The sequence below is a fragment of the Homarus americanus genome, unplaced genomic scaffold, assembly GCF_018991925.1.
Source record: "Homarus americanus isolate GMGI-L3 unplaced genomic scaffold, GMGI_Hamer_2.0 scaffold32583, whole genome shotgun sequence".
Taxonomy (NCBI): domain Eukaryota; kingdom Metazoa; phylum Arthropoda; class Malacostraca; order Decapoda; family Nephropidae; genus Homarus; species Homarus americanus.
Window position 1 is genome coordinate 10,689,064 of NW_024713129.1, and position 72,089 is coordinate 10,761,152.

At 38.5% G+C, this 72,089-nt stretch overlaps 3 protein-coding genes across 4 annotated transcripts in view; 2 read left to right on the forward strand and 1 right to left on the reverse strand.

The window, feature by feature from the left end:
* Positions 1–4,093, forward strand: part of LOC121866965 (transmembrane protein 138-like) — a 20,251-nt gene extending 16,158 nt beyond the window's left edge. Inside the window, exon 5 of the mRNA XM_042366725.1 lies at positions 3,467–4,093. Coding sequence (XP_042222659.1) covers positions 3,467–3,561 — 95 coding nt within the window. The 3' untranslated portion in view covers positions 3,562–4,093. The remainder of the gene's footprint in view (positions 1–3,466) is intronic.
* Positions 4,094–15,942: 11,849 nt separating this feature from the next.
* On the forward strand, positions 15,943–16,878 carry LOC121870117. The gene has a single exon (XM_042371887.1). It carries the CDS (start codon positions 15,943–15,945, stop codon positions 16,876–16,878), a length of 936 nt encoding a protein of 311 aa, XP_042227821.1.
* Positions 16,879–18,415: 1,537 nt separating this feature from the next.
* Positions 18,416–41,449, reverse strand: LOC121866978 (solute carrier family 25 member 35-like). 2 transcript variants are annotated; one of them, XM_042366732.1, is made up of 8 exons: positions 41,348–41,449; positions 36,875–37,064; positions 32,276–32,485; positions 31,758–31,824; positions 29,588–29,739; positions 24,794–24,908; positions 24,329–24,510; positions 18,416–20,271 (listed from the first exon to the last, which is right to left on the reverse strand). In XM_042366732.1, exons 2-8 carry the CDS (start codon positions 37,040–37,042, stop codon positions 20,242–20,244), a joined length of 924 nt encoding a protein of 307 aa, XP_042222666.1. In that variant the 5' UTR covers positions 37,043–37,064; positions 41,348–41,449; the 3' UTR covers positions 18,416–20,241. The 2 variants fall into 2 exon arrangements, with proteins under 2 accessions (XP_042222666.1, XP_042222675.1); XM_042366741.1 differs by having other exon boundaries at positions 41,332–41,405.
* Positions 41,450–72,089: the final 30,640 nt, after the last annotated feature.

A 72,089-nucleotide genomic window follows, 5' to 3' on the forward strand; every position in this document is an offset into this window, starting at 1 on the left:
TATTAAGATCAGCAAATTTATGCATTATTGGCCACCTCGGACACAAAGGCGAGCTAAAAATAGCTGCTAAGTGCGGATGTGCCACGAACGTCAGCTGTCAAACCAACAGTCTCCTTTTCCCCCCTCCCTCCATGCAGCCAGGGAAGTTTATAGAGGGTCAATATATAGTTTTTATTACTTATTTTTTATTGTTTTATAATTTAAAAATGCTAAAAATTATTTTTGGGAAAGTTGATATTTCTTGATTTACCCCTGCGTGCGGGGGGTTACTGCTAGTGGCACCCTAACCTGGGGCTTAAGGGTTAACCAAAGATGTACTCATGAACAAATTAGTACAGTGTATCAGTGAATATATGTGTCAGAAATATAAAGTGAATAAAAACTCAGATATCATGAATGGGGGATAGTTAAACGTACACCAACGGATAGTTGCTTATAATTAATTTTAATACTAGTACAGGGGGTCGTCATTATACACCACGGATGTGTTCCAGAGAAAAATGACAATTAGTGAAACGTTTTATAATGAGGACTTTTTTCCCATAAGAATTAATGTAAATAGGGGTATAAATGTGCCAACATGTAGTGTAATATCCCTTGAAAGCTCGCAAATCAGTGTACAATTTAAATGTGTTCCTGAAAAAAATTATCGTTAAGTTAAATAATTGTGAAATGAGGGATAACGAGAAATATTATCCTAAATGAGGGATAACAAGGAATAATATCCATGGAGATGGCATGTAATTGCATAGTTGAGTCACCGACTCACCACCCAGTAGCACTCAGAGCGAGTGAGGCTGAGCTGTGAGCTATGTTATTGTTCAACTCGTAATTTTGGGTAGATGTACTTTTTTTTTATTACTCAGTTACATGCACACACAATTGTTTATACAGAATGTGAAAGAAAAAAAATCAACCGCCACTGGCCAGTCCTTTCTCCTTCCACCGTTTGGCCCTAAGATCTGATGTGGAAGCATGTGCTGCTTCCCTTATCTCGCACTTATTTATGTACTACTGCACCATTATGCAGAAAAAAAAATTATGTTCTTTGTTTCATAGTGTAAATAAAAAGCAACTCTGAATTTACATAAAGAACGTTTAGGTGACAAAAGTAGGCAAAAAAAAAAATAGTTAATCTAAGCAAATTATTGGTTGTGACCTGACCAAACATTTGCTAAACTCTGAGCTCACGTGGTGTGAGATGCTACTCATGGACTAATGGATTGTACCACTGGCCTGCGAAAAATTTTTTCTATCTGACCGTGTTTGGCCGAATGTTCCCGTGTTAGCCCTGCTCAACTTACATTCGAGCGAATCTCTGCCCCATGTTTAGCGATATCAGGTAGTAATAAGAAACCGTGTTCAAGCGAATCTGCGTTGACCAAACCCGCATTAAGCAAGGGGGCAGTGTACTGCACAACAAAGATCATATGCGAAAACAATAGTGAGCAGGTGAACAAGTTTGTACAATTGTAGCAGACACTGAAACAAAGAGTTTCATGATGCTAAAGTTTGAGGAGATAGGCTACAAGATACATCAACCTGTCACAGGCATTCCATGCAGTCACATGACAGTAGTGGCCAATTGCAGCTCACGAACACTGAGCTTACCCACCCACACACACACCCAGTGGTTTCTTGCGAACACTCGTTTGCACACGCAATTCAACCGCAGACGAAATACAGGGGGTCCTCATTATCCGCGGTTAATTGGGACCATAAGAACGCCTCTGATAACAAATCCACTTAAAGCGGGGAATTAATCCCCAAAGAAATAGGTCAAATTAGGATCATGACATTGTACACGACACTAAAAAAAAATATATATATGATATCTTTTGACAATTATTTACCTTAGAAACATTTGTTAAACCTTTGATAACACATTATTTTAAGAAATTATTTAACTTTAAGTTATTTAACGTCCTTAAAGTTCATTGGGGTCAGTGTTGAGGCAACGTAGGTTGTACCAGCTGGTGCACACTCACTCCAGTGGTTCATTGAAACAAAATACTTACAAAAAATGTTTAAAAATAAACAATTTTAAGGTAAGACATGTTTGGCTTAATCAGATTGTTGGAGGTGGGTGTTGGGAGAGGAGGATTAGTCGGAGGATGAAAAAGAAAAGACTAAGTGGATTTTCGACTCCCACTCTTCTTTTGCCTAATCACTTCTAATTTTACATCTATACTATAGCTAGTGTGCTTCCTTTTGAGTGCTGCACAACTGTGTTTGGGTTGGGAACTCATGACTACAAAAATTATAAAATAATTCACCACAACATGCACGAAAAGATACAACAAAGGCAGGAGTAAACATAACACAGCATTGGTCTGGATGAAACAAAGCCGGAGACTGGCGCAGGGACTCTTTATATGGATGGTCACAAAAAAGTTGACCACTTAACTGCAGATAGTGAATACTCTCATAATGAGGACATCCTGTAGTAATATCCTGTTGTAATGAAAATATGTTTCTGATGAAAATCTGCAAATAGATGACTGCAAATAAAAAAAATCTGTGAAAAACTAGGGTGAACTGTACATGGAATCTATGGATGGTGAGGGTTTAATATATAGTACTGTACTTACTGGTAATGCATTGAGCTTTATTCTAATTTATTCATGTTTTTCATATTTTCTGTTTCGATTGTTTTAAATGTATCCTTGTAAATTTCCTTTTCAGATTTCCCTTGTCTCTCAAGTACATTGTACTGTCTATACAGGGGGGCCCCCCCCAAGTTCACGGTTCTCGGTTATTTGCGGATGACACCCGGGATGTACCCAAGAATGTCTGTGGGTAGTTTTAAAGTTGCCTGCATTTTCGCAGCTGGGACAGGGAGCCATTCATTCTAGAGACAGTAATTTCCTTTACCTGTATTGTAAATATGTGTGTGTGTGTAGACACACACACAAAGCACATACAAATAAATAATAATGGGAAAATCCTCTCAAGTAATCAGAAACAAATAAATTAAAAATGTGAGTATACCCTCAAATTCATGCTCTATCACATTACTTTATTACTAGAGCACAGACTTGAGGGAAGACTGTCATATTTTTAATAAAATTGATTCTGATTGTTTGTGAGAGTATTTTCCCATTATTTTTTTGTATGTGTTTTGTGTGTTTCTACACAGACACATACACATATACAATACTACAGGTAAAATAAATAACTGTCCTAAGGACAAACACTTAAAGGGAATATAAATTTCTTTGTGCACAAGTAAAAATGTACCCCCCCCCCTCCCCCCGTCTGCAAATGTTATTCATGGATTTGGCGATTCGTGGCCATTTTGAGAACCTAACCCCTGCAAATTTGGGGGAGCCCCCTGTATTATTATCAAAGCTGACTTTAGAGAGTTACATTTATAATTTAATTTTAGAATTGTCAAATGTTTTACCTCATTTAGACTTAAATTTTAATTAACTTTTACTTTCAATTAATTAACTTTTACTTTCAGTGGGTGGCCTTCACTATTACTTGTACAAGCGCACAATCCTTCAGTTATCAGACAAAAATTTCTACTCACATTTGTCTGTTGGCGGCTACAAATAAAGTAAGCTTCCCATTTAACAATGTTATTATAACTGTTAATAAGAGTTTAAAATATTTTATCAAATACTAATAGAGACCACAACTCATAACAACAAACTAATATTGGGGCTGTAATACAACGGGTGGCAGAATTGCCTCACACTTCCATATTTTGAAACTGAAATACGTGTTCAGTATACCTTTTGTATTCTAATACTGCAAGTTACAGGAAAGCCTCCGATAATGATGGTTCTACCAACGACAATTCATACTTAAGACTGGTTAATTTAGGACCCAATTCAATTTACACCATTATATTCTTTGTATTTATGATGAAAATAGAATAAAAAATATAATATAATTAAATTTTCATAAAAATAACTAAATCCCAATATGTATTATAAACTAAAATGCCTTGCACATGGAGGCTGCCAGGCTTGTGAGTGGTGACACCAGCATCACTAGTATAAACAGTCACAGCTTGGCTGGCCTTTTGTTTTCACGCATCTGAACAGGAAAAGGAGAAAAATTTTCTCAGGTTTCTTACAGCATTTTTGCCTCCCTATTCAACATGAGCAGGAGAGCAAGTGCTGGTTCAAAAGCTAAAAGAAAGTGTATAAGCTTAGCTGAGAAACTAGATGTGATAAAATGATATGAAAAGGATGAGAGGTCTGTGGATATTATATGGAGGAAGCAATGAACATATTTTCTGAAGTGAATCCATTAAAAGGAACGAAGCATTAAAATTAACAGGGACATGAAAAATGCTTATTACCTCTACATAAAGATGTACAATGAGAAAATAAAGCAGCTGTGCAAGGTTCTTTTGACAGCTTTATTATTCGAAGGCCTAAACTATCAACCTTCAGCTACACCATCAAATTCAGCATCATAAGCAGCTTCAGTAACAGTTTCAGCAATGACATCTTTTTGGAAAGCTGCAGCTTCAACCAGTTGAACCTGATGACTTCGTCATCTGAGAAAAAACTCCCACAACATTCATTGGCTGTCCTTATTTTTTAGACTTTACCACCATTGGCGAGTAGAATTTTTGTTTTACATTCGTAAGTATTATTTAAAACATATATGAACAGTAATAAGTGTTGCTTTCATATTCTTATGTAGAGAAATGACGATATGTTTTCACATGTACGGTACGCACTTACATACATTGGCGTTGCCTCACATTTTTTCTTTACCATTAGTGGTTAGCTACTTTTTTTGTTCAATTTATTAACATTAAATAACATTACTTAAAACATACATTTTCATTTTACTACAACTACGGTCTTATTTTCTTCAGTTTCTTACGTAGAACCATTGTCATGGGTGTAAACACTTAACGAAAGCAATGCCGTCTCGTCTCCTCTTGTGTTTTTTAATATTCCACGTATTGTTAATGAATTGTATTGTTTATTTTGCATATACAGTATAAAGATTAATTCAATCAAATACATATTTATTAATAACAATAATGAATCTTTTGTACTTATTCTTAATAAGATAAATGACGCTATGTTTCCTAGAGTGCACACGTATATGTTGGCGTTCCACTATCAGTCTCTCACATTTTTCTTTAACATCAGTGGTCACTTTTACTGTACATTAAATAACATTAATTAAAACATACATATTTTTTTACATTAATTTTACTACAACAACAAGGGTCTTATTTTCTTCAGTTTCAGATGGATAACTGACATTATGGGTGTAAACACTGACAACAATAATAGCGTCCCATCTCCTCTTGTGTGACCATATTATTATTGATTTATATTGTATAAGGTGCATTCATGAACATTATTTATAGAATATACAGGTAGTTTGCATTTTTCAGTAATTTTATTTTGGGGGGTAAAAAGCCACACAAAAGATATGAAAAGGTCAGACTTTGGAACGCATCTCATTCTTATTGCTTTATTTTAATGGTAATTAATGATTTACGATGCGATGATTCATCTTACACTGTAACATTAGAAGACACATTACCGTCGTTATTCGAGGCTTTACTGTATTGCAATACAAACATTAATCAAGTGAATACTGTGCTGGAAGACTTACATTTACTCAGTGAAAACTCTTATTCTATCTTGAGTTCTTCTGTTGATGACTAACAACAAATGTATGATATAGCTGGCCCACAGGTATGGAGGATGGTGAAGTTGACACAAACTGCTATGTAACAAAAACATACTTCTGTATGTAACTAAATCATTTACAAAACTGTAGTGCATTAATAAAGTGAAATGTTACTTTAAACTTATACTTTGTTTAGATTTCTTACTTGTGATTTCTAAAAGGGAATAATTACAAAATAAAGTGACTGTGGGGATGGATATTTTCCTTCAATATGATGTAAGCTTATGATTGTCCTGTCTTGCATGTGAGCATCTTAAACACAAACACATGTACATACCTGTATCTCAAATTTCAATGTTTATGCTATTCAATTAAGTTTTTAACAGCAATATTAAAGAATAAACAAACATAATTATTTTTACTGTGCAAACATCTCGACCTTTTCACTGCATGGTGGTCGAGACAAAATACGGGAGGGCGTCGAAGGGAATTCTCGACCGCCAGGATGACCACGGCACCACGAGACGCAGCCACCGCCGGGAGGGCATTGAGGGACGTTGGCCAACCTCCCACAGTGGGTGCAGCGTGGAGTCCACCCACAAAGGTGCAGCCTTGCTGTGCAGTAAACCCCTGTTATTCACGGGGGTTAGGTTCCAAGGAATGGCATGACTGGCAAAACCACGTATAGCAATTAATACTACTTTAGTGCACTACTGTATACCTATACGAAACAACCGACCAGCTGCAGCAGCACTCATTCCTTCTTTTAACTTATCGAATAATTAAACTTATCTTTGTCAGGGTCATCACCGATTTCTGCCTTTTACATTTCACACAGAAACACTTACCGGTAAGTTTTGAGAGTACAACACGAGATGCTGCGTGGGGTGACTCGTTGTGCTGCGGGAAAAGGCTTGCAAGCTAGCCACCATAGCCACCATCAACTTACTGTGAATCGTTGAAATCACAAACCTGCGAATGGCAAGGGTCTACTGTACTCATCTGATGTATCACCTGACTGTGGAAGGGACAAGGGAGCTTGACACTGTGTTACTGGGCTGTGCAGAAGTAGAAGGGACAGGGGAGCTTGACACTGTGTTACTGGGCTGTGCAGAAGTAGAAGGGACAGGGGAGCTTGACACTGTGTCACTGGGCTGTGCAGAAGTGGAGAGGGTGTTTGCAGGTGGCTCAAGATTTCTGGGGGAGGAGGTCCAAAATATTTCAGAAGTGCATTTGAAACAATAAACAATAGGGCTGTACGACCATTATACATTACATGATAACAAAGCAGTTGACACTTGACAGTTAAACCCTGTAAAATGACAAACTCAGCAATAAAAAATAAAAACTCGGTAATAATAGCCTATGCCATGGCATATAGCCTGTAACATAATAATAAAAAATCACAATTTTAAAAACATCAAATTTTAAAGGAATATAGATACCCAACAAACAGTAAATGATTATCAAAATACACGTATCTCATGCCTACCTCTGTCTTTGGCTTGCTTTTCCTCTTCCTCTTTTCTTCTCTTTCTCCCCTGGGCACCAGAGAGCTTAGGTTATTTTTGATACACTGGACATGAGTGCCAATTTTATTTTTTCTATTCGGGTTTATATCCTAAGACAGAAACACAAATTAAATTAATCGGGTTTGTTAATGGCAGTGCACTCTTTCTACCACTTACAGGTTGACAACCCTTTATTCGAAATTCCGAAAACCGAAAAGCTCTGAAAACCGAAAGTTTTTTTGTGGAGTATTTTTTTTTTTTTTTACACAGGGAATAGTCCACCCAGGCATAGATCATTGACCCACATCGGGGCCTGGGGGGCGAAAATGTAATGGTAATACTAATTATAATAATAATAATAATTATTCATAGTAAATAAAAATTTTAATAAAAAATACACCAAAATAAAATAATAATAATAACAATAATAATAAGAAGAAAATATAATAATAAAATTAATAATAATAATAACAATAATACTGTATTAATAAAATAATAATAATAATAAAGAAATACAAGAATGAAAAAAGATAAAAAGTGAGAAACACGACCTACTGTAGACCAATGAATTATTATTATTATTATATTTTCGCCTCCAAGGCCCCAATATGGGTCAGTGACTTGTGCCCGGGTGGGCTGATACACGAGTATATATACAAAAAAAAAAAAAAAAATCTGAAAACCGAAAAATTCCGAAATCCGAAATGCCTATGGCCCCAAGGATTTCGGATAAGGGATTGTCAACCTGTACCTTATTTTGCCATCTATATTACATTAGCCCACGATTATTTTTCTGTATATCACTACTTAATCCATTCCCTAATGATTAAACTTTGTATCTATTACAGTTAAGAAATTTAATGTTACCCACTAAATTATAAATTAGCATCAAAATAAAATACATTATACTGACAAGTGATGCACACAAGGGCTAAGTCTGGCCCTGTCTGAACCAGTGTTGCCAGGTCTCAACCAACATTTTTGTGTTGATTCAAGCGCAATTAATAATTTTCTTTTTTTCCTTGCATCGTTTGATGCTCCCAATGGATCAATGGTGCCTTTAGCATTCGCCTATAAGGCCTATACCTAGGGCCGGCCCTGCACTCTACAAATATTCTAGTCTTACACCACTTACTCACTATACAAAACCCATGGTACCTTCTGGTAATGTACTAAATATACTGTATATTTCATTAATTTTTGTGCTACGTGCTGCATTACAGTAATTAGGTACTAATTTACAGTAGTTAGGTACTTACTGGTAATACAGATGCATGTGGGGAGGGACACCGGCACTCACTGGTAATACAGACACCAGCTACAATTCAGTAAGTCCCGAGAGAATGGAATGTTTGGGTTGTCATACAGAAAGGTGAACCCAACACTAGAAGACCCACACATGAAATTTCTGCCCCTGTGAAATGCAACAGCAACTATTTTCAGCTTATAAACTGACTGCTGCAGATTTTTACCATCCAACCTGTAACTACTGCAACACTGGACAGGTCATTCTTTAATTTACAAAGACTGAAAACATGGTTGTGCAGTATAGAACTATGAGGAACATTGGTTATCAGGTTTGGCTTTAATGGCAAAGAGCAAAGACAAACTCAGCCTAGATGATGCTCCTGTAATACTGCTGTATGTCATATACGAGGTGTGATTCAAAAGTTCCCGGACTGGCTCCATAAAATCGTTACTTTTCAAGATATTACAGTGAAACTTTAGTCACTCTTAAAATATTCTTCCGAGGCCTCAATGTAGCACTGAATCCCCTCCTCCCACTTCTGGAAGTCCTTGTTGGTGAGGCTGGAGAACACCTTCTGTGATGTGTCCTGGATCTCCATTCTGTCCATGATCATCTTCCCCTTGAGGTTCAACTTGAACTTGGGGAAACAGCAAAAAAGTCACAGGGGGCCCAATCTGGAGAGTATGGAGGGTGGGGGAGCCACTGGGATGCCTTGCTTCGCCAGAAAATCATTCACAAATGAAAGGTCCATCCGCTCGTCAATCTCACGGGTGGTCCCTTTATGCTCTTCGTGGACAAGTTGGTAATTTTTCTGGACATTTTCACCACTTCTTTCAGTGGAAGGCCGCCCAAAACAAAGCTCATTTTCAAAGGCGGTGAACCCTTCTTTGAAACACTTGAGCCCTGGACATTGCTTCATCTTTGTAAGCTTCCTTGATTATTTCATGGGTTTCTGCACCAACTTTTCCCAGTCTGAAGCAAAATCTGAGGGCACAGCATTGCTCAATACTTCCCTCCATGGCCAGTTGGTGACACAGATTCCTGCCAAATCGATGCAGTAAACAACTTATACCCAAGGTGCACCAGGAGAGACTCAACAATCTGATGCTATTAAGCACCGAGTCAGACATTTCAAGAGAACTTCCATTGACATTGTGATACGTTTATTTGCTAGAAAAAAATCACGAAGTGTATTTGTAAATGAATGTACTGTATACGTTTTCTTTGAATGGAATAAATAATGTGTAAATGTGTCACTATTACTGGATTTTATTGTTTCTATTGACCTTGGATATTACCTATATTTATTTTCAGTTGTCAGCAGCCCCCCCCCCCCACTGCTAGGTGTCGCCCAGGGCCCCCCAACCCCTTAATCCGGCTCTGCTACTTGTATATAAACATGTTTGGGAGCCACGGTGCAGTTTAATAAGGTTACAATAAAACTAACACTTGAATGAACACACCACCACCCTCAGCTAAGAATTCAAACAAATGAACTGAATGGCAGGGGCAATTGGCGGGCCCACCAAAACATTAGCGGGCAACCGGAAAAATTACAAGCTGCTGCCATTCAATGGGAGGTTTGCCGGGTAGTTGAATTTTCGTCCACTTTACCATCTGACTGCACTGTCCTTTAGGAGGTTTGTCGGGTAAAAGAATTTATGAAAACAGTACCATTTATTGGGAGTTGTATGTTAGAATGCTGGATATGGGAGCTTCAACCTGTATTATAAAGCAAGGTACAGTTTATTGCTATTTCATACTTAATGCAAGAAAATCACTGTAGGTGTGCGTGATCCAAGTATATGCTGATAACCACAAGGAAACAAGAAAACACGAAGTTCCCAAGCGCTTTCGTGTAATTCACAGACTAAGGAGAAATACTTGACAAGACTAATATAAGACCTACACAACTATGAGAAAAACATTACCTACTGATAATGAAAGTTGGTAGACTTAAACTAAGGTGCATGTTTACATTACCTATAACTGAAGCAATCTTCGATCCACAGCCCAGCACCACACTGCAATTTTTTTTCTTCAAATTATTAAAGCTATCTTGGTTAAACCAGATGTAAATTAATAAAGCTATATTTGTTTGATCAGAAGTAAATTATTAAGGTTATTTTGGTTAGATCATATCTACTATCTGTTAGGCATATCCCAAGTACTGTATATTTATTGAGGTCTTACTTGAATCTGTACAACACAATGGTTCTTTTGCAAGCTAACCTCAGCCCAGCACAAACCTGCTCCTCTCTGGTCTTCAAGAATTAAATTCTTCTCTGGCAAACAGAACATAGTACTGTACAATTGTATGTAATAACATAACAATGATCTTGTGGACTACAATAAAAATTTTATATATACAGTATATATATATATATATATATATATATATATATATATATATATATATATATATATATATATATATATATATATATATATATATATATATATATATATATATATATATATATATATATATATATATATATATATATATATATATATATATATATATATATATATATATATATATATATATATATATATATATATATATATATATATATATATATATATATATATATATTAAACTCCCTAAAATTAATTAACTATAAAGACTGATCAATACTGAACAATTTATACAGTTGTTATATTTACTGTAGTTGTTTTGTATTTTGTACACTTTCAAAGGTTTTTCTCGTTGATGAAACTGAAAACCATTTCTTTTCTTTTAGATACACTGTAAAGTACATATGACACATTCTTTTATGAGTGTAAAGTATTCATGACATATTTTCTTAACACATACTACTCATAAAAGTAAAATAAGAGACCACTGTTTACAAGTGCAGACTGATATTCCTTACACAAAGGAAATATACAATAATCATTACAGTGCTAACTCCTTCCAACAGCTGCACTTGGGCAAATGGAGACTGACACACTGTAAAAAAACAACACATTTAAAAATCAACTCAAATATCAACCATCAGCAAGATTAAGAATAATACTATTCCCTGAGATAACAGTGACTCTTAGCTGATCCAAGTAAATAACTACCAATGAAAATTCTAATGACCTAAGATTCCATATGAATACAGTAAAACCTCGATTAACCGACCACATATGGGGGGAAGGGACCGACGGATAATCCAAAAGTCAGTTAATAGTACATAAAGTCTACGGATATAAAACATACATTTTCAAAGTACCTTTCCCTAACCTACCTAATTTAAGTCCTTCTATTCATTTGCCATTCATATTTCAATAGAATTTGCTTTAAAACATTAACAACTTTAGTAAATAAATATGAACCAGCACAGAAACCGTGAATAAAAAATGGAAAAGTCAAAGAATAGCCTATATGTCATCACAAATATTGTGACCAAGTCCCAGGTTGCTGATCTGACTTTCTGCCTCATTTACACACAATTGCAGGGTCTCAATTGTTTCTCTTACTATTGACAACACAACGTACATACAGGTACATTGTTTCTCACTTTTTTTTTTAATTTTTGCATTTTTTTATGGTTCTTTATTATTATTATTATTATCATTATCATTATCATTATTAATATTATTCCATTATCGCCCCCCAGGCCCCGATGTGGGTCAGTGATCTGTGCCCGGGTGGATTAATCCCCGGAAAAAAAAAAATTAGGGGTTCGGGATTGACGGTTAATCCGAAAGTTTGTTAATCGAGGTTTTACTGTAATTCACAATCCTTTGAAAATACACCTGTGGAGGATACAGTACAGTCTGTCCTTTGATACTTAAGTACACCTACTATTACACAGCCATTCACCTATTTTTCAACCTTCAACTACAGTCTCTCCCCGACTTACGACGGGATTCCTTCCCGACGACCAGGTCGTAAGTCGAAAAGGCGAAAATAATGCATAGAAATTCTAAAATGGGTGTCTCTTTTTCTTCTCAGCACCACGAGAACTCTCACTTTTATGCTTGCCAGCCATTTTAAAGGGAATTACAAACGAAAATATGTCAGTACACAGCGCGATCACTAACGTCGGTACTAGAAAATACATAATTTGAAAAATATTTTATACGACCACGGCCGCCCGTCGTATGTCCGGGTTGTCGTAAGTAGAGGAGTACCTGTATCTGACTAGTCCAATAAACCATTTTTAAATGAAAGCCTTATTTACATAAAATATGTAAATTTGAAGTTATCATCTAAGTGCTCATGCAACAAAATCATGCACTTAGGATGGGTGCGAGCAAATACCCGGTACTTGGTAACTGGTTAGTTATGTAGCTGGCTACTAGATGGCACAAGTAGGCAGCCTTCAGCTCTTGACTGTCTTATGCTTAACCTGACCTGGGTCACTGCAGAATTTTGTGTAGTTTGTGATATATCCCTTCACAATGACAAGTGATAATTTGTTGCTACAGTCTCACAAATGACCATAACAGAAGTGCACCAGACAGTCTTTGTAGCTGAATAGTAGATATTTTCATTATCTGGTATCTGGCTGGATATCTGGATAGTAATTAAAAGTTTCAACTGAATAAATATAAAAATTTAAATAAGGAGACTATAAATGAAAATGAGTAATGCAAGGACTCACTCAGGACTGAGTTGGACTCTGGTTGTTTAAATTTTCTCTCAAAGGTTATAACATAATACTATTGTTTAAGAACTTTTAGGGCTTCTAAGTGAAAAATAAGTCACTACACACTTACAGGTGTTGAAGCAAGTAGCAGTGACACTACTGTCTTCATCAGCCTACATTTGAAGATAGCTAAACAACCAAAAACATTTTTTGATTCTTTATGCAAAAAACATTTGTCTTTGGTAGAGTTAACTATTTTCCAATTTGGAAAATACAAAATGTAGGATTCATATAAAGAATAAAGTACAGGTGTATATACAATGCAGTACTGTATAATGATTATAATAGGAGTGGAAGAAGACTTTTATAGTCTTAAGGTAAGTTACAGAGGGACCGAGAGTGAGCCAAGTCAAACAGGTAACACGTGGAACATAACTTTTAAAAATGTTGATGGATGAGGCAATGTATTGTATTTCTTGTGAACTAGGATGCTTCATAGACAAAAATATAAATATGAAGGGAGGAATGGCATGTAAGTGCAGGTGTAGGCAGGCAGTTTAAATATTTATAGAGAAATCAACACAAACTATAATGTCCGGCCATATTTTTTATATACCCGTACTGTAATACTGTCTGGTACAGTACCTGGCTGGGAAGCAAAATTCACAATTTGACGCATCCTGTGGCCAGAATATGAGGAAATGTGTAATGTTTAATACTGAACAGAAAAATTAAATTACAAAAAGAATGGAAAGTTGTGTCCCTAAGGCTCAGACTTGATGTGAGTAAAATCTAGGAAAACAACTGCAGTAAATACTTTTAACATGAAGGCAATCTTTCATAAATTTTGTGCTGCTGTAGAATTTTTCAAGACATAGGTGTATATAAAGCACCAAGAAATTCAACAATTCAGCATGTGTAGTTAGGGTTTTTTTTTTTTTTTTTTTTTTAAGGAAGGAGGGGTTAAGTTTGCTCAATATGTGGGGTAATGGATGTGGGGAGGCAGTACCAAATTGATAACTATTTCATATGAGATCATAAGTCACTAAAAATGTCTTTCTTATACTTGACATTGCATATTTGTTTATAAAAAAAAATACTGTACTGCAATGGGTAATACAGTGAACCCTCGAAGATCCGGACTAAAAGGGGGGACCATCTGTCCGGAAAAGCCGATTGTCTGGATTTTCCGGCTATTAATAAATGGTATAAGAAACACCAAAAATACAGTACAGGAGGCCCCCCTGTTGTGTGTGTGTGTGTGTCTACACATACACACAAAACATACAAACAATAATGGGAAAATACTCACAAATAATCAGAAACAAATTTATTAAAATGTGAGTCTACTGTCAAATTTGTGCTCTTTTACTTTATTAATAGAGAACAAATTTGAGGGTATACTGTCACATTTTTAATAAATTTGTTTCTGATTATTTGTGAGGGGATTTTCGAATTATTATTTATTTGTAAGTGTTTTGTGTGCGTGTCTACACACACACACACACATATTTACAATACAGGTAAAGGAAATTCCTTGAGCAGAAATGAAGCGTACCTATACGAGTGGAGCACAGAAGAGGAAAAGAGCTGCAGAGGAAGAGAAAATTAGCAAACTTCCAAAGTTATCAGCTTGGTTCACCCTTGGTGCAACAGCTACTGCTCCTCTGGACACAGCATCAACACCTACGTCCACTTCTGCAAGCGCTTCTACATCCAATCTTTCAGTTCCAGACACACCATTATCTACTGCTGCTGCTGGGAAGGTTCCGCAAGAAGAAATACACGAATCCGTAACGGCAAAGGAGAATGTGATTCACCTTCTGACAGATCCAGGACTAGGGAACACTAAGCATGCTAGTACAGTGGATTACCGGATTTGCAATGGGCCGGCATCATGTCACAATGATGATTGTGACCTTTCAAACTCCCGTTGAGTGTATGATGGAAGAGAAAGAACGCAGACAAGGTATTTTTCAAAAACAGTATTCAAATGTGAACTGCAGAATGGCGAGTCTATAAAATGCGGATGGCTGCTCCATTCACCATCTCAAGGTTGTTTGTACTGCTTTGCATGTCGCCTATTGTCCAAGAAAGAATCCCCCTTTGCTACATCAGGATTCAATGATTGGAAACACAGCAATCTTATTGTAGAACACGAAAATGGAGAAGAACACCACAGGTGCATGATGGCATATTCAATTTGGCAGAAAGAAACCGAGTGTGTGGATTCTGCATTGCTCAAACATCATCGTTCAAAGCAGGAGTACGACACGTGTGGTTTCTGTCATCCGCTTTCTTGCCTCCAGAGGTTTGGTATTTCGTGAGAATCAAACTGTTGGGTCGACAAAAAAACGGAAACTTTCTAGGTATTCTAGAACTGTTGAGTGAATTTGACCCTTTTTTGGAAGAGCATCTCAAAGTGTAAGGAAATGCTGGAAAGGGGAACCCATCGTATTTATCGGCAAACATTTGTGAAGAATTTATTGAATTAATGGGACAACGTGTACTTTGTGCTATTCTGGAAGAAATAAAAAAGTCAAAGTACTATTCAATATGTGTTGATTCCACTCCGGACATCTCGCACATTGATCAACTGACATTTACTGTCCGGTACATTCGTGGATATGAGCCTGTGGAGCGTTTTCTCAAGTTCATCCCCATCTTTTTTCATGGAGCGAAGAATCTAGCAGACATTGTTGTAGATTTCCTGAACGAGAACAACATACCGTTATCAAACTGCCTAGGTCAGTCTTATGACTGCCTCAAATATGTCTGGACGCTACACTGGATTGCAAGCACGGATCCGTGAACTGAATGAACTCACCATCTACTGTATGTCCCTTGTGCTGGACACAGTCTGAACTTGGTGGGAGTAAAAGCGGCATAGTGTGGTCCACAGATTGTCTCCGTCTTTGACTTTGTTCAGCGTTTGTATTCCTTTTTCTCGGCCTCCACACATTGTTGGAATGTTCTGATGTCATCTTTGGGAAAGGATCATGTTGTGGTCAAGCGTCTGTCTGATACAAGATGGTCGGCACATTTTGATGCTGTCACTGCTCTGCATGGAGGTTTCGAGAAAATTCAAGATGCACTGAATGCTCTATCAGCTGACACTGACCAGGAAGTGAACACAAGGCATGATGCAGAAAGATTGAGCAAGAAAATGGAGAAGCTGGAGACTATCTTTCAGACAATTCTTTGGAATGACAGTCTCGAAAGAGTGAACAAAACAAGTAAGGCTCTGCAATCAAAAGATGTGGACATACTTGTAGCTGTGAATCATCTCAAGTCTCTGAAAACGTATCTTCAGGAAATTAGAGACAAATTCAGTGAATATGAACTGAAGGCCAAGAGTAGGTGTCTAGATTCAGATTATAGCGATGCAAACAAGAGTGAACGAAAGCAAAGTGTACTTCTTACTAGATATGATGGATCAGCGGAAAAGATACTTCTGCACAAAAGTGAAAAATTTAAAGTGGAAACATTCCTCCCTATTCTGGACTCTCTGAACTCTGACCTGACAAAACGTGCAGAAGCCTACCAATGGATTGGAAATCTGTTTTCCTTCTTTGGTCAATTGAAAACAATTGATTCTGATGAGCTAAACAAAAAGTGTGAAAAATTGGCCAATGTGTACCACAAAGACCTTGATTATGGTGAACTTCTAAATGAATGCAAGCAGCTCAAGCACTACATGGACCACGATGAAGAATGTGAGACTCCCCCTGCAGTGTACAGTAAATTCATTTCAGATAACTTGATATCTGTGTTTCTCAATGTTGAAATCGCACTCAGAGTGTTCATGTGCATGATGGTGACCAACTGTAGGGGGGGGGAACGCTCATTTTTCAAGATTGAAACTAACAAGAATCAGCTTCGCAGCACAATGGGACAGCAGCGTTTGAACTAGCTTTCACTCATGTGCATGGAAAATGACATCCTGAAGAACGTTGACTTTCAACCAATTATAAAACAATCCTCTGCAAATTTTTTTTCGCAACTAATTATATGTTTAAATGTTTGTATTCAACGTTTGTGTTGATTAATTCTTGCTTTACCAATTAATTATATGTTTAAAACGTTTGTGTTATTCAATGTACCAATTAATTATATGTTTAATTTTACTGAACGTTTTATTTTCATTTGAGTGGGTGGGTGGGTGGGTAGGGGCCCCAGGACATTGCCTTGCCCAGGGCCTACAATGCTGTTAAGACGGCCCTGCTTATACCTGTACCTTTGAACTGTTCTCAGCTCAGTTCACACACTACTTCCCACAGATGCAGACAGAAAATTTCAATGATACTGTACATTTCCTTAGTTGCTTACCGAGTCTTTTGATTTTGTTCAGTTTCCTTTCAAGACAGATGTAAAACACTGAGGTTCTTTTGTGCAGGAAATGGCAGAATTACAGGCTGACAACACGGAACGGGTGAATTTTGACATTTATGATGACATATCAATGAGACATTCAGCTGTTAAAATTAAAGCTATCAAGGTTCTGATACAATTTGAAAGCATCTATGTCTGTGAGGCAGCTTTCTCATCAATTGTGTTGATACAAAATTATTACCATAACCGGATATCAAACTTCAACTTAGAACATCATATGCTATGTTGCTTATCTCATATACCCCCAGGAATAGAAAATTAATCAAATGACAATGCGCACATACAAAATTGTATGTTATGTTACTCAACTATGTAATTACTGTATACCCACAGGTATAAAACATTAAATGATAATATAAACATGTCACATATTAAACATGACAGAGTTGTAACCTGTTTCTGTCAGTGTTTACATTTAGACTTCTCAATTATGTAATACATTTTCCTTATTTGTTTTTATAGTTAAATATGTATAAAAATATGACCATGTTTATTCTAACACACACACATACATAATGACTTGGGGTCGTACTGGATAGGCGACAGCCTAGATGGGGTCGCACTGGCAAATGCTTGGGAAGCCCTGTATACTAAATACAGGTAATTCAATATAAAAACAAATAAAAAACCATTATGCTATACGTACTAATGTATGTATCACGATGGGTAGAAGCAAGGCATATGTAAACAAGCCACTGATTGATGATTACACTAACACTGCAATATACATTAAATGGAAGTGTTTTGGAACATCGTAACTGAGACCGAGACCTTAAAACAGACATTTCACCATTATATCGTCGTAATTACGGAATTTCAGTTGTTCACGACATGTCTGATTTATGAAGTGACTTAGCATATAGTACTTGATATTAGAGTGAACAGCTACAACAAATACAATATATTGGTCTACATGGGATCTACCATGTTATTGATATGTAAATTGCATTGGTTTAACACCCCAAAAAGTTCCAAATCAAGGGACCACATGACTAATGATCCTTTTTTGGGGGACTGTACCTATAATTCTCTAATGTTGGAATGTCAAAGTTATTTCATTAAACATTTCTAAGTTCAGAATATATTTGGTCAGGGAAGCACAGGGAAGTACAGTACAGTACTCTTAAAGGGAAATTATTTTTGCTTAGCATGTTTTCATTTAAGACATAATTTTCAAGAATGCATTAATTATTTTGACTGAGGAAGGCCTGTTTGAAGGCACCAGATCTATCCAAGATCACAGTTTGAATAAAGTACAGTATCTATGGACAATATACAGAATATTATTATTTTTTAATAAAATATCTATGAACAATATCTCATTTTATACAAATCAATGTGCCATCTGGAAATAATATTTCTTGTAATAAATATTCTAAAATTAATTTATTGTTTATATGTTACTTATATTATTATATGGTTCTATTGGTCCTATTGGTTGTTACTACAGTATGCAAATACATTTGTCCCTCAATTTGCATTGGCTTTGTTTGGACAGTATTGCAAGAATTTACATTTTGATATACAAGGGGCCCCCCAAGTTTCCGGATTTTTATTTCGCAGATGAAACCCTGGATGTACCCAAGAATGTCTATGGGTAGTTTTAAAGTTGCCGACATTTTTGCGGCTGGGACAGGGAGCCATTTGTTCTAGAGACAGTAATTTCCTTTACCTGTATTGTAAATATGTGTGTGTGTGTTTACACACACACACACACACATATATACAATACAGGTAAAGGAAATAATTGTCCTAAGGGCAAACACATAAAGGGAATACTGTATACTGGTACATTTCTTTTTTACACAAGTGAAAATGTCCCCCCGTCCGCAAATGTTCTTCGCGGATTTGGCGATTCACAGCCATTTTGAAAACTTAACCCCCGCGCGAATTTGGGGGGCCCCCCTGTACTGTACTGTGTTTCTTTTACCATGAATTTACAACTGCATGAAATGATTTATAATGATGCAAGTTCAATGGCTACAGTCCATGTTTTGTGTGGCACAAAACTCACAATGGATGTCAAGGTAAGCACTAAGAGGGAGCACAGCATTATAGGGTAGGGCACTAATGTATGATTTACAAAACCTCAACTGGTCTTTCGCTCACCCAATCAATCACTTGAGAACCTTTTTATGTGTGTTCTACTTATTCCATTTGTATATGGGCTCCACCTATATGTCTTGGTAGTACACATCTAAAATAAGTTGCCTTTAGCAAAAAAAGCAAGATAGTTTTACACTGGAATTCAATTGGTAAATAATTCACTCACAAGGAAGTCTGCTGCTTTACTTGGACACACCTACAAACTCAACGAGTCCTTGTAGTGGTGGTGCTCATGTGTTTGTAACTGTTTTTGTGCTGTGTGGGGTGGCAACTGGGTGGTTAGAGGGGCATCTGACACGGCTCCCACCTCCAAGAGTGGTTATACCCATGATGGTTTACATAGGTTCTACCCTCCTTCCTTACTGGTGACCACACACAACTGATTTTATGGTGTGCACTGTTTCATTATACCTAACACAAACAAGTTTTGTCAGTGTATTATAAGTATTTGTGGCATATGAGGTCAAGGAGGGCAACTGGTGCATAATCCCTCCTTTAAATAGATCAAACTGGTCTAATTTTTTATGTAATGTTCTAGAACTGTATAATCTGTGCAAAGTGAGGGAACAGTGTATTTTGGAATGTGTTTATTAAGTGAATGGTCCCATAGAACTGAGTCTTGTTTATAATGAGAACAGGTTTACTTACATGGCAGTGTTTTCTTAAAGGCAAAAAACAGAAAAGAAAGAAAAAAATAAATAAAAGGAAAGTGCACAGCAGAAAAAATCTTCAGTCTACCACCATCTGAGTTGAAGTTGTTCATCCCCTCAGCCCATCATCAGCTCTTATCACCACTTGGCTCTTTATGCTGAAAAGCAAACATTCTCCATATTAGTATTCTGTGAGGCTGATATACAAGTAAATATGTATCAAAACATTAAGTGAGTTAGGCATGCCACAAGACTAAATTTAGTATAACAATTAGTGATGTAAATGTTTTTTCCAGCGGAATAAAGTGCCCCCCCCCCGAAAAAAAAAACTAAAGACCATTTTTTCTTTCTTTTTTTCAGAATAGGATTGACAAGTTCTGTACCTGTCATTCTCTCTCTGTCTCTCAAAATTAAGTACTGTACGTAATTACTTATATACAGTAGACCCTTGCCATTCGCGGATTTGCGATTCCCGATTTTGATTATTCGCAGTAAGCAGATGGTGGCTAGCTTGCAAGCCTTTTTCCGCAGCACAATGAGTTACCCCACGCAGCATCTCATGTTGTACTCTCAAAACTTCAGTGTTTATGTGTGAAATGGCCCCTAAAAGACTGCCTAGTGTCAGTGCTAGTGGAGTGAAATGTAAAAGGCAGAAGTTAGTGGTGACCCTGACAAAGAAAGTTGAATTATTAGATAAGTTAAAAGTGGGAATGAGTGCTGCCCTGGCTGGTCAGTTGTTTGGTATATAGGTATACAGTAGTGCACTAAGGGAGTACAAGTTGCTATTTGCAGTTTTACCTATTCACACCATTCCTTGGAACCTATCCCCCACAAATAACAAGGGTTTACTGTATTGGATTACATTCTTCTTCTCCTGAAATTGTTTTTTCTTAAATAATAATGATAGATTCTTTTATACATAAAGTATATTTTGAAACTATCAAAATACTTTAATGAAGAGTATAGTAAATATATATGAAAATATTGCCAATGATTGTACAACTCCCTTGCAAAGTTTCCAGTTTATTATTTTTGTCAATAGTTATTGTAAATGAATGAAAATAACTGTGTAAATTATCTAAACACACTATAATGATATCTTGTATTGGAAGCAACTCAAAATGTAAATTTACGAGAGGCTACAAAAATACCAGAAAATTTCCAGAAAATTTTTTTTTCTGCCCAACACAAAAAAAAACAAGTTTTTTATATCTCTAATAACAATATGCATATGATGTATGCCAATGCATTGAATAAAAAGGGAAGAATTGTAAGAGTTTTAAGTGTCATCTGAGTTCTCAAAACTAATAAAAAGAATAAACATTTCAGAAAAAAGACCAAGAAAATAGTCAGGCTATATAATTTTTTTTTAGCCTCGTGTGTTACATGCTTGAGCTTGAATTTTAGGATCAATGTTAGAATTACAGTAATAATTTTAATATAACCCATATGTTCTTGGAGGATTTCACAAATGTCCACTGCTTTTCAAATTATGTGATACTATACACTGTTTGCTGGGATCTTCCTGAATAAAATACTAGAAATGTACTGTACAGTGTACGGGTATTTCCAAAATGGTGAGTTTTGAATTTGTGAGATTTCACTGTTTAGTGCAGGTTGGATTACGAAATGGGTGCATTTTGATTTTTTGATGTCCAGTTCTCAGTTCCTTGCAAGATGGCCAGAATACAATTTTTTTTTAAAGAAAACCTTTGTACAAGCAACAACAAAATATATTAAAATATATATGTACAAGATTATCATGTTTGGCCCCCACTTTACCACAGACCAAAACTATGATACAGTCTGGTTCAAGATTCTTCAAACACTGCTGGAGACAGCTGGCAACTCAAGGCTGTTTGCTTACTATAGTATGTACTATAATATAATACAAAACAACAAAGCCCAACCAGTAAATTAAGCAGAAGGGAAATAAGTAACCAATCACCGATCACTTTTACATTTATTCATAATTTTTACGACGTACTATAGTAAACAAATGGCCTTGAGTTGCCAGCTGTCTCCAGCAGTGTTTGAAGAATCTTGAATGAGACTGTACATTGTGGTAAAGAATGGATGTACTTTGTACTACTGCACTGTCCCGGTACATTGGGAATTGTAAACCTGCAAGGTCTTTGTACAGTCAGAAGCAGTACAGTAGAACGTCGATTTAAAGCGATTCAATTTAAGATTATTGATTTAAAGCGACACCCACAATTATAGACAATCTTTTAATTTAAAGCGAATCTTTCCTATTTTGCGCGAGTCAATCTGGCGCATCATACTTATAATTTTGCGCCTAACGTTTCTCTTGGCACGCTACACTGTCCTAAGGGCAAAGCTGTACTGTACATGTACTAAATGATTACTAAAATTTTTGTCTAATGCAAACTAAAGCTTGTTTATATTCAAATTAATTACTATCTTATAAGAATTCCAGCAATGTAAATTATATTCTCCCCGGTCACTTCTGTGACAGTGTATAAGCAAAAACATAAACTCAAGCTAAAGGAAATAAATAAACAAATAAATACTTCACTAGACCTTCGGCCCCAACTGTCAAACATGTCACTGTCACTCCCCTCCCCCCATCCCCCCCATCTTCCCAGCCAGGGTTTGGTGTTTTAGACTTAAAAGTTTTTATCTTATATAATATCCCAGATTAAAGTTAGGAAAATATAATTTGCATTGCTGGAATCCTTGCAAGACAGTGAATAATTTGAATATAAACATCATATATTTTGCACAGGAGATAAAAAATTTTGCTCTCTGTAATAAAATTCTTAAATTAGAACTAAAATTTGTATGTCTAATGCGAGCTATAGCATGTTTATATTCAAATTAATCACTATCTTATAAGAATTCCAGCAATGTTAATTATATTCTCCCATGTCAGTTCAGTGACATTTTCTAAGAGAAAACTTAAAGTCACTCTTAAGGACAGATAAATAAATAAGAACTAGACCTTGGCATCAACTGTCAAACATATCACCTCACCTCCCTCCCTCCCCCTATCTTCCCAGCCAGTAAACAGACCATTTGGCATCCCTTAATTTTAGCTGTGTTGATTTATGAGTATTTGTTTTAACATAATACTACAAAAAACAATGTTTTGTTTATTCTAGGAGATGGACTGAGGTGCATCTGGGTAGACTCTCAGTCTTTTTAGTATTTTGTGTTTCTCTCAAGTACCAATCTAAATTATTCCATTGAAACAACACTTCGATTAAGTGCGAATTCGATTTAAAGCAACCTCTCTTGGAACCTATCTCGTGTTATATCAAGCTCTACTGTAATTGCTACCTCCCTAGTAGCCAGAGCCACGGCTAGTGAAAGCCTGGCAATCGAGCAAACCCTTCTCCTTCCCCTGTCTAAATGTTGCTGGGTAGTTTTGGAACTATCGTGGCTGGTGATGTTGCAGTGTTAATATTGGCTTTCACTGGCTGTGGCTCTGGCTAGTAGGGGGTAACAAATAATGCTTCTGACTGTACACTGCATACCTGCATTGTCCATATACGGTACATGCTAAACCAATTGTAAACTTGCATGACAATTTTACGGAATATCTATCTATCTACCAAACAGCACTGGGCTTCAGAATAGCTATAGAAATGACTATCAAGACCAATAGGTAGACTCAAAGCTAGCCATTGGTCTCCTTCCCCCCTCAGGGCCACCTTTAATTGTGATGGCTATTAGGTAGGTTAGGTTAGGTTATGATAAGACTTGATATCAGCTTATTTGCAAATTATTAGTCCATGCAGCAGCAATAGTTTTACTAATGTGAGTAACCCAATTTCAATCTTACTTGCCACTCTACATAAACTTCAACTGTGGCTTAAGTTCCAGAGAGAGAAAATAAGTAGTCTGCACATTGCTGAATTGTGGGAAATTGCAGAATGTTACTACAGTGCATTTTTCCTCAGCTGAGAAAAGATGCCCCGCCCCCTCCCCAAGAGTTACAGCTGATTGGCTGTTGCAAATCTGTCCGATTTTGTCCTGAAGTAATGATGTCTTTCTAAATGAGTTTATTCATAATCGTTGGGATGACTGTATCTATATTACTAAGAAAGTACACTTTCAATTTCCTTAAAACTGTTTTCTTATTCTTGAGGGAACAACTGTGGGATTTATGATTTTTGCCTACTTTATGAGTACAGTATTACATTTGCACTGCTCAATATGTTCCTCAGTTACATGATAAGAGATGCTCACATTCATGATAAGTTTCTGAAGAAGGTCCCAAAACATTAGGTTGAGGAAGCTGTGAGGTCCAATCCTGAAGTATATCGCAGACCATCCCTTGTAAAATCCCCAGATACCTTCTGCTCTGAAGGTCTTCACTACACAGTCTGTTATGCTTTTATACAACAATCCACGTCCTTGTTTATCCAGTCCTGGAAAATATAATCATATGATGTGGATTATGTATACAGTATTCTGCAAAACTCTGAAGATGTAATTACTGTATCTGGGATTTCATCTACAATTATGACTGAATTCATCAATTTAATGAAGAAAGATTAATATATATACTATAGTCTCCTAACTTTTATCTTCATAAAAATTTTTGTTTTTCAATTTGTCAGCAAAGCAACACACTTGTACGGTACAACCAAAATGACAGAGAACTTATATTAAACTATTGTGTGTAAGAAACAAAAGGGACCAAATAATTACCCTGGTTGTAAATTCTTGTAGCAATAACATCAAAGGGACTCATACAACTTGATATAACCAGGCCACTCGCCATAGCTCCAAAAAAGGTGCTCTGCCAACTGTCTCGTGAGTACAACTGTAAACATTTAATACATTGTATTTCTAAACAAATGGAGGTAATTTTATGTCATGAATAAATGGTATTCATACAAAACTAAATACTGCATAATGAATCATCAGTAATAGATCATACAATATTCTTAAAAAATTGAAGATAATAATTTTCCTCTTTTTCATTCATTCATTGTAAGGTAATTGAAACTAACTGACTGAACAAACTAACACTATGGAACTGAAATGAGAGCAGGCTAAGGCTAAAAAATTACAATGGTGATTATAACAGGATGAGGGAAGAAGCAAGGAACATTGGCTGGCCTGACTTAATGAGTAAGGATAGAGATACTGTACTTCCTTGAAAATAAGAGGGGGTTAAACTAAACCACAGGTCATTACAGTATAAAAAACCAACAACAATTATACAGTACATTTGTCAACTGAAGTGATCTCACGGTTTTTAGCATGAATCGTTCAAACAGCAGTTCAGTATCTGGCAAATTGGCGAGAGCTGAGAGAGTGACTGACCAGTGTGCTGGACGCTGTTGTAACAGGGGCAGATCCAGGGATATCAAAAGGGGGTGGTCTAAGAAGTTGTGGGTTTGGGAACTTGGCGAGCACCGTGAGCCCACCCAATATCATAGACATTTTGAGGCCATTTTGAAGCCACTTGCACTTGATATCAGGAGATATTCTGAGGTCAATAGTAATTACTTTTTACTATTGTGTCGACTCTCCCCTCCTCACTCTACCATCATAACAACCACTTGCTCCAACTTGACACCAGGAGAAGAAACTGCTTCACAAAACTACTCGACCCCAGCGAGCACCGATCAGAACCAGTTTCCTATCCGACTATGAGACCGAGGTATCGAGGCAAGTGTGTCTGCCTGGTAACCTCGGCCTACGTGTTTCTCTTCTCCCAGGGTGGGGATGAAGAATTGTATTCTGGATTACTGCTGGTGGTGTTGTGATGGTAGTGGACTACGGAGATAATCCCTGGTTCCTTGTGGTTGGCCATCGCAACCTAGATATACTACCTGAGCTGCCATTTTTATGAGGTTTTTGTGTTGTTGTATTAGTATGTGTATTTAATGTTTAAAGTAAGAATAATCAGGTACTATTCTGGTGTGTTTTGATAATTGCATATTTGTGTTTTACTTGTGTTGTGTAATGTACCAAATTAACTACAGTTGTACCCCGCTTTACGCGGTTTCACTTAACGCGATTTCTCATATACGCGGTGCCTCGCCAGAACCGAACTTTCAGTTAACGCGGTTCATCTACCCATATACGCGCAGTGTCCGGCTCGAGACGCTATTTTTAGATTCGCACCACCCGCTGCTCCCGCCTGCCTCGCCTCTCCCTCCTCCTCCCTCCCTCCCTCCCTCCGCCTGGGCAAGCCGCACTGTAAGGTTGCGCAGTGTGTCTTCTACTAACGTAAGTGTTACACCTAACTTTTAGTTTTCCTAACCTAACCTTTATTTTTCCTAACTTAACCTTTATTTTTCCTAACCTAACCTCTTCTATATTACTTGTTTGTTCATACCATCATAAAGTTAAGATAAAATTTTTACTACAACATAGTTGTGTGTCATCAAAAAGTGGAGTTTGGGGGTCGGGCCAGTCTCTATTGGAATTAATCCCATATGTTCTGTTGTTCACTTAACGCGGTTTTCACTTAACGCAGTACCCTGTGGGTTCAATTGACCACGTAAAGCGGGGTACAACTGTATATTGATCAGTACTTAATAATATAAATGTTATTAAATGACTCAGTTTATTTACTAATCTAATTATCCCTTTCATCACTTAAATTTGTCTGTCACGATAACAGTGATTCTTGTGTGAGTGCTTGTTACTTGCTGTATCCACATATTTCAACCCCTAGATTCAATCATTATTTTAACTTGTCAACTTTGCCTTTCCTTAATGTTGTGGGCAGCAAGGAAGGATGTCACACTATTCAAAAACGTCTGATTACAATACTGCATTGAAGAAAAAGTATAGGAATTTTCTGATGAAAAGGGGGGACCAGACCCCCAGAACCCCCCGTGAATCCGACATTTGTAGTAATATGGTATATTAACGAACTCCTGAGCCAAATTTCTCGCTTCCTAACTTTTTTCTGGCATTCCATCAGGTAGTAAAATTTAATGAGCAATATCCCAATCCCACACTTGAAAGACGAAGACGATGCACGCAGAAAAAAAAGAAAAAAAAAAAAAAGAAAGGGACAGCCAGTCCGAAATAATACAGCAACACAAGTACAGTATACAATATTCTGTATATGACTTATTTCCTTGTTTAGAAGTTGTTTTATTTTTAGAACAATATGAAAGGCATTTGTTACTAAAATAATTATTAGTTGAATAAGGTTTCATAGAAGCTAGCAATTCAACGAAGTTTTACTTTTTTCACCCATAATGAATGATTGTTCAACGGGGATCTTTATTGTTTTATATTTTATTCTTGGGTGCTAAATTATACATTATCTTCAGAGTATAAATGACAATTAATTTCCTTATAATAATTACTTGGGAAAGGGTATCAAGAAGCAATTATATACAGGTAGGCAAACAGTTTATCTAAAGCTCAAAATTTTGTTTTGTGAATGTATCCCACCTTAAGCCATCAAGGTGGTGAATATATGGCATAAACGTGGTGAGTATTTCTTATTCAATACAGTATTCATTTCAGCTTATCAATTAATGTAAACCTCATTTTGACATCTAATTATAACTCCACAAATTATTCCTGAATGTCCCTGAGTAATAATCTCATGTTATTTATTTTGTTTCAAAATACAGTACTACATGATTTGTTCTTACAACATTCTTATGAAAAACTGCTTTAGAATTTATTAATTAATTTATATTACTATTTCACAAAATTGTGTTTCAGCCCTGAAAAAATAAAATAGTGAAAATAAAGCTAGTCTGATAGTTGCCAGATACCATTGTCCGATTGAAGTTTCTGGAAATCGTGACATCATTCATTTGGGCGATTGTACAGTACATATCGAAGATCAAGCCCATTAGTTCCAGAATAACTGGGAGACTGTTATATACAAACTATGCAGCACTTGACAAAGTTAAGATGATACAGTATATCGGAGATTCTAGAGATGGGTTGCTACTAATGATGAGCAGGACAGAAAGACGTATGCTAGAATCAGAAACCAAGGTAAGTCAGAGTGCAGAAAGGGCAAAAGATACTTCCAGAGGCTAATCACAAATGAGGTCCATTCAAACCCCAATACTCTAAATGTTCCACAAAATTAAATTTAAGGACACTTGTGAGCATAACAGATCTGAGACTTGAAAATAGTAGTTACATGGACTCAGTCCAGGACAAGGCAGAGGCATTAAATAAATTCTTTTGAACAGCATTTACAAGAGAGGTTACAAACAAGCCATAGTACAGTTGTACCCCGATTTACGCGGTCAATTGAACCCACAGGGTACCGCGTTAAGTGAAATCCCCGTAAATGGAACAAGAGAACATATGGGATTAATTCCAATAGAGACTGGCCCGACCCCCAAACTCCACTTTTTGACGACACACAACTATGTTGTAGTAAAAATTTTATCTTAACTTTATGATGGTATGAACAAACAAGTAATATAGAAGAGGTTAGGTTAGGAAAAATAAAGGTTAAGTTAGGAAAAATAAAGGTTAGGTTAGGAAAACTAAAAGTTAGGTGTAACACTTACGTTAGTAGAAGACACACTGCGCAACCTTACAGTGCGGCTTGCCCAGGCGGAGGGAGGCGGGAGGGAGGGAGGGAGGAGGAGGGAGAGGCGAGGCAGGCGGGAGCAGCGGGTGGTGCGAATCTAAAAATAGCGTCTCGAGCCGGACACTCTGCATGTATATGGGTAGATGAACCGCGTTAAGTGAAAGTTCGGTTCTGGCGAGGCACCGCATATATGAGAAATCGCGTTAAGTGAAACCGCGTCAAGCGGGGTACAACTGTACCTGCTTTTGAGGAACAATAGTTTCATTCAGCACTAATGCATATTCAGTTCTCATAAGTGTATTAGAGCTAAATTATCTAAGCTCAAGGTTCGTAAGAGTCCTGGCTGATAGCGTACATCCCAGAGTATTAAGAGCTCTCAGAACCCCTTAAAATACTGTTCTGCATAAGTATGGTTGAGATGAATTACTTGTCCACTGATAATACACATACTGGGTATACCTCTCATTACTGTGCCCTGGATTCAAGTCCTGGCCCGGGATGAATGTGAGAAGGGCGTTATCCAGTGTGATCCTACCAAACCAAACATCGCAGTTTCTCTGGGTACTCTAGTTTCCTCCAGTATTAACACTGGATAATAAAGGCTGTGGGCAACAGAATGATTCTAAAAGTGATGGAAGAATAACTGAAGCATTTGTTTAATTACTTACATTACAATGCTAAAGGAATGGGCATGCTGCTTCCTTGGGAACATTCACACCATCATTCCCTTTATTGCATTGAAAATATGATTTTTTATGATTTATGCCTTTATTGCACCATATGTAAAAGAAAATGGAGTTAAAACAGTAGAATAGAAGTAAATAATGTATCACAATTAGTTTTATTAAGTGCTTAAATCAAATATTAAATGATAATGATGATGATTGGTATAACACTTCAGACATGATGATACCTGTATATTCTGATTTATATAACAAAAGTGACACAACAGTATAACATACCCCATAATGGTCCAGCCAGTCTTTACTCTTGGTGTAAGTAAACAACTGCGATGCAGAACCTACTCCAACTCGAGGCACTGACGTAGATGCCCCTCGCCACAAACCTCTAATACCATCTGCCTTTGCAATTCTAAACAAAGCAGGCAAGACACCTGTGAACAAATGAAAATAAAAAGTTATGTTATCAATATAAAGTACAGTAGCTACATAAATTTATTACAGTATTACCCCGCCTAACGCGGTTTCACTTAGAGCGTTTTATCATATACGCGGTGCCTCGCCAGAGCTGAACTTTCACTTAACACGGATTTTTTCATCATATACGCGGTGAGTGTCCGGCTCGAGACGCTATTTTTAGATTTGCCCCACCCTCCACCCTGCCTGACTGCCTGTTTTAGCTCAGAAAATTCATACAAATTACCCGGCCAGAATATAATTTACATTGCTGGAATTCTTATAATTTGGTGATCATTTTGAATATAAACATCATATATTTTGCATTAGACATACAAATTTTAGATAAAATGTTTACTCTTGAGTAAATATGTTATCTTCTGTGCAAAATATATGACATTTATATTCAAAATATTCCTGGTCTTACAAGGAATCCAGCAATGTCAATTATATTATCCTAACTTTAGTTTGAGGTATTATTTATTACAAAAAAGTTAAGTATTCTGGTTTTCCCACACATCTCCTTGGGACGGTTGGTGGGGGGTGGGGGGGAGGGAGGGAGGGACCGACCGACCATCTGTTACCCTGTGAAGAATATTTTTTTTTTTTTATTAACTGAAGATATTTGTTTTAGCTCATAAAAATCATACAAATTACCCGGTCAGAATATAATTTACATTGCTGGAATTCTTATAATTTGATGATCATTTTGAATATAAACATCATATATTTTGCATTAGACATACAAATTTTAGATAAAAAATGTTTTCTGAGTAACTATGTTATCTTTTGTGCAAAATATATGACATTTATATTCAAAATATTCCTGGTCTTACAAGGAATCCAGCAATGTCAATTATATTATCCTAACTTTAATCTGAGGTATTATTTAATACAAAATGTTAAAATTTATTATTTTCACCCAGTATTTCTCTTGGTGGGGGGTGGGGGGGAGGGTTGGGACTGACCTCGCGGTTGGAAGAGGGGGGGAGGCAAGGTGGGGTACTTTGATTGACAGATAGTGTCGTGAAGATTATTTTTTTTTTATTAACTGAAGATATTTGTTTAGCTCATAAAATTCATACAAATTACCCGGCCAGAATATTATTTACATTGCTGGAATTCTTATAATTTGGTGATCATTTTGAATATAAACATCATATATTTTGCATTAGACATACAAATTTTAGATAAAAAATTTTTCTGAGTAACTATGTTATCTTTTGTGCAAAATATATGACATTTATATTCAAAATATTCCTGGTCTTACAAGGAATCCAGCAATGTCAATTGTATAATCCTAACTTTAGTTTGAGGTATTATTAAAATTTAGTGGTTTTCCCCCAAAAATTTCTCAGAGAGGGAAGAGCTGGCAGTGTAGTGTGAGAGGGGGAGGGAGTCGAGTCCATTATTTGAATGGACATTAACTTGGCGACTGTATTTCTCTATTTCTCTTAAGTATTAATTGTGTGCATGTACCATCATAAAATTAAGATGTTATTTTTACTACAACATAGTTATGTGTCTTCAAAAAGTGGAGTTTGGGGGTCGGGCCGGTTTCTATTGGAATTAATCCCATATGTTCTGTTGTTCACTTAACGCGGATTTCACTTAACACGGGACCCTCTGGGTTCTATTGACCGCGTTAAGTGGGGTACAACTGTATAACATTACATGAAACATGATATAAAGGACAGACAGCTACATTATTCATTATTGTATGGAAAAACCAATGCAAGTTTGATTAAGTTTGGGATGTGTGAAATAACAATATTTATAAATTAAATTGGTAACGATGCAGTAATTACTTGCCTCTTACATATGGGCAGTGAATACTGTATGTATACTGTATGATATCACCTTGATAACAATATTTGGGTTAAATCAAAAGTATAGTGACTATATTTGGTCAGAAATAAAAGACAAAGGAAAGAGTAATTTTGTGATGTGAGACAACAATAATTCTTCTCAGAAAAAAAAATCTTGCATAGCTTGCCTTGATGTTTATGCTGGTGCCCAACAGCAATGGATTCTGCTGCTTGAGATTGCAAATGAGTTTTTACCTGTATAAAAGAGAGGGAAAAGGTGTACTGGTATGTAATAATAAAATCATTTCTCAGTTGTATGTATGAATAAAATAATTTCTGACTTGGTCCTTGGTCTGAGAATTTTCCTCCAGTACTCCTCCCTCATGTTTCTGCATTGTGGGGCCCCATTTTCAATGGCACAAAGTCCCTTCCTTAACATCCCTTTGATAACCTTTGATAAACTTATCACATTAGAGCAGTTGCAATTATGAATATTTGACCACAAAATTTGAAAAAAGAAAAAAAAGAGGCAGTAATAGAGGTACCTGTGAATTTAAGAACGTGAATTATCACAACTCCACTGTACAGTGTTATGTTCTTGAATAGTATCAGAACTCTTAGATGATTCACCCCCCCCCATTATAAAAATATTTTGGAGGTCAACATAATCTAGCAGAAACCAATAAAGTATTTACTAGGAACTTACCAAGTACAGAGGACTTCCGACAAATCCTCCAATCACACCCACACCAGCACCAGCAGCAACACAACCCAAGGTTGATACATTTCCGTCTGCACGAGTTATGACCCCGGAGTCAAGGATTCTCTTGTATAATCCAAATCTTATTCCATTCATAATCACCTGATACCCAAGAGCTGGCATCAGTCCTTTCTGAAGTCCAGACAGGCCCTCAGCCTGCAAGTTGACATTTATTTTTAAGATATAATAATGTATAATATTTTTCACTTACATCTTAACAATGTTTAATATCTGTTAAAAACACAATGAATAATGCGACTGAACACATGACCTCAATGTGAGATGTTGCATAATTATGGTCCCGATGAGAAGAGGTGTTGAACACACGTGAACACATGTGAACAGCTACTAAACAAAAGATGTCAATTGGAATGACAGCTGCTGAAAATATAATCTCAAAGTGAACATTTGTTGGAGATAAAACAAAATACAGTATGCACAGTTGTGCACAGAAATTTGTGGTCCACCCGAGGCGGAGGGTATGGAGTCCGTCCCACCCTTACTCGACTGTGTGTCCAGACGCCCCAGGGCCTAACACGCAAACTAGCACCAGCCATTGAAAAGAAGGTGGCTGGACAAGATATTAAAACCTAAAGTGTCAGACATACAGTATAACCTTTTAAACATTATGACTACTTTAGTTATATACTGTATTCTGGTTAATACCATTGATCAGCACACCAATTTGATCTATTTTCATTTTGTGAAGGAAGGTAAAATTAAATGCTCTTCCTATGTGATTTATTACAGTAAAACACTTCTCTGTAACTAAGAAACTTGTAAACTGGCCTTCGATGCAGGTCCAAGAGTGCAATATCACCTGTCATAAGAAAATGCTGGACATCCCTGAAAAATACTGACGGCAATGGGTTGTAGAGTTGTAGAAAAGACGGACGCCCTGGCATGAACACACACATACAGCCCCATGTGCAACCATGTGTATGGGTGGGTGGTTGAGTGTTGAGCTATGTTGACACAATCAGTTGCATGATTAATTTAAAAAAAATATTTTCCCATCAACACACACCTCCCCAAACAGTACAGTAATTCTGTTATGTTTACTCAAGTCCTTCCATAGAGTTAAAACTGCTATAAACCAATTAATACACTACATGGGCGTTACTTTGCATGTTGGGAGTCGTTTAGACAGTGACTTGCTGTCCAGTAAGGGAGGGTTGGGCAACTGTAATTTGCATGGCATCATTATTAACACTTGTGTCACACCTTGGGTCACTGTAAGTACTTGAGGGACACCTTGGGTCACTGTAAGTACTTGAGGGACACCTTGGGTCACTGTAAGTACTTGAGGGACACCTTGGGTCACTAAGTACTTGAGGGACACCTTGGGTCACTGTAAGTACTTGAGGGACACCTTGGGTCACTAAGTACTTGAGGGACACCTTGGGTCACTGTAAGTACTTGAGGGACACCTTGGGTCACTGTAAGTACTTGAGGGACACCTTGGGTCACTGTACTTGAGGGACACCTTGGGTCACTGTAAGTACTTGAGGGACACCTTGGGTCACTGTAAGTACTTGAGGAACACGTTGGGTCACTGTAAGTACTTGAGGGACACCTTGGGTCACTGTAAGTACTTGAGGGACACCTTGGGTCACTGTAAGTACTTGAGGGACACCTTGGGTCACTGTAAGTACTTGAGGGACACCTTGGGTCACTGTAAGTACTTGAGGGACACCTTGGGTCATTGTAAGTACTTGAGGGACACCTTGGGCCATTGTAAGTACTTGAGGGACACCTTGGGTCATTGTAAGTATTTGAGGGACACCTTGGGCCATTGTAAGTACTTGAGGGACACCTTGGGTCATTGTAAGTATTTGAGGGACACCTTGGGTCATTGTAAGTACTTGAGGGACACCTTGGGTCATTGTAAGTATTTGAGGGACACCTTGGGTCATTGTAAGTACTTGAGGGACACCTTGGGTCATTGGGTGAGGGACACCTTGGGTATTGTAATTGTAGCATTTGGGGACACCTTGGGTCATTGTAAGTTGTCTTGAGGGACACCTTGGTCATTGTAAGTACTTGAGGGGGTCATTGTAAGTATTTGAGGACCTTAGGTCTTGAGGGACACCTTGGGTCATTAAGTACTTGAGGGACACCTTGGGTCATTGTAAGTATTTGAGGGACACCTTGGGTCATTGTAAGTATTTGAGGGACACCTTGGGTCATTGTAAGTACTTGAGGGACACCTTGGGTCATTGTAAGTACTTGAGGGACACCTTGGGTCATTGTAAGTATTTGAGGGACACCTAGGGTAATTGTAAGTATTTGAGGGACACCTTAGGTCATTGTAAGTACTTGAGGGACACCTTGGGTCATTGTAAGTACTTGAGGGACACCTTGGGTCATTGTAAGTATTTGAGGGACACCTTGGGTCATTGTAAGTAACTTGAGGGACACCTGAGGGACAGGGTCATTGTAAGTACTTGAGGGACACCTTGGGTCACTGTAAGTACTTGAGGGACACCTTGAGGACACCTTGGGTCACTGTCAGTACTTGAGGGACACCTGGGTCACTGTAAGTACTTGAGGGACACCTTGGCCATTGTAGTACTTGAGGGACACCTTGGGTCACTGTAAGTACTTGAGGGACACCTTTGGCACAGGGCATTTGGGACCTAGAGTCATTAGGTAAGTATTTGAGGGACACCTAGAGTCATTGTAAGTACTTGAGGAACACCTTGGGTCACTGTAAGTACTTGAGGGACACCTTGGTCACTGTAGGTACTTTGAGGGCCACCTTGGGCCATTGTAAGTACTTGAGGAACACCTTGGGTCATTGTGGGTATTTGACACCTTGGGTCATTGTAAGTACTTGAGGGACACCTTTGGGTCATTGTAAGTATTTGAGGGACACCTTTTGGTCATTGTAAGTACTTGAGGGACACCTTGGGTCATTGTAAGTATTTGAGGGACACCTTGGGTCATTGTAGGTACTTGAGGGACACCTAGGGTCATTGTAAGTATTTGAGGGACACCTTGGGTCATTGTAAGTACTTGAGGGACACCTAGGGTCATTGTAAGTACTTGAGGGACACCTTGGGTCATTGTAAGTACTTGAGGGACACCTTGGGTCATTGTAAGTATTTGAGGGACACCTTGGGTCATTGTAAGTACTTGAGGGACACCTAGGGTCATTGTAAGTACTTGAGGGACACCTTGGGTCACTGTAAGTACTTGAGGGCCACCTTGGGCCATTGTAAGTACTTGAGGAACACCTTGGGTCATTGTAAGCAACTGGTTTAATTATGAACAACTATGCATCATCTGGAATAATGATGAGCACCTGGGGTTATTATGAACACTTATTAGACACCTGGGGTCATTATGAGTACTTATTAGTCACCTGAGGTCATCATGAGTACTTATTAGTCACCTGAGGTCATTATGAGTACTTCTTAGTCACCTGGGGTCATTAAGACCACTTATTAGTCACCTGAGGTCATTATGAGTACTTATTAGTCACCTGGGGTCATTATGAGTACTTATTAGTCACCTGAGGTCATTATGAGTACTTCTTAGTCACCTGGGGTCATTAAGACCACTTATTAGTCACCTGAGGTCATTATGAGTACTTATTAGTCACCTGGGGTCATTATGAACACTTATTATACACCTGTGGTCATTATGAGTACTTATTAGTCACCTGAGGTCATTATGAGTACTTCTTAGTTACCTGGGGTCATTATGAACACTTATTAGACACCTGGGGTCATTATGAGTACTTCTTAGTCACCTGGGGTCATTAAGAGTACTTATTAGTCACTTGGGGTCATTATGAGTACTTATTAGTCATCTGAGGTCATTATGAGTACTTCTTTGTCACCTGGGGTCATTATGAGTACTTCTTAGTTACCTGGGGTCATTATGAGTACTTCTTAGTTACCTGGGGTCATTATGAGTACTTCTTAGTTACCTGGGGTCATTATGAGTACTCTTAGTTACCTGGGGTCATTATGAGTACTTCTTAGTCACCTGGAGTCATTATGAGTACTTATTAGTCACCTGGGGTCATTATGAGTACTTATTAGTCACCTGGTGTCATTATGAATACTTCTTAGTTACCTGGGGTCATTATGAGTACTTCTTAGTCACCTGGGGTCATTATGAGTACTTATTAGTCACCTGGGGCCATTATGAGTACTTATTAGTCACCTGGGGTCATTATGAGTACAGTACTTATTAGTCACCTGGGGTCATTATGAGTACAGTACTTATTAGTCACCTGGGGTCATTATGAGTACAGTGCTGTACTTATTTTCAACAGTAAATTAAATGAACCACAACTACACCTAACCTTATGATGTTGTGTTTAGCTTGGATTACTTAATTTGCTGAACTGAACAGTACTTTGCATTTTTCCATTTCCCTGACACCAGATTTGCATTAAAATGAACATGTTAGGAAAGATCTCACAAAAAAACAAAAACATTATCAAAACTTGAATATCAGTTTCCATGGAGTCCATTAGATACTGTAACATCAGTGTATGTTTTCAAAAACCATAAACTGGAGGATAAATACCTTAGCAACAGCAATACCAGCATGAACTATGTTCTTATAATAAACTGTGTAGTGTCCATGAGCTTTCAGTTCTCCTTGCAGCTGCATGCGGGTCTTGAGCATATCCATGGGGTTGGACATCAAGCAAGCACCACAAGCTGCTGTAGCACCAATGACAAACTCCATCATGCAGTCTCATTAACTTAAGATCCTGTAAATAGTTGTAGACACTCAATTACAGTATTGTATATAACAGAAGAGTACATACTCTACTAACTAGCACAAATTTTTTGAAATTAAATATTTCGTACAGAATGATGAAACAATCTTAATTTGATTAGCTTAAGGTCTGGGCAAGGGCATTTTTTATGTAAGGCACCACAGCCAGTTAGGGATGCAATGAAGGCCATGGCCATCATGAAATTCCACACACAAATTTGTATGCCGGTAATGATGAGATGTTCAAAGTTCACAGCAAATTTTCCCACCAGAAAGTAGACAAGTCACACAAAGAAAGCCTTCAATTTTGCTAAATATGAAAAAGTAATTGTATTCACCTCTTCACAAAACACAAACTTATTTATTGGGAAAACTTAGGGTGCTGTACTGTGCTTTATCATGAAATTTCTTGACAATTTATTGAGGAACCATATTAAACAAAAACTTACATATACAAAACCTTGTAAGCTTATACTGTGCTGTAGAGGTATTAAAGTACAGTACAGGTATTGGAAAAAAATATTGAGATAATCATAAGATGATGCTGTTAAGGAATAATTTTTTTTTATTAATTGCATATATTAATTTGAATGAGATAAGAAAAATGGTTTTATAAGATATTACTTTCTATACAATAGCATCTCCACATAATATTGTGTAACACTTATCTTTAGGCTTGTGGCCAGTATGTAACTCCTTGCTAAGTGGAAAATTAAAATAAATTATCAATGAAATGTGTCTGATATTAACAGCAACAAAGTAAGGGAACAATCTGTTCCATATTACTATACAGTACAGCTACTGTACTACTAAAATCTGACTTAGCTCATTCATAATTTGTTTAAATTCACTGTAGCATGTGTGGGCAGCAGCACACTGACTACAAGACAATTGTCCTGTAAAATTAACCCATCTTGAACATACCCCCGACAAGGTTCAGTTGGAATAACCAAAATTTTGTGGCTACATCCACATTGGTCAAGGAATATAAATTTTTAACAATCAGCGATACAATTATGGTGAGCTTAAATTTATATACAGTATTTGAAAATGAAAAGTTCAAGACTATTTTCTGACAGAATTTTTTTTTCTGTAAGGTAGTACTGTACAACTAAAATAGAACTAATGTAGTTTTAAAGATAAGTATCTATGCCTAAGGAAATTTTCATAATGGGCATTGGACCTTGAATGCAAATACTGTACCCTGGACCTGTATTATCAAGATCTTCATTGCTATGTTCCCAGTGATTGGAAAATGGCTTATGCGAGTCCTATTTCCAAGAAAAGCAATTGTCACTCCACAAATAATTATAGACCAGTGAGTCTGACCAACATAGTATGTAAAGTAATTGAGAGCATTATAGGAGATGCCATGATATCTACTACGAAACAACCTTGTAAGGGATTGCCAACATGGTTTTATGCCGGGATGCTCCTGTTTAACACAATTACTCAAGGTATTACTAGATGTTTGAACTCATATTCCAAAACAGGGTGGCAATATTAACAATATATACCAAAATTTTGCAAGGTGTTCGACAGAGTACCTCATGAAAGGCAGCTCAAGATTTGTAAACTAATGTAGAGTATAGTACATATAAAAATGAAATTTTTATTAAATTAAATCATACACCTTTATTAAACATTAAGACTGTACCCCTTAAATGTGACATTGCCAAATACATGTACTGGTAGTTTCGTAGTAACAGTGTCCTGGTGAAGATTATCCCTGTCAGAATTTATTGCCAGGCTCGGCCCACATCTACATGTTGACTCTATCAAGGCGGTTCTTGAACTAGTTAACAAATGTTGTTTGAACAACATACTGATCCAGATTATTCCATTTGTCCACTGCTTGTTGACTGAAAGTGTGTCTTCTTTTTTGTTTGTTTTCTTTTTTGCTTTTGTAAAGTGTTATGTCCTCTCATGTTTCCTTGATATATTCGGTCTTGAAAAAATTAATGTCTACATTTTCGTAACCATTCAATATCTTGTAATTTTGCCAGTATTGTAGATGGGAGTGTGGCCCTGTCTAAGTGCATTTAAGATAGTGTTGTGGGTTAATTTTTTTCTTCTTACCATTCTACTGGATCTGGACTCGTTACAATAAACCGGTAATCTTGCATCAAATGGGCATAATATCCCAAGTGCATACCATTGTTTACATTTGTTGAGTCTGGGGGCTTCTCCAAGAACCAGATATTATAGCATTATTGACTATAATTTATCGTTCACAGTATTCATCAAACTAGCCTACCAAAATTTGTTTCACCTAAACATTATTACATGATTTCTAAATAATCTTCCTCCCCGGCAATTGAAGATCACATGTAACAGTAGGTCTGCAGTGATCCTACCATAACAACCTGTCAACATAAGATAACTGTAATAGGTTAGGTTAGGTTAGGTAGTTTGGTCCATTTGATCAATAATTAATTATATGGCACAGGAGAGGTACGACAGCCACATGCGAAACGTCGATGTTTATTGGTACGGCAGCCTAATGCACATGCATGGTGGGCTGACCATACAATGATAATTACCAAGATGACTTTCTTTCAGACTAACCTAACCAAACCAAACCTAACTTAACCAATTATGGGTGCTGGACAACTCGTACCCAAGCAAATCGTGCTCATCAGAACATGTCAACTCGTACACAATTTACGAGACAGTGAATTACACTAAAGCATTTGGGAACTTCGTGTTTTCTTTTTCCTTGTGGTTATCAGCATATATATATATATATATATATATATATATATATATATATATATATATATATATATATATATATATATATATATATATATATATATATATATATATATATATATATATATATATATATATATATATATATATATATATATATATATATATATATCCACAATGGAAATGTGGACAAGGTTGATTTTAATATATGAATAGCAATGTGTTTTATTTGACTTTACCTTTAAAAAATTAAGAGTAAATACGTCTGCTCTCTCTCTCTCTAAATAGGAAGAGCGTGAATATTGGGCGACACATAATCAAGTCGTTACGTTACTCATACGGGCCTTGTTTCTGTGTGGTCGTGACTTTTTAAACAAATCTATCTATCCAGAGGAATCATTAACATACAATAACAAAACTAATTGTACAGTGTATGCGTTGGCCAATATTCTCACTCTTCTTTCTTTTATATCCTTATTACTACTGCATTTCATTCTTGACGTTGACATGTCACAAGAAAAAATTCCTGACGATGTCACGATGTCAGCCACTTCGTAGAACAAGTTCGTTATACCGGAAGAAGTACCAGAGAGGAGCCCCGAATTATATACTGTATACTAACTGATATGTTTACATAAAGCTGGATCTGAAAAATCAATCTGCTTTTATGCATGTCTATATTTTGTTGACTTATGACCATTTTAAACGTTTACATCGCCCAGTTTATAAATTGAAACTGCCAATTCTATTTGCCTGAAGTCTGTAAATTACAATAAAGTTATTCTAAACCACATAGTGTGAAATATGTACCGGTACTTGTAGTGCAATGTTTGTGTGACAGAATAACATACTGTACTTATGTAATGAGAAGCAACCATTTTGAAGCCTGCATTACATTTCCCCATTTCACTGCACTTTCCTACAAGATTTACATAATTTTTTTTTGTAATCATAGCTAAAGCTAAAAAGCATGGTATATATACTAATAGGTATGGTTTATCTCTTGAATTGGGTGTAAGTAATCTTGGGTATGACTGATGTTGTGAGTTGGGTACGAGTTATCTTGGGTACGAGATGACCCTAACCCAACCTAATATACCCTATAACCTAACCTTACCATTAACAACGCAGTCCTTCAATACGGCTGCCATACCTATATGCAATGTGATTATTGGTGTACGGCTGTCGTACCTGTATCCATTACATAATTATATAATGTACTGTAGTAGCATCTGTTACCCAAAGGCATTCATGATTTTATACTCATTACCAAAAATTAAACATACAAAGATTCACAAAATAATGGTATAGTAGCTTTTGTCAATATCTTATTTTATTACTATATTTTAGACCTTGCTAGAGCTGTTTTAGAACTTGTTGAATCATCATGATCATTGAGTCTTCACCTGTAGGGTAGTGCTGTAGTACACTCTTTCCATCATCTATAATATAATCACGGACTAATGACACCTCTAAATGAAATATATAAAACATTTAACATATTCTCGACGTAATTTTATAGGAGGTCGGTATTACTAACTTACACCAGTGAAACAATACCTGGGGTACACCTGCCGCAGTGCAGTGTTGTGGTGATCAGCTGGTGGACCTCGGACTGTTGACGCCGAAAACTCCGTGTGGGAGAATAAATTATTATATATATAAGCATAATAATTTCAGGACATACTATCTATATATTATTTAATTTCAAGTTTATTTCGTTTCAAATGTGTACAGCACTAACAAGGTATCACCCATATTAAAACACAATACTATGGACATTTAATTTAGTTATCTTTTCCTTTTCATGTTTTTTCCTATAATTTTTACCACTTATCAGTTATCAGCTTGTTAGTCGTTCGAGTGATTGGTCTATTTTTTTTACTTAAGTGTCAACCTTCATTGCCCAGTGTTAGTATAGGATGAAACGAGTTATTATACTGAATAACACCCCTGGCACGGATACCCCCAGGACTCAATTCCCATTTTTTCTACCCCCATCACGAAATAAGTTATAAGTTATCATTATAAGTGATGGCATCATCGATAAATTATTTCTTAAATTTATACCAACGAAACCCTTGTTCATTGCATTGTATTCTACGGAGTTCCTTGGCAAGGGATAGCGGGTATTGTAAGTGTCATGCTTTTGCTTTACTTTTATCCGCTTCGCCACTGATCGGCTCGTTAGCCGCTTGGGCGGTAAGTCACGTCTCTGATACGCACTCTTGGCAGATACTGTGTAGTGGATTCCTCCCCTACAAGTACCGAACCTTCTCGAATTCCCCAGCCTACGCCTCCAGCGCCGACCACGGAGCCGGGGTCAACTATCTACCCACGCCTACCCCCGCCTTATAAGGCCTGACACCGCTGTGACCAGCCTCTTTCTACCCAGTGCCACCAGCAAGCAACACCTCCTCCGCGCCAGCCTGGCGGCTCCCGCTCCCGCCGGCGACCTAGGCGTTCCTCAAGCCGCGTGCCCTAACTCTGGGCACCCTTGTGGGGTACGGGTTGTTTGGGTTCACACTCAGGATGGGATGGAGAAAGGAAACTCACAATGTGCTCTCTGTATACTGTACATGTTGTATTGGATGTAGAATGCAGCTTGGTGCTGAGAAGGCAGCATGGTTACAAGCGTTGAGTAGAGAGAGCTGGTTGGTGAGGATGCTCAGAGGAGGACAGCTTGTGGGTCGCCATGCTCGCCGGCGGGAGCGAGGGCCACCATGCAGCGGCGGAGGAGGTGTGTTGTTGGCTGGTTGGTTTAGGTAGAAAGAAGAGAGTGGTCACCACGAGGTCAGGTCTTATATAGCGGAGGTAGGCGTGGCTTAATAGTTGACCTTCGTCATGTAAGGCGGCGCTGGTTGACCTTGACCACGAGTCATACACTGGGGAATTCGCGGGGTCGGCTACACAGCGACAAACAGCGTTTGTAGGGGAGAAATCCACTACACCCTCACCACCCAGCTCTCTCTACTCAACGCTTATTACCATGCTGCCTACCCAGCAACAAGCTGCATTGTACATCTAATACAACATGTATAAAGTGAGCACATTGTGAGTTTCCTTTCTCCATCTCATCCTGAGTGTGAACCAACATCTCATACCCCTCCAGTGTTGGTCAAGTCTGGCCATGAATGAGCTCACATTCGGTGCCGTCACAACGGTCTCCGGCAAATTGTTCCAAGAGTTTACAACTCTCACTCCGGAAAAAAAAAATTGCCCTCAGTTTTCTGGACTTGTGGCTTCTTCAACCTTGAGCTGTGACCCATTGTGGGGCAGGCGTCTGCCAGCTCCAGGTATGTGCATTCGACCGAGTAGTGCTTCCTGAGATGCGCACTTGATATTAGGATATATGCTGAAGTCAGTAGTAAATACTTTTTACTTTACAAAAATGCCTGAGTACAATACTGCATTAAAGAAAAAGTATTGGAATTTTTTGGTGAAAAGAGGGGTCCGGACCCCAGGATCCGCTCTTTGTCACTCACTTAACTTGGTTCAAAGAAAACGTTGTTAACCCCAAACAGGTAAATATATAACTTCAGTTTAATAGATGTAAAAACCTCGGCATTTGTTAAAATACAAATTTTTTTCAAAGCATTAGTATAGATATTGAAATCTGTCAAATTATTCTTTAAGCTTTGACGAAGGGCCCAATTGAATATATAACCATTTGTAATTATCCGAACGGATACAAGCCATGCCCCCAAACAACGAGCTTGCTGAGCCCTGAAGATCCTGTTATGCAAATGCCTGGATGAGCAAAAGGTCCCCAGTGATTGGAAAATGGCTTATGTGAGTTCTATCTTCAAGAAGGGTGATCGTCACTCCACGAATAACTATAGACCAGTGAGCCTAACCAGCATAGTATGTAAAGTACTTGAGAGCATTATAAGAGACGTCATGATGGAAAATCTAATACGAAACAACCTTGTAAAGGATTGTCAACACGGTTTTATGCCGGGGCGCTCCTCCTTAACACAATTACTCAAGGTACTGGATATTTGGCCCCAAATTCTGGAACAGGGTGGCAATATCGACAACATTTGCCTAGATTTCGCCAAGGCTTTCGACAGTGTACCCCATGAAAGGCTGAAAAATAAACTGGAAGGGTACGGGATTCGGAGAAATGTCCTAGCGTGGATCGGAGACTTTCTCCATGACCGCAAGCAGTGTGTGGTAATTAATGGCACGAAATCCTCATGTGTACCCGTGACAACTGGGGTACCACAGGGCAGTGTATTGGGTCCGTTGCTGTTTGTTTGCTTCATAAATGACATGCCTGAAGCTGTACATTCCTCCATACAAATGTTTGCGGATGACGCTAAGTTATTTCGGGAAATCAAGAACCAAGCAGACTGTGAAGAGCTGCAGAAGGATCTCGGTGAGCTCCAAGATTGGTCGAAGAAAGGGCTGCTAAGATTCAGTGTCACGAAGAGTAAGAGGATGCACCTTGGGCGTACCAACGGTAAGGAGGCGTATCATGTGTCCCAACGGGACGAAGAAACTGCATTAATTGAGACTGAATGTGGAAAAGGACCTAGGTGTGTACGTTGTCAATGAGTTGAAGTTCTCGGGCCATTGCGAGAAGAAGGCAAATTAGGCAACTAAGTTATTAGGTCTCATAAGAAGGTCGTTCAGATATCTAGACGGCCCGTCCCTCGTAACGATCTTCAAGGGTGAAGTGCTTCCCCGTCTGGTCCCCGAGATATGCTAGGGACTGTCAATTGATTGAAAATGCCCAAAGGAGGGCCACCAGATTGGTGCCTGCACTGCGGCACCTTAGCTACCCTGAGAGATTAGAGCGCCTGAAATTGTCAAGTTTATACTACAGACGAGCAAGGGACGACCTAACTGAGGTGTATAAGCATCTCAAAGGGCACTACTCAGTCGAGTACCCTTACCTGGAGCTGGCGGACGCTCGCCCCACAAAGGGTCACAGCTCAAGGTTGAAGAAGCCGCAAGCCCAGAAAACTGTGAGGGTTAACTTTTTCGGAGTGAGAGTTGTGAACTCTTGGAACAATCTACCAGAAAGTGTTGTGACGGTACCGATTGTAAGTTCTTTCAAGACAAGACTTGACCAACACTGGAGCGGGTTCATGTACATACATTCAGGAGCCGGTGCATGCCCAGTACTTGGCAACAGCGCGTAACAGAGACGTGACCGATCGCCCAAGCTGCTAACGAGCCGATCAGTGATGAAGAGGATAAAAGTAATAAACATACAAGCGTAAAACACAGCGCATGCCCAGTACTTGCCAAAAGTGCATAACAAAGACGTGACCGATCGCCCAAGCGGCTAACGAGCCGATCAATGGTAAAGAGGATAAAAGTAAAGCAAAAGTAATGCCAGGATAAATATTGAAGCTAACTATGCGATTTCTATAAATTAATGTAGACACCGCTAGGCCTCTCATTTTGTCATTTTCTGTTAGCGCCAAATAAAACCTCGTTTTCCTTGACTACGACAAACTAGTGAACGTTACTGACAGGAAACGTAGCTGACTAACTTAAGTTACGATACAATTACAAGGGCCAAACTAGCCTCGAATACACAGCACAACAAGACTTTCCTGGGAGGATACACAACGAATCACCTTTAGATTAGGCAGCCCATTTATTTAATATAGGAGAATTTGGGATGGGTAAACGAGTACAGTACTTAAAGACCGAGTATTTCAGTAACGATTGCTCTTTAGAACCGAGAATACCGAGTACTAATTGATTACTTTTTATCCGACTTATTTGTGCCATAATTTATTTGCTTCGCAGGTTGAGTGCATCATAGACCCACATTTTGATGTATATTTTGAAATTTTTATTAGTACAGTCTCATGTTCGCAAAACAGTTTTAAAATAGATGCGAATTCCTTTTGTTGTAGCTCTGAAGTAAGCTACTGAATACTTTATACGATTTTAAAATCATGAAGTAAATGGTAAAGGTGAAGTTCACAGTAACAGCTGATAGTTAGCCTTTGTGAGCTTCAATTCTTTGGTTTAGAGCTCACAAGATAATTATTTGGTTCAACAGTGATGAAATATATTAAATTCTTTGTGAGTAATCAATGGCCTATCAGTATTTATTTTGGAAAACCATACATCCTGCTTAGACTATTTGTTCAGGATATAACAGGTTTACCAAAGTTACAATAAGTTCAATAACTTGCTGTCATAATAGAATAAGTGCTCCTCTTGGTATAATGGGACCCTTTAAAGGATAAAAACTGCACAGGGAAATGGTTTTCCAAATTATGATTGCTTTATAGTGGAAAAACAAAACAAAAAGTCATTAGGTTCATAAACAAAGTGAAAAGTAATCAAATTAAAGAAGCGAGTAACAGAGTACTACTCGAACCGAAAGTAAAGACATGACTGGAGTCATTCATGTGGTTTCAAGTCGACCAGCCCTGATATAGCTGCTACCGCACATGTAAAAAATTTTCAAGAGACTTCACAGAAAAGAATATATTATTAGTTATTACAGAGAGATGATTCTTTGCATTATTAATCAGATAAACCTCTACTCAAATAATGGTTCTGTCCAAGAATGCATGTATAGGCTTCTTTAAGTCCAAGGTCAGATAGATTCAGAATAAGTATTAACTCAACTATAAACAAAATTGAAGTTTTGCATCCAATAGTAAAACAAATAATGAATTTTTTTTCAATCTCAATATCGTTATTCCATGTAGTTAATTTTTAATCAATATATGTTTGTGGAATTCTAAATATATCATTAGTAATACAAACAATAGCATTCATTAAAAATATACGGTTTATAGGAAAACCAGGTATTCATGAATTGCAAGGAGTAGCTAGACTAATTTCTATCACGCTTCTTGCTGAACATAGTTTTACGTGATGGAATAAATAAACATGAATTTTAAAGAATGAAAATAAAAATAATCCAAATGAATAAACAAATAAATAAATTATTGTAATATGTGGAGGCCCCTGGGCAGCTGCCCACTTTGCCCACTCCTGAATCCGGCCCTGCCATCAGTCACGTTTATTGTTGTTGATGTTTGTTAAGTGTGTTGGTGACACATCTATGTTCAAATTGTCCAAGAAAATACCGACATTGGTAATTCATTTCTATGAGTTAGCTAAATATATACATATACCAAGAAAAACTGTCACAAATGAGTGAAGACAGAGTGTGTCATCATCACGTGTTGACAGTGTATCAGCTCAGACAAGTCACGCCGGTAAAACAACAATAATCCGACATAAGTGTCCTCAACATCCGCGTTGGCGTAGCGGTGATTGGCTGCTCACTGACGTGTGTGCCACTTGAGAATGACACAGTGATGATACAGTCTTATTTACCAAACACTGTACACCAGCTAAGGTGACGTGTACAGTACGGTAAAACTTATGATGGTGAAGTCCTTAACGTCACTCCTCACCTGATGTGATTTTGTGGTACAAACTTCGAAAATTTCACCTGATTGTGTACAAGGAGCAAATTAATATTTCTTTTATAATAAAAAACTTCATCTGTCTCGACAGCCATTTTCTGTGTGAATTATAATCTTGATCATATCTTCAATCCCATTCGTAATTACCCGGTATTAATAATATTACTTTCTGGCATTGGTAATAATGTACACATAAAGGTAATTTCTTATCTCGATTCTTTGAGTGAATTTCCAGGTACGAGAGATGTCACAGCTGTCAACCAAATACATAACTGGATGAACTTTCCAGGAATTCATCACATGTGTGTGTGTGTGTGTGTGTGTGTGTGTGTGTGTGTGCGCAGTTCCTTTAGGTGGCGTGCAGGCAATTTCTCGTACAATTCATAGACACTTTTTGAGGGAGAGGACCCAGTTTTTTTTAGACTTTAATGACTACTATCTAGTGAAACTTCATATCGTGTTCTCAAAATAATAATAAAACACACTCACTGTCTCTCTCTTTCTCGGAAACAGACACAAACGTATAAATTCTTAATATTTTAGAAAGTTAAATTATGGAGGCAAAAAAAAAAAATTCACAATATATGAGGGAGGAGTAGTGATGAGACCAAACACCACCGGCCATGTGATACCCACCTGAGGGAGGGTCTCGCTACACCCATCTGGGGGAGGGTCTCGCTACACCCATCTGAGGGAGGGTCTCGCTACACCCATCTGAGGGAGGGTCTCGCTACACCCACCTGAGGGAGGGTCTCGCTACACCCACCTGAGGGAGGGTCTCGCTACACCCATCTGAGGGAGGGTCTCGCTACACTCCAGCAAGTGTGCCATGAAGTGTTTTACGATAAGTGGTCCTTCTAACTAAACATCTGACTGACCTAACGTAACGTAAACTAACCTACCTATATATATATATATATATATATATATATATATATATATATATATATATATATATATATATATATATATATATATATATATATATATATATATAATTCATCTACCTGGGTGATATAATTTTAAAAAACATCAAAAAATAGCAAAAAGACTGATACTAAGACTCAACCTTAACTAGATAAGAACACTTCAATAAACTAAAGAAACGAAATTGATCATTTACCTAAATTCCCCCTTGTGTTAAGTAAACATATTTATTTAAGGTAGAAACTCAGTGTAAATTGATTGCTTATTTTTTTCTTATGTTATTCTGGCGTCTGAGTTCATCAGCTAGGTACAGTCTTCCATCTTTACTTACGAGGATTAGTTCAGTAGACGACCCACTCAGACTCCGGACCTGGGAAAGTGTGTCACAAAGCCTGATACAAAATATCACCGACTGGGGGAGGTGAGAGTTGAGTTTGAATATTCCTGTGTGTGATTGTTTTACTGTGGAGAGAGAGAGAGAGAGAGAGAGAGAGAGAGAGAGAGAGAGAGCACTAGTAGTCGTTCCGTATGTCTCCATCAGTTGCCTGTCCAAAGTTTACAAACCCAACTGACTCACAAGTACCTACATCAATCAAAATGCTACTCGCGTGTCTCTGAGGGTTGGCAACCACAGTCCTCCCAGCCAAATGTTTTCGTGTCTGACTTTAATAATTCTCCCAAATTGTGTATCTCTCTGGGTACCATAGTTTTCATTTTCTTTTATTTCTTTCATTCTCTACCAGCATCTACCTTCCCCTGACTCTCCTACCCTTAATTTTACCCCTTAACATCTACCCTATCCCAACACACACACAGACACACACACACACACACACACACACACACAGACACAGACACACACACACACACACCAGGTAGTACCAGATTAACACCATGACAGGTGTACTCACTCACCTGTTTATTGTGGTCTGACGTCACTACACCACACCCTGCAACGTTCCCGCCCTCCTCCTCCTCCTCCTCCTCCTCTCTCCCTTATCTTCATCTTTACCTTCTCCTCCTCTCTCTATTCTTCTTCTTTACCTCCTCTTCCTCCCTTTCTTGTCTTCCTCTTCACCTAATCGTCTTCCCTCTCTTGTCTTCCTCTTTACCTTCTCCTCTATATTATCTTTCTCTCGATCATCTTCCTCTCTTGTCTCTCCCTTTATCTCCATCGTCTATGTCTCCTCCTCCCAACATTATCTCCCTCAAAGGAATCACCTGGAAATAATTACTTTAATGGCATACCCTCCCTCTCTTCCACACGATTCCTCCCCTTCCCCTTCCACACCTTCCTCTCCCCTTACTCCACACCCTCTTCCACACCATTCCTCCCCTTCCCTTTGCACTCCCCCCTCTCTTCCTCCCTCATTTCCACACCTCTCTCTCCTCCCCCGCGTCATGTAGGTCAGTGACAATGTATTCCATATGAGAGAGAGAGAGAGAGAGAGAGAGAGAGAGAGAGAGAGAGAGAGAGAGAGAGAGAGAGAGAGAGAGAGAGAGAGAGAGAGAGAGAGAGAGAGAGATTTATTTTTAATCATTATCCTAAACCTTACGAATCTTCAACAAGTTCGTCCTGGGAGTAAAAAAAAATAAAACAGGTACAGAGTAATTACGGCGGCGTTCATCCTGGAGATAAAAATAAGAGGGTCAGGTTTGTGGGTGGTGGTGGTGGTGGTGGTAATGGTACTCACTCGACCATGACACATCTACTTCCTTGCCGCCCGCCCAACCCACCCCACCCACCACCCACCCCCCGTCATACACCAACCCGACAAACATCCAGCTCTACTCGATCCTCCTACCCACATTTCTCTATCCACCAACTTATACAACAAAGTCCCCCCCCCCTCCACACATATATTTCTTTGCTGGTGATTGGATAGGTTAGGTTAGGTTAGGTTAGGTTAGGTTAGGTTAGGTTAGGTTGTGATATGTTAAATAATGTTAGGTAACCTGAAAATTCTAAATCGACCCCCTCAGCCTCCCCCCTCCTCACCTGGGAGACGATTACTCCACACCGTAACGCTTGGAGGAGCACCACACAAGAAGGTGTTGATACTTTCGAGTTAGCCCGACTGTAAACCGAGGCAGACAAGCGCAAACGCCCGAAAGACGCTGCCGCCGCCCCTCCCACAGTAGATGGAGCCCTCCACATGTGCAACGAATGTGAACGATGCTGCGGGTCCCGTATCGGCCTCTTTAGTCACCTCAAAACTCACCAACCTAGTGACATCCCTAATAACTCATATCATTGTATCATAGCTGGATGATCGTCAAACTCGATTCCGAGTGACAGCAAAGTAGTAGTAGTAATGTTAGGTTACGTTAAATTAAGACTAGGCTGAGCATTCTTCCATCTCCACTCACACCTTCATCCACCTCTCCACCCACTCATGCACATCGCCACCCACCCCTATGCCCATCCTTCCACCCACTTACTCACCCATCCACCCACTCACCGATCTCTCCACCCACTCATCCACCCTCTCACCCAGCCATCCACCTACTCACCCACCCTCCACTCAGTCATGGTGATAAACACACTGTTGGTCATACGAGGAAACAGGACGTATAGGACCCTTAACACTTACTCCTACGACACAAGAGATCCTATCTGGCCTGTAGCATTCCTTCAGGATCTTGGAAGTCTGGAGGATCCGGTTGTTATCTCTTAGACCCTGGGAAGGATGTCTTAGGGGAAGAATGTCTTGGTGAAATACAATCTTAGGGGAATAATGTCTTAAGGGAAGAATGTGTTAGGGGCTCAGGGGAAGAATGTCTCAGAGGGGAGAATGGAGGGGCGGGTTCATAAGAATGTTTTTATTTTTAACATGATTATAAACATGTGAATGGTAATCGACTTAACTAATTTAAAAAAAAACAACAACAATAATGACAATATACATATAAATGTTAGTACATAAATAATAACAATAATAATAATAATAATAATAATAATAATAATAATAATAATAATAATAATAATAATAATAACACTTCTGTTTAGTATTGCGTGTCACTAATGTTCAAGAGTATCTCATAAAATACTCAATACTCGAGAATATGTGTCAGTACAAGTGTGTCAAAATAGATTAGGTCCATTACCACATCCTCCTCCTCCTCCCCCTGTTGCTGCTGAGGAACTTGTACTGCCATTATGGTGATTTAATTTACCAGTCATTAGAAAGCGAATAAGAGGTAATATCTCTGAGTGCTAATATGTACTGTACATGGTATTTGTACTGTTGTAAGCAGTCGTTTATGATAACTAAGGAAGATAATTACTGTACACGTCTATTTGCATATGTACACAAACACATAAATTGATTACCGTCTTTCATCAGTCATCCGAGGTGCTGTACTCTATATAAAGAGCGAGAAACTAATACTAATAATAATAATAATAACGGTTCTTACAAGGCTGCTTCTGTTCCGCACCGATTCCCTGCGTGACTTTCTCCGTTGCAGTCGTCGCTTGCGGTCACTGTTCTGTTATCGTAAGTCTTCCTTGTACTGTAATTATCGCAAGTCTTTATTGAACCATAAATGTTGTAAGTCATCGTCCTTGTGAGTCAATGACTATACTATGCCTCTCTCTTTTTTTCTTTACACAACCATGAAGAAAAAGAACATTACACACACATTTACGAATAATGCAAAACAAAGAATATGTCATTTTTGGCACGTAATAGCGATTGTTTATATACATACTCTGTCTATGTATGTTGTATGTATAACTGTATTGTCTATATACAGTATACATACTGAATTAATGTTAATATACTGTATATGAATGTTATACAGAATTTCTATCTATCAATTTACTTTTCTTATGTATGTATGAATGTCGTGTTGTTCTTCGTAATTATTATCATTGGTTCAAGTAAAATCGAACCAACTTTCTGCTTTACATCAAGGTAATTCAGGTAGGGTTTTGTAGGTGAGGTAGGATTTTGTGGGTGTGAGGTAGGATTAAGACGGATTTAGCGGTTATGGCGGATTTACTGGTTATAGCGTGTTTAGCGGTTATAGTGAAACCAGTCGTTAAGGCTATTGTCCGCCATAACACCAGTGACGGATAAATGGTTAACGAAATAACAACCCTAACGGAATTATTTATATATGTCAATACCATATAAGGGATAATTAAGTTGTAGTCTAGTATAGTTATTGTGGAGTGAAGGGACAATTATCTTATTAAGTTTTTAGAGTATTGCAACACACACAGAAACACTTAACTTTGCCCTATCAGCTCCCGTCTCAATAAGTCCCTCATTACGACATAAAGAAGATAATTAAAGGTCTGTATATATAGGTGACAGCCCTAGACTCTACCTTCACTCCTGATCAATGGCAGGTCTCATCTCTCGTGGCTGGGATGATGACCGCCTTACGCCAGAGACTACAAACGCTAGACAAGTCGGGTTTTTTTTTCCGTCTATTATCGTTAAAATACAAGAATAAAGTAAATATCTATATCAAAGGATGAAAAACAATGATAAAGCTTGCATAGGATTCTGTTTTATTCCACTGAGGATGATGGTTTAAGATATTCTTTTAGGGTTAAAGTATCCTAGGTGATTAGTTCAAGTTTTATCATCCTAATACAGCTACATTATCATCCTGTTGAATAATTGTCCTCAAACTAATAATGTATTTTGGTGTTTCAATGGTCATGGGGTGTTTAATTAGCTTCCATTATTAATTTTTAATTTTACGGCAACAACTTTATAAGAATGATGATGAGCGAATCTTGACGGTGAGTTTCTTAAGTGGTGATGGTAAAGTGTATCATGTAAGAGACCATTAAATTTTGCGGTGTAGAGTCACTCAATGTGTAATGTCAGGGTTCACGAAGCTCATCTAAGAACAGTTAGAACAATAAACTCAGAGAAAGACACCCAAAGAACAAAAAATATAACAGTTAAGTAAAGAAAGAATAATTCAATAAAGAAAAAAAATAAACGTCAATGCTATAACAAAAGACAAAGAAGAAATGAAGGTAAAAGACGAAGGACCATGATAAGAAATATATTAGGATGAAGAAGGACGACCACTGACTGATAACACCTGAGGCGAACTGATAATACTAACCAGGGGAACACGTCAAACCTCGCCAGCCTGGAGGAGGAGAAGGTGGTGAAAGACCTTGACCTACTCTTACCAAATAGGCCAGACAGGTAAACTGGTACGTTAAGGACATGTACCATATCCTGGAGAGAGGTATGATGGTAGGGGGTGAGATGGATGGGGGGAGGTGGGGGTAAGGGGAAGGGAGGTAAAGTGGGTTGTGGGGCGTGGGGGATGGGTAGAGGGGGGAGGAGAAGAGAGAGTCAGGAGGTGACAAGCATCTCCAGGTAACTTGGCTAACACTTGTGGTCCTGCCTGTGGTCATGTGCCCGAATTACGTATTACAAGATTTTTACTTTTGTATTGTTGTGGTTGAGATTACCGAGGGATGTGTAACGTTGTGTTAGATGGTGTAACTCTTGCCTTAATTAACAAACAGCTCTGGAGTGTCTTAACAGCGACCAGTATAACCAAATCCATATGCTTAAGTGGAGAGAGAGAGAGAGAGAGAGAGAGAGAGAGAGAGAGAGAGAGAGAGAGAGAGAGAGAGAGAGAGAGAGAGAGAGAGAGAGAGAGAGAGAGTAGGTCGTAGTGTCTGGGGATATGACTTAAATTTCTCGTCATAGAATAAATACAAATTATACGAACAGCCTAGAAATAATTGTATCGTTCATGTCACAAAAAGAGTGAAAATATTATATACAGTCAGTGGAGGATGAAGAAGGTACTGGTTCCTTGTACTTCCTCTTGGCTTCACCAAACGTCAACACGCCAAATTGTATAACTCTCGAACGCTGGTCATTGTATTATGTGATGCGTCTGGTGCTCGAGGAGTCTACTGGGCGTCTAAGAATGCAGTCATATGAATTCCAGAGCGAAGGTATAGGGGGAGGGTGTACTGTAGTGGTGTGGTGGCAGGGAGGAGGAGGGGTTGGTACATCCTGGTGGTCACTTCACACACACAGCCGGAGGTCCTCCCCGTAATAACAGCACCGAGTTTCGCTTTATTATATGGAACATTTACGCCATTCCTGAGACAAAATTATTTCTGCTCGCTTCTTCTCTTCTCAATTCTAGTTTACCATACAGAATAATTTATATATGTTGCGGTCACTGGTCCGCTCTCTCTAGCATCGAAAAAAGTCAGAAGAACCGATGAGGAGGTGGATATACAGTAGACGTGTACAGAGGTCTACAGTATAGGCATGGGGGTTGAGAGCCTAATCTGTCTCCTCAACCATCTTGGGGTCTCCAAGATTGTGTAATTATTCTTATGGTTAAAAGACAGGACAGCTGTGTCTATGGTTAACAACTACAGCGGTATAAACATACACTAACATAGTGTTGCCGGTGGTCGACGATAACATTGTGTTGGGACGATGACAACACTAGATAACAAGTTAGCCTGGTAGGTTGTCCTTATCGTGTGTGTACTGTACTGGTGAAGGCGCTAGTGTTTAATGTCTCAGCTCCCATAAGTGGTGGTAACTGTACTTGTATCTGTACTTTAATCTGTTCCTGTTTAACTTTAAATATGAGTGAGTTTCTCTTCAATTCATAAGCATATACTCATACACATGTTTCTGCAAATGCTGAATATAAGATAATTGTATTATTTTATCTAATTCTTTGCTAATAAACAGACGCTGTTAGACAAAACCTGGAATTTAAAATTAAAAAACGAACAAACATCAGACCAGTGTCGGTCAAACTTACCTTGATAGGTGTTGCGTCACGGTTTAATTCGTCTATCTGAAAGGATGGGTGGAGAGAAATTATTAACCTATATGACTACAGTTAGTCAAATATTTGCATCCATTATCATATCGGATCAAATCAAACAGACATAAATTACTGTAAACCAATGGATTCTATACCTGAGTTTGTATTTAATTTAATATATCTGAAAGATCTTACCTGACTTCAAAGTTATCGTTACTTCAAGTCAGGTTAAATTTGGTTCCTTTTATGAAATCAGTGAACCACGTCGGTGTATCATTCTGGGAAATGAAACCCACACAAGGCTGAGCGTCAAGTTCCCTCAAGAATGTCAGACTCAGCGACAAAAATAAGTTTGTGGATGTTTGGGAGGAAAGTTTGTCCTGGGGCCGCGTTCCGTCGCCAAAGGCTCACACACCCCCCGGGGCTCTTTACCTTGGCCTGGGTCCACATATTTGAGGGAGAACACCTAATTTAGTCCTCCCACAGTATAAACCTACACCTGGATCTGTGTCCGATTATAAATTACCTGATTACGAAATTTTTTGGTGGTGGTGGTTGTGGTGGTCGTAGAGTCCACCCGTGTGCTACTGTAAACAAGACGAGCAGTAGGCATGATCTTTGTCCATGAAAACGTGATCACAATTCTCGATCGCACGGGGAGTAGCACAGCGGAACACATAGATGAATATAAACGGACATATGAAAAAATCCAGTAACGGACACACGGACGGATGCACGGACAGAGAGTGAACAGATAACATGCAGTCATATATCACCCTTCCGGAACGATGTAGAAAGTCAGTACAGTATATTAGGAAGGTGTAAATTGGTGTTAGTCTGGTTGTGGTCGAGGTTTGTAGAGCTTCTGTGTCGCGTTTTGTGTAATGGTTTGTCCATCTGGCAGAGTCTTTCATTGTGTGTGTGTGTGTGTGTGTGTGTGTGTCCGACTGATTCACGCTGTGTGCAGGGGGAACTTCTCTAACCAGGTCTTATCACACGTTTTCTACATAAATATCTGAAGACTCATGACAAATATCAGGATCTACAGAGAGAAATCATCTCATCTTACGTTTTCTTTATAAAAAAAAACATAAATAATTCCATTGATATATTAATTTGACTTTTATTTATATTTAATCTTTTTATCTTTTTAATAAACTTCACACAAAATCAAGTTGGTTAAGGTCCCCAATGGAAGAAAGTTATCACAAACGCCCTAATGTAAGCACTTAATAATAATAATAATGATAATAATAATAATAATAATAATAATAATAATAATGATAATAATAATAATAATAATAATAATAATAATAATAATAATAATAATAATAATAATAATAATAATAATAATAATAATAATAATAATAATAATAATAATAATAATAATAATAATAATAATAATAATAATAATGAAAATAAATAATAATAATAATAATAATAATAATAATAATAATAATAATAATAATAATAACAATAATAATAATAATAATAATAATAATGCTAATAATAATAATAATAATAATAATAATAATAACAATAATAATAATAATAATAATAATAATAATAATAATAATGCTAATAATAATAATAATAATAATAATAATAACAATAATAATAATAATAATAATAATAATAATAATAATAATAATAATGCTAATAATAATAATAATAATGCTAATAATAATAATAATAATAATAATAATAATAATAATAATAATAATGCTAATAATAATAATAATAATGCTAATAATAATAATAATAATAATAATAATAACAATAATAATAATAATAATAATAATAATAATAATAATGCTAATAATAATAATAATAATAATAATAATAACAATAATAATAATAATAATAATAATAATAATAAAAAGAATATGAATAAGAAAAAATAATAATAATAATGAAAAGAAGAAGAAATACCGATAATTATTCAGCTCGTTCAGTTGGGTTATCGTTTTTAGTTGTTCGTGTAATCGAGGTCACTATTCTAACGCAATCACAGGAGGACGCACGGACGGGAAGACAGACTTATGGACGGGAAGACAGACGCACGGATGGGAAGACAGACTTATGGACGGGAAGACAGACGCATGGACGGGAAGACAGACGCACGGACGGGAAGACAGACTTATGGACGGGAAGACAGACGCACGGATGGGAAGACAGACGCATGGATGGGAAGACAGACGCATGGACGGGAAGACAGACGCACGGATGGGAAGACAGACGCATGGATGGGAAGACAGACGCATGGATGGGAAGACAGACGCACGGACGTGAAGATAGACGCACGGACGGAAAGACAGACACATGGATAAGACAGATGCACGGACGGGAAGACAGACGCACGGACGGGAAGACAAACCCACGTACGGATAACAGACGGAAAGAAAGACCCCATCCTCAACACACCTGAGATTAACAACACACCTGAGATTAACAACACACCTGAGATTAACAACACACCTGAGATTAACAACACACCTGAGATTAACAACACACCTGAGATTAACAACACACCTGAGATTAACAACACACCTGAGATTAACAACACACCAGAGATTAACAACACACCTGATATTAACAACACACCAGAGATTAACAACACACCTGAGATTAACAACACACCAGAGATTAACAACACACCTGATATTAACAACACACCAGAGATTAACAACACACCTGATATTAACAACACACCAGAGATTAACAACACACCTGAGATTAGCAACACACCTGAGATTGTCAATTAGCGTTAAAAGTCAGATGTAAAATAATATACTATTACTGTGTGGTGGTGAAGTTAACCCTACTGTGAAATTACCTCAGTATGTGTTTATATGTGAATTATATGACAGATTATAGAGCCGTAAAAGTTATATTACATAATTATAGTAAGAATAGTTGGGATAGTTTAATGTGTACTTATAATATAATCTACAGCTATCGATTATATAAGTGTTTTCAAAACTAGACGGATTATATGGCTTAATCTCTCCCCAAAATTATATATTCTACAGATTATATACCTCAATATCTCCTAAAACTACCGATTATATAACTCAATATCTCCTAAAACTACCGATTATATAACTCACTATCTCCTAAAACTACCGATTATATACCTCAATATCTCCTAAAACTACCGATTATATACCTCACTATCTCCTAAAACTACCGATTATATAACTCAATATCTCCTAAAACTACCGATTATATAACTCAATATCTCCTAAAACTACCGATTATATACCTCAATATCTCCTAAAACTACCGATTATATACCTCACTATCTCCTAAAACTACCGATTATATAACTCAATATCTCCTAAAACTACCGATTATATAACTCAATATCTCCTAAAACTACCGATTATATAACTCATATCTCCTAAAACTACCGATTATATACCTCAATATCTCCTAAAACTACCGATTATATACCTCACTATCTCCTAAAACTACCGATTATATACCTCAATATCTCCTAAAACTACCGATTTATAACTACCTATCACTATCTCCTAAAACTACCGATTATATACCTCAATATCTCCTAAAACTACCGATTATATACCTCACTATCTCCTAAAACTACCGATTATATAACTCAATATCTCCTAAAACTACCGATTATATACCTCAATATCTCCTAAAACTACCGATTATATACCTCACTATCTCCTAAAACTACCGATTATATACCTCAATATCTCCTAAAACTACCGATTATATAACTCACTATCTCCTAAAACTACCGATTATATAACTCAATATCTCCTAAAACTACCGATTATATACCTCAATATCTCCTAAAACTACCGATTATATACCTCAATACCTCTAAAAAAAATATTGATTGTATAACTCAATTATCACAAAAAATTATATCCAATAAGGTCTCTCAGTGTGTGTGTGTGTGTGTGTGTGTGTGTGTGTGTGTGTGTGTGTGTGTGTGTGTCTACATTCGCATTCATAGGGCTAGCTGATGCAGTTATACATATGATTGAAAACGGATGATAAACAAGAGAGACGGATGATAAACAAAGAGAGACGGATGATAAACAAGAGAGACAGATGATAAACAAAGAAGCGAGTGAATTAGAATGACATGAGAGAGAGAGAGAGAGAGAGAGAGAGAGAGCATACCTCCCTGACGCACCAGCCTCCATCTCCCTCCTCCTCCTCCCCCCTCACTTCAGTACCTGACTCATCTCCCCGTCAAGAGTAATTAAGTCATAACACCACATCTCTGTTATGATCATTTTATGCTGCAATTACCTCCACCTAATTACCTCCTCCTCCATGACGATCATTAGCTCAGTCTTGACAACGATCACAATGGCAGAGAGAGAGAGAGAGAGAGAGAGAGAGAGAGAGAGAGAGAGAGGTATACGAGCTATTTATTTGTTTAGCCACCACTACTACCATCACAACCACCATCACCACCATAACCACCATCACCAACACCACAACCACCACAACCACCACCACCACCATCACCACCATCACCACCATCACCACCATAACCACCATCACCAACACCACAACCACCACCATCACCACCACCACGAAAAAAATCACCAAAAATGTACTAACAAATCCCGGAATAAAGGATATTTTAAATTCACTGAAGGTTAACAATTATCAAATACATAAACCTGAATTAACCAACTAGAACCTTAAGTAAGCAGAGAAGCGTAAAATTAACTCCATAAGTAAAACGAAGACAAACTGAGTTACCAGAGAACAAAGCCACACGGAGGTTAGACTAGCTGTAATAATACTAAATAAAACAACAATTTCGATAATTCTATTTTTAAGAAACGAATGAAAATATGTTAGTAATAATGTGAGAAAAATATGTAAATATGAGGTTAGTAGTAGTATCTATAGTGGTTTTGTATGAAGGCATTGTTATGTAGATGTGTGTGTGTGTATGTATGTTGAAGTACACACACACACACACACACACACACACACATTAGAAAGGATCCCTGTCTGTAAACAAGGGTTGGAAGGAGTGACTCACCACTATAATTATGAAACACAAATGTAAAAGTATATCAGAAATAATGTAAGAAAATAATGAATAACAATTATCTTACTGTTAAAGGTTTCTGTTCAGCAACACAGCGGGACAGTTTATCGCTTGATAATATGTTATAATTTATCTCTTATTATCCTTATTATATATTTTATAAATTTGTTTGTCTCACTAAAATTATTATGCAACTTTTTATTCCTAAGATGATTATGGCTGATTTATTATTACTAATTATGTCAACGTAAGTTTGGGAAAAAACATAGGCTAGGTTAGGTTAGGTGAAAGCAACAGTAAAAAATTAAACTATACAAATGAGAAAAAAAAACAATAAATCCTGAAAAAATATGAGTATTTCGAGTTTTTCTCCTTTTAAATTGTATTATTGTAGAATGAGTCAAACAAAAACAGCATTTAATGATCTAAAAGACCCAATGAAAAGGAACATTAACTTCAAGTTGAGAAAAGGGCTGCTGTAAAGCTTTTATGCCAAGGACTGGTGTTTGGGTCAAAAGCGTGGACACTTTCAGCAGGCACCAGGAAGAGTTTGGAGGCCTTTGATATGTGGTATTATAGGCGAATGATAAGAATAAACTACACTGCCAGGAAAAACAAATAAAGAAGTAACAAGATTAGCAAAAACTTCAAGAGAAATACTTGAAATGTACAGAAAAAGAAAATTGAGATACATGGTTATATAATTAGGCACGAGAGAATAATAACAGAAATAGGCAAAGTTCAGGATAGGAGGTCCGGGGGATGGCAGAGACCGGGATGGATGAATGAAATTAAAAAGGGTTCACAAAGATATAAAACCTCGGAGGATTGGTAAAAACAGTCCGAGATCGTATAGAGTGGAGGATTGTGGTCGCTAACTTTCGGATATGAGGACGCTACTCTGATTGGTGGATTGAGGTACGGTCCCCAACGGCCCTCAGAGCTGGACCAACACGGCCACTGTTATGTTATCATCTTCATCTAAATAAATGTCACAAAGTCATTATTTATTTCCCAGTTATTTTTTTTTATAATTTACTTATTTTAATCTGTACTATGTCAACAAGTACTTGGCTTTGATAATAAGAAAACTACCAAATAACTATTAAAATCCACCTCATATAATGTCTCTCTGTGACTGTATCGCTAACTTTCTTTCCATCCCTGTATCTACATATATCTCCCTCCTTTCTCTTTATCTATTTACGGGTCTCTCTCTCCTCTCGATTTATCTATTTTTATCTTTCTCGTTGTCTCCAGAGGAAGGCGTTGAAGAGGTGGTGGTGGCGGGGACATATTCAGTCACAAAGCTGTGTTGCTGTGTTGCTGGACCACGAGACGATCCCATGTTCAAAGATGACGAGGAACACCGCCCGAGGATGACAACGATCTTATGACCATGAATGATGAAGACCACGATCTGCAGGAGGACGATGACCCCGGGTGGCCTCCAGAGGTCTTCCAGTACTGCAGCGTATACCAGGATGTTGAAAATCCTAAAGAGAAACTCCCGTCGGAGGTCCTCGGGCAGGGCAAGAACACATCAGACGGATTGCTGCTCAGGGGCGTGGCACTGTGTCTTGTAACCTGATGCAGTGTGTGGTGTGCAGGTAGAGTTAGTGGGTTGTGTATTGCCTCTAATAATCAGGTCTACCTTACGGGTCTTCACTGGTGGAGGTCAAGTGTTCTGGTTAATTTTGTCGGTATTTTAATTCTCTCTATCACTCAACCTAATGACTTCAGCAATGTGATTTAAGTCCTCTAAGAACTCGTGTGTCATTTCTCCTCATTCCTCGGTGAAATATGTACTCACTATAACCCACCTATCTCTCAGTAGTTTTATTTGTTTCTGTCATATTGTGGGAGTGATCTTATATCTGTCAGGTAACTCTGCATTACATCATATCACACCTCCTCTTTTCTCTCTCTGACACTGCTGACTTAACTCCCTCAGCTCACCTCTCCTTCGCTTTCCATCTTTGTCTCACACTAAACATGGACATTCATGTTCCTTTCACTCGTCATATTTTCAATCACTTTCTCCTTAACAGTAAAGTTAACAGTTACACACACATTGAAACATCCCGATGTGATTTGGGTTTGTGTTGTTTTTAGACCGTAAATATAGGCCATCAGTCCTTTGAAATTTGATTATTTTGTTTATTATAATAAACAAAATAATCAAATTTCAAAGGAAAAACATTTTGGATTTAGCAAAACTAACACAAACGCTAAAGAAAAAACAAAGATAGCTGTTAAATTACTAATACATAACCAAATTGGCGAATAGAAAGAAAACGAATGATTGATAGAGGGGAGGAGGGCGATGGTTAGGTTTAAGTGGTGGTCTCCCCGGCTCCACCTCCACTCTGTACAAGTATATACAGTAAATAGGATAATTTTTTGGTTGTTACTTCAATCCGGTTAATTTATTATCAAAATTGTCTGTCCACTTCAGTGTGTATGGGGATGTATCGCTTGTTCCCCCCTGGTGGTCGACAAACGGACTCATGACGCACTCTACGTAATCAAGATGAAAGTTGTTCGCTATCATTGAGAGCATCAGTGTTTATGAAGACATGTAGATAATACTTGTCACTGTAAATTACTGACTACCTACCAATCACTCTACCTGATGCTATAAACTGTAACTTGTTTCACCACTAAGGACTAAGTTTTCTATAGGTTAATGTTGAGGGGTAACTGTTGTGGGTAATAGAACAAAGCATCATATAAAAACGACCTTGTTTCTGTGTCCTTCTCTGGGTATTAGTGAGTAAGAGTGATACATACCTACCTAGCTCTCACCTCCTCACCTCCCCTCAACCTGACCCCTCCCTCTCTCTCTCAACCCCTACCTCACCAACTCCCCTACAGCCCAATCCCCTACCATCTTTTCCACACCTCCCTTCCTTTCACTCTCTCCTTCAATACTTCCTATTCCCTGCCCCTTACACCCTTCCCCCTCACTCCCTGCCCCTCACCCCCTTCCCCCTCACTCCCTACCCTCACCCCCACTGCCTCACCCCTCACTCCCCCTCACCCCCCCCCTGCCTCACCTCCCCTTCACTCCCTGCCCCTCACCCTCTACCCCTCACTACCATAACTCTGGAGGGGCCACCCATCACCGTGCTCCCCGCGTTGATGGCGTATCTCAGCCCATAATGGTGCTCCAGGTCGCGGCTATTTCCATCCTAGGTGATTAATGCGTCTCGTTCGTGTGTAATAATGGCCGAAGTTGTACACCCCGTGAGGTACTGTATATCTGTGACCTGAGCCCCCCCCCCTCTCCCCTCACCTCGTAATTTAATGGGTCGCCATATAAACCTACTCATCTCCTTACACTCTGCATTCATCATCATCATCATCATCACCATCTACCTTACAATAGTTATATGTGTTCGTGGTTCTCAAGGCTCTGGGATGCTCCTGGACCGGTCACTGTCCCTCGGGTTCCTGGTGGAGGGACAAGTTAACCTTTTAATGTTTTAAACGACATAACCTAACCTAACCTAACGGCACTAAGGTAGCTCTGGTTTGGTTAGGTTAGGTTGGGTTAGGTTAGAGTTGGGCATTAAATAGTTAAATTATATAAGGTGTGTTTTATCGGATTTGTTCGTAGTACAATTATAACAATACTCATTTCCCGCCTTTCTTCCCCCCGGCCCTCTCCCATCACCACCCGTCAGCACCAGCCTAGAGCAGCACTATCTGGCGGATGGTGTGGCGGTGTAGTGGTGTGGCGGTGTGGTGGCTCTCCCTGGTGTGTGTGTGTGTGGGCGGCATCAGCGTTGCTCCCCGGATCTCACAACCTCTCAAGCTCCACCGTTTCCGTCGACCTGAGAGAGTTGGTCGAATACCTACGACCTTTTACAGTCCCTTGTGGGGTTTCCTAACATGTTGCTACGTCCGTGTTATATTGTATAGCTGTGTGCCGTAGAGATGATGAAGATGATGATAACACACACACACACACACACACACACACACACACACACACACACACACACACACATCTGACCTCCTTCCTTTGTTTTGAGTTTTCTAAGAATGGTGACCAACCGTGACCAGAGACCAGGTACCCGAAAATTACCACGTCTAATTTTTCCCCAAACCCGGAGTTATGACGAAAATGATTCCGGGACTTAGAAACCTACCATATCAAGATAGGTTAAAGAAACTAAACTTGCATTCCCTAGAAAGACGAAGAGTGCGGGGAGATATGATAGATGTATTTAAATGGGTGAAAGGAATCAATAAAGGAGACATAGATAAAGTTCTTATAATATCCGAGCAGGGTATGACTCGTAGCAACGGATTTAAGTTGGATAAGTTTAGGTTTAGGAGGGAGATAGGAAGGAACTGGTTCACAAATAGGGTGGTGGACGAGTGGAACAAGCTTAGCAACTTTGTTATAAGTGTTGGGACGCTGGAAAGTTGTAAAAGGATGATAGAGAGTGGTAGTAACTCTCGACAGGAGCTGTCATGAACAGGCCAACCGGCCTATTGCAGACTCCTTATTTTCTTATGTTCTTATGTTCTTATCTAACAAGCACTTAAGCTATGACGCAAAAAAACAGTTTCTCAAAGCTTCGTATCCGACTCACTTAAGCTATGCCAGATAGGTGGATTCTTAAAGCTCACTAAAACAACGAGAAAGTAATGAATTCTTAAAGATTTCTATGATAAATCAAACACACTTAAGATACACAGTATATATCTCGTTACGGTAGAGTCTCAGTGTAATTCTGACTCACTGTTGGTTCATAGTTATTATGGTGTTGTGATTCAGGGAGCCAGTTCAGAGGGCTAATTGTTGGCTTGATTCTGTGTGTGTGTGTGTGTGTGTGTGTGTGTGCAGGTGATTATGGGTCAAAGACATTGTTTAGAGATCATCTTGCTGGATTAAATGTGTGGAACACTGGATTTGTGGACCATAAACACACACACACACACCACACACACACACACACACACACACACACCACACACACACACACACACACCACACACACACACACCACACACACACACACACACACACACACACACACACACACACACACACACACACACACACACACACACACACACACACACACACACACACACACACACACACACACACACACACACACACACACACACACACACACACACAGAACATTTGAAGTGGTCCATTAAACAAAAGCCCTCAAGATGAGTTCTCACATCACTATAGGAATAAGTTAAAGTAGCGAGCGATCTGTAGAGAATTACCGTCCCAGTTCACTAAACACTGTACAGTACACGCCCACACTCTCTACTCCTCAGGTTCCCAGAGTTTTCTCAGCTAGTGTTCTCACAAGTCATGTGTCTCATTCACGACCTCATCCCTCAACAGATCATCTCCTGAGGCCTCTCCTTTGGTTATTTGTGTGTGTGTGTGTGTGTGTGTGTGGTGTGTGTGTGTGTGTGTAATAATAATAACAATAATTATAATAATAAAACAAAAATCATAATAAATTTTATAAAAATTAAAATATAAAAATAATAATAATAATAATAATAATAATAATAATAATAATAATAATAATAATAATAATAATAATAATAATAATAATAATAATAATAAATACAAAAATGAAAAAAAAACAGATCAGTAGTTAGAAACGATATACAGTATGTAGGTAGTAGGCAGCTACCAAACAGGGAGGTACTACCCCCTGGGAGGATATTGAAAGCATAATGTGTTGTCTAATGGTAGACCCTGCTGCCATATGGCATCACGAAAATTGTGACCAAGTCCCAGGTTGCTGATCTGACTTTCTGCCTCATTTACACACAATTGCAGTCTTAATTGTTTCTCTTACATGACAACACAACATACATATATTGTTTCTCACTCTTGATTTTATTATTATTATTATTATTATTATCATTATATATATTATTATAATTATTATTAATATTATTACCTGTACAGTATTATTAGTATTATTATTATTATTATTATTATTATTATTATTATTATTAATATTATTACTCGCCAGGCTATTTATTATTAATATATTACCGTACATTGTTATTGGTTATTATTATTATATGCCCAAAAAAAAACTGATGTGGGTCAGTGACCTGTGCCTGGGTGGGCTAATCCCCGTAACAAAAAATGTTGTATTGTCAAAGTAAGATAAACAATTGAGACTGCAATTGTTCGTAAATGAGGCATAAAGTCAGGTCAGCAACCTGGGACTTGGTCACAGGTCCCCTTAAAACTTAATAAGCTTCTTTATTCAAGCTGGAAATTATACATAAGCTTCATAAACTCAGTAGGGCTTCATATACCCGAGACGTCTAAAGCCTCTAAGATGGCAGTGACCCGTGCAGTGGCTAGTTTTTTTTTTTTTTATTGAGCACTCCCCTACATCCTTGTGTAAGGTGAAGCGCAGAAGCGTTTACAGTGCCCAACAGGGAAGCATGCTAAGTTCATGCTTGCCTTTATGTCTCATGAGTTAAGGGCGTAGAAGCCTGAAGAGTCAAGGGCGTAGAAGCCTGAAGAGTCAATGGTTTATGTCATCAAGTTATTGGAAGCTCCAACAACTTGTCCATGAATACGAATTCGCAACTTTCGACTTACACCAGGTACCTACTTTACTGCTAGGTGAACAGGGACTAATGGGGGCTAGGAAGTATGTCCAAACAACTTCCACCGGCCCGGGAATCGAACCCGTGACATCTCGCTTGCGAAGGCAAGAGCGGTACCACTCTACCACCAGCACCCCCGTAGTGGCTAGTGAGTGACCCGTGTAGTGACTTGTGAGTGACCCGTGTAGTGGTTAGTGAGTAACCCGTGTAGTGGTTAGTGAGTGACCCGTGTAGTGGCTAGTGAATGACCTGTGTAGTAGCTAGTGAGTGACCCGTGTAGTGACTTGTGAGTGACCCGTGTAGTGGTTAGTGAGTAACCCGTGTAGTGGTTAGTGAGTGACCCGTGTAGTGGCTAGTGAATGACCTGTGTAGTAGCTAGTGAGTGACCCGTGTAGTGAGTGACCCGTGTAGTGGCTAGTGAGTGACCCGTGTAGTGGCTAGTGAGTGACCCGTAGTGGCTATAGTGAGTGACCCGCGTAGTGCTAGTGAGTGACCCGTGTAGTGGCTAGTGAATGAACTTGTGTAGTGGTTGGTGAGTGACCCTGTGTAGTGGCTAGTGAGTGACCCGTGTAGTGGCTAGTGAGTGACCCGTGTAGTGGCTAGTGAGTGACCCTAGTGGTGAGAGACCTCATGTAGTGGCTAGGTGAGTGGACCCGTGTAGGCAGAGTGACCCGTAGTGGCTAGTGAGACCCGTAGTGGCTAGAATGACCTGTGTAGTGGCTATAGTGAGTGACCTTTGTATAGTGAGTGACCCGTGTAGTGGCTAGTGAGGACCCGTGTAGTGTGAGGAGTGACCCGTAGTGGCTAGGTGAGTGACCTGTGTAGGCTAGTGAGTGACCCGTGTAGTGGCTAGGTGAGTGACCCGTGTAGTGGCTAGTGAGTGACCCGTGTAGTGGCTAGTGAGTGACCCGTGTGGTGGCTAGTGAGTGACCCGCGCAGTGGCTGGGCAGTGAGTGACCCGTGTAGTATAAAGAGTGACCCGTGTAGTGGGTTATAAGGTGAGTGACCCGTGTAGTGGCTAGTGAGACCTGTGTAGTGGCTAGCAGGAGAACGAAGGCAGAGTGACCTGCGTAGTGGCTAAAGAGTGACCCGTGTAGTAAGCAAAGAGTGACCCCATGTAGTGGCCAGTGAGTAACCTAGTGGCTAGTGAGTGGTGTAGTGGCTAGTGAGTGACCCGTGTAGTGGCTAGTGAGTGACCCGTGTAGTGGCTAGTGAGTGACCCGTGTAGTGGCTAGTGAGTGACCCGTGTAGTGGCTAGTGAGTGACCCGTGTAGTGGCTTAACAGTGTAAATTTTGGGGGTCACGGTGTGTAGGCAACTGTGTCACGCGTTAGTGGGTGTGTGTGTGTTAGCCTGTGTGTGTGTGTGTGTGTACAATACTCATTAATGTGTCTATGTGCGTAAAACATCCAAGCTAATCTAATCTAACGTAACCAAACCAAACCAAACTAAACTACACAAAATCCACATCAATCAATCATTTTCCCCGGAGTTGGTGGGCGGTGGGAGTAATTTCTTTTGGTTTTTATACACTGGAGAAAGTATTAAGATGTGTAAATGTATTCGAGGCACGAGGCGAGTCTTGTGAGAAAGTTGGTAGGGCTGAAAATGGTCGAGGTGTGTGTGTGTGTGTGTGTGTGTGTGTGTTTACCCCATCTCTCTTTTATTTTAACTAGTTCACTATGCCCCCCCCATATCATTCTCCTTTCTCCCAATACTTTCCCATTTATCAACATTCTTCATCTGTGTCACTTATACATCATTCTTGTTGGTCTTATCCTTCTTATTCCTTCTTTATCGTCATTTATTTCAATTCATTATTTCGTGTAAGGAAGGGAAGAAGGTAGAGAGGGAGGGAGGGGAAGAAGGGAGGGAGGAAAGGGATGGAAGGAGAGGAAACAAGGGAGGGAGGGTCCATCTCACACATTCTTAGTAGTCACCTAAGTCTCTAATAACACCAGGCACTCTGATCGTTCACTAACCGACCCTTTAACTATACAAACACGCATATAAACAACAATCTTTAACTATACAAACATTAGATTAGTTTAGGTAAGATTATGTTATGTTAGTTATGTTATGTTATGTTATGTTAGATTAAGTTTGGTTAGCGCTAAGATATGTTAGATTAAGTTACAATAGGTTAGTTTAACGTTCGGGTTGTTAATCATCAGGTGAAATAAGCTCGGGTGTCTAATAATCAGGTGGCATAAAAATAGGTCCAGTTGATCTGTATTTGACGTTTATTAGGTGAAAACTTACAGCCTATGAGGAGATGTCTGGCAGGCCGAACACATAAGTGACTTTCTTTTAATATTCAACTATCCCTGAGAGAGGAGGAGAGGAGACAGGTGTGAGATAGATCCTTAGGAGGTTTTGAAGCAGGTGGCTGTCCCTTGGGGTGAAATGTGGGCTATAGGGAGGAATCTGTGTGACATGGGATCTGTGGACTGTACCGGCACATTGTCGTGGAGCAGCAGCACACCTCTAGTCAGTATTACCTATTATATCTCACTTGAATAATGTCACGTTGTATTCAGAGCGGTCCAACATCACAGTCAGCAATGGTTGTTGTCTTTTACGTCCAGTCCTCGATCACTAGAATCACCTTTTGTATCCAGGAAACTCAAGGCCATGATCTTGGTGGTAGTGGGGATGACTGTTGAACTTACTGGACCTCGGAAAATCCAGGTGATATCATTATATGGATTCCATCTCTAACACGGGACCCCAGTCAGGAATCTGGGCCTCATCTCCCGTCACCAGATGGGAAAGAAAGTTGGCTGGATCGGCTCCCCGTACAGTTGAAGGAGATTGTAACTTGAGACCTGCTTCCTCTGTTGGCGATCCTGAGTACTGAGGTTTAGGGAGAACCCATATTGCAGAAACTTCGTCGGTAGTATGTGAAGGTCGGGGGTCATCCTCTAAGGCTCTCTCGCTCACACTTGAACTCTCTGACTTACTTTTTTTTACTGAGGTATATTAAGGTCATCTGTGCCATACATTCTCCTCATGTGTTGTTGAGTTTACTTTTTGCTGTGGAAATTTCTCTCGTTAGGAATTTTATGACACTCCGATGCTCAATTTTGTCCAAATCTGCAATTCTTTCAGACAAAACACTTTAAGCTCTCACTCTGAAACAGTAAATAATATCGCAATAATCACGTTAACCGGAGCAAATAACTAAGCTTTTAATTTTATGTTGCCCAAAAATTTATTACCCTGCCGTATTACTTTACTTCTAGATGGTAAAATGTTATAACCGCTCCTCGTATGAATGGCTGTAATGTAGAGAGAGAGAGAGAGAGAGAGAGAGAGAGAGAGAGAGAGAGAGAGAGAGAGAGAGAGAGAGAGTATATACACACACACATACAATATCCACAAATATGGGTCTCGGAATTCGCGTAAAAAAAAAGAGAGAAAAAAAGAGAGGGAGGAATGAGAGACAAAAAAGGTCTGAGGAGAAACTACTGTGCCGGTCTGGACACACGAAAATATTATCTTGTTTTCACTTTTTTTCTATCAGGTGTGTACACCTTCCTCCTGTGTGGAGCTGGAGGAAGAGGGGAGGAAGAGGGGGGAGGAGGAGGGAGGAGGAGGAGGAGGAGGAGAGAGTTAGGAAGAAGGAGAGACGCAAAAAGAAAAGGGTATAAAGAAGCAATGAATGATGAGGTACAGAGAGGCATTGAAAGAGGAGGTGAAATAGGAGACAATGGAGGAAGAGTATGAGGAGGAAAAGGAGAAGAGAGTGAAGAAGAAAGAAGCAAAAAATCAATACAGGAAGAGGAAGAGAAGGTGAAGTGAAAAAGAGGCAATGAAGGAGGAAGAGGAGGAGGAGGAGGAGGAGGAGAAAAGATTGAAGAAGAAAGAAGAAACGAAAGATGAGGAAAAGGAATAAGGAAGCAATGATTAAAGAAGAGGCGGGAGAGAGAGTGAAGGAGAAAGAAGCATTGAAGAAAGTGGATGTGAGAGTGAAGATGAAGGGAAAAAGAAGCAGAGAAGGAGGAGGAGGAAGAGGAGGAGGAGCAGGAGGAGGAGGAGGAGAATAAAGAAATAAGAAGAAGGCAAGAAGAGAATCACAGAGAGAATGAAGGAGGAAGAAAGAATTAATGAAGGAGGAGGAGGAGGAGGAGGAGGAGGAAGTAAGAAAACGAGACGAGAGAGAGGACTCCTCCGGCAGTGGGTGAGTCCAGGGTGTGTGGTTAAGTCTGCCAACATCAGGTTCTTACACTGTTGTGCCACGCCGACCCGGGAGGAGGTCTTAGGAATGCATGACTTTCGTCCGTGCGTCGGTCGGTCTGTGACTGCGTCCGTTCGTCCGTCAGTCTGATTGTAAGAGTCGAGCTGTTCATCTATCCGTCCGTGAGTTGTCAAGATTATAACTTGGAGAAATAGAGTCTGACTGTAAGCACACTTGCTATGCGGACACATCACCAAAAGATCCCAAACGAGTCCACTTATCAACATTTTGTGTCATTACTGTCCAAAGTTATGGCCAGTGGACGGAGTTGTGACAGGCGCAGGATCTGTTCCCCCTCAGTGACAGTCTCGCTCACTGTAGACCGTGTAGGGGGAGAACCTAGCGTTACCTACCGTACTAACTATCTTCACCTACTGTAGGAGGACAACTACCAGTCTGCAGACACTGTACCTCTCTTATATCTTATACATATTGTTATATTTTCTGACTCTTGGTCACAATTATGACTTCTGAACAAATCCGGACCAACCCAAGACAAGTCATCATTTACAACTACGATAAATAGGATTAATTGTTGCTGTTGCCTGAAGGTGTCTCTGTATTTATATTCTTAAATAAACTATCTGGTGGATTAATCGATCCTGAACGTGTTAAATGAAACCTTTCCCATCCATCACCTCCACCGATGGTAAACAAGATTAACACAAGACAACACCCAGAGAGGCTGTTTACCGTTACCTCTCCCGAATACGCTTCTATAGTAGTCGGGTTAAAATATAATAATTAATCCCATTGTCCCATTAAGCAAGTACTGTATATCTTCCAACTGGTCAAGAAACACAACCACATATATTCTTTCCCTCAGAGATAATGCCCACCCCCCCTACCCACCATCCTAAGCAGGGAGGAGAGGCGAGCTAGATCCACCCCTGTTTACTCTCTCTGTTACGAAGCATAATTGTGCCGTAACACCAGAAAGTTCATTTTGCTGAAACTAGAAATTGCAGAACTTGTCTTTAGTCGTCGTGGTGGAGCTTTTTTTGCACTTCATTAACTCTTTCTTCTGGTGACTCAATAAACTTTTCCCTGAGAGAGGCAGAGATGTGACCGGGCGACTACCGCATCGCTGTACTTTATAAGATGACTGGTGAAATGAACCCGTCCCAATACGCCCCAAGTTAACCAACCCATTAGTATTGGGGCCGGGTCTTAATGGCTCTAGTTCTATTTGGGCCTTAATTTTAATGGCCCAGTTCAATGTACCTTAAGCCTAATGGACCCA

Excerpts from the sequence above, each read along its gene's own strand:
- LOC121870117 (XM_042371887.1), top strand. The coding sequence starts at position 15,943 with ATGTCATCTTTGGGAAAGGATCATGTTGTGGTCAAGCGTCTGTCTGAT.
- LOC121866978 (XM_042366732.1), bottom strand. The coding sequence starts at position 37,042 with ATGATGGAGTTTGTCATTGGTGCTACAGCAGCTTGTGGTGCTTGCTTG. Across the intron at positions 29,740-31,757 it reads GCACCAGCATAAACATCAAG|GTGTCTTGCCTGCTTTGTTT; the intron begins GCAAGCTATGCA and ends ATTTGTTCACAG. Across the intron at positions 24,909-29,587 it reads ACTGGCTGGACCATTATGGG|TTGTACTCACGAGACAGTTG; the intron begins GTATGTTATACT and ends AAATGTTTACAG.